This window comes from Panthera leo, chromosome E1 (genome assembly GCF_018350215.1).
Source record: "Panthera leo isolate Ple1 chromosome E1, P.leo_Ple1_pat1.1, whole genome shotgun sequence".
Taxonomy (NCBI): Eukaryota; Metazoa; Chordata; class Mammalia; order Carnivora; family Felidae; genus Panthera; species Panthera leo.
Genome location: NC_056692.1, coordinates 25,961,057 through 26,032,295, shown reverse-complemented (window position 1 = coordinate 26,032,295; position 71,239 = coordinate 25,961,057). Strand labels below are relative to the sequence as shown.

Below are 71,239 nucleotides of genomic sequence, written 5' to 3'. Positions count from 1 at the left end.
TGTCTTACCATCAAGCTATCATTTGTCTCTTCTCACAGTAATCACTGTACTTGTTCACAAAAACCCTTCTCCCATCTTCTTTTTTTTTATTAAAAATTTTTTTTTAACATTTATCTATTGTTGAGAGACAGAGAGAGACAGAGCATGAGCATGGGAGGGGCAGAGATAGAGGCAGACACAGAATCCAAAGCAGGCTCCAGGCTGTGAGCTGTCAACACAGAGCCTGACTTGGGGCTCAAACCCACAAATCACGAAGTCATGGCCTGAGCTGAAGTTGGACGCTTAAGCAACTGAGCCACCCAGGTGCCCCAGCATTTTTTTTTAATTAATTAATTTATTTTTAAGAGAGAGAGAATGTGAGAGAGAGTGTGTGTGTGTGAATGGGGCAGGGGCAGAGACAGAGGGGGACAGAGGATCTGAAGCAGGCTCTGTGCTGACAGCAGAGAGCCCAATGTGGGGCCCAAACTCGTGAACATGAGATCATGACCTGAGCCAAAGGCAGGCGCTCAACTTACTGAGCCACCCAGGTGCCCCAATTTGCTACTTCTTTCTAATCAGCTCTGGACTTCAAAACCAGACAACCATAATTTAGAATAAGGGCAACCAAATTCTACATGGGGGCTTTAGACTACTTATGTGAATAAGACACTTTGGTTTTATCCTTTGTAACACAGGTCTTGGTTATTCAGAGACCTTTTCAGAAAATAGTGTGGTACAGTGGAAAGAATATGAGTTTGGAAGTTAAACAGACCTAAGTCTGAATCCTAAGTCCTCTATTTGTTAGCTGTGTGACCTTGGGCAAGTTACTTGATCAATCTGAACCTCAGATTTATTGACTTTAAAATACAAAGAATAAAACCTGTATCATAGAATTACAATGATTAAATGAAGGAAATGTATAATGGAGTCCTTCATTCTCTTTCCTTGCCTTGCCCTTCATTTTCCTTTCTTCCTGAATTTTCACTGTGTTTCTGAATAGATTAGGTTGCCAACTGGCTCAGGTGAGGTATGTGGTTCAATGGCATACATTTTAGAATATGTTAGAAAAGGGGTGGTGATGAGACTGTAGAAGACTGTGACCACGAGAAGCTGAGACATGGAGTATGGCTATAATTTCCCACCCATAAAAGAAAAAAGGAAGAAAAATGCCAAGATGATAAGGCAATTTTGTGAAGGTCATAGCATACAAAATCAATAAAGCAAGCATTAGCACAATACACGCAGTTACAAGTGTAGTGCATCCTTATTCAGGCACTAGTCTGAGCTGTCAATCTTGCCCGCTAATTTTTCACATAAAATCTGGACTATAGTCATGAGCTGGAACCCAGTTCGTTCGAGCGTCATCAATAGTTAAAGGGTTTTGTCTGTTTGAACTCAAGACTTCATAAAGACTTTTCAGAGTTTCTTCAGAGAATGACTAAAAACATATCATAGAATGAACCATATTTTGTGAAATAGTTAATTTGAACATAAATCTATAAATACAACTATAGTAATAAATAACTCAGTTCTGATGTTAAGCACTGGGGGGACAGCTCTCTCCTGGGCCTGTGAAGTTCCTCTTCTTTCTTTGTCTGCCCTCGCTACAGTGCACTGCTTGCCCATCTACTGTGTCCCACTGTCTTACAGTCACCACTGTTTTACCTTCTCCAAATGCTTTTCAATAATCACACAGAATTTTCAGCTTTTCTGTCTGCAATTGCTCAAAGTTTACTCTTTAATTACAGTCCTTTTGAACTGCATTTCCACAGCACTAGCAAAACTGTTCCACATCTGCTCCTGAACAGAACCATTTAAAGCTATAACATATGAAGGTTCATTTTCTTTTACTGTGCACCCTGCAAAATGCCTGCCACAGCCATCCACTCTCTGTCTTCTACAGCTTTGACTTCTCTTGTTCTCACTTGCTTGTGTTCTCTCCCTTTCTCTTTCTCTAGTTCTTTTTTTTTTTTTTAATGTTTATTTATTTTTGAGAGACAGAGAGAGATAGAGTGTGAGCAGGGGAGGGGCTGAGAGAGAGGGAGACACAGAATCCGAAGCAGGCTCCAGGCTCTGAGCTGTCAGCACAGAGCCTGACGCAGGACTCGAACTCAGGAGCCGTGAGATCATGACCTGAGCTGAAGTTGGACACTTAACCGACTGAGCCACCCAGGCTCCCCTCTCTGTTTCTTTTTTAAAGAAAGAGAATGGTTTCCAGGTTGGTACAATCTGAAAAGTCTTCTCCACTGTGCAGAAGAAATGATAGTTCTTCTTATATCATACCATACTTTCCTTTCTTGTTGTAACAAACTAGGGTTTTGTTGTTTAATTATTTGTGTATATATACACAAATATATATACAAATGTATATAGGCATATATTTATAGGCATTAAAACTCTAAGCACATTTTACTAAATTATGAAAAATTTCCCAGCAGTTTCCTTTGATTTTATGTTGTTTTACTCTATTGTTTTCTAATTAAATTCTGATCATGGAGTGAAAGATTTTATAAGACAGTTTCTGAGAGAAAGAAAATTACTAAAACCAAAATTGGAGAAAGTATGAAAGAAAGAAGAATTAAGTTAGACAGTTCAATATAGTCCATTTAAAAACATGCTCATTTGATCCTTGATTGTACCAATTCCAAGGTACTTTCTGGGCTTCTCAGTGATAAAGAAATGAGATATGCTTTCTTTAGATAGTGAGTGTTTTAAAGGTATAATGTCCACCTTTTAGATTAAGAACCCACAAGGTGATGAGGACTCCACCATCACCATCAGCCAGTCCTTCTAAGTCCATGAAACCCACGGAATAGTGAAAAAAGCACCAAACTTAGTATCAGGATGTGGTTCAAGCCGCCCCCCCCCCTTTTTTTTTTTGAGAGAGAGAGAGAGAAAGAGAGAGAAAGCAAGAGAAAGAGAGGATGCAAGTGAGCGAGGGGCATAGAGTGGGGAGGGAGAGAGAGAAGAGGGGCCCACCCTTTGCGGGGCTCAAACTCACAAACCGTGAGATCATGACCTGAGCCAGAGTCAGATGCTTAACTGACTGAGCCCCCCAGGCTCCCAGGTGCCCAGGCCCTGGCTTTTCACTTGCTAGCTATGTGGGCTTGGCCATGTCACATAAGCTCTCTGAGCCTTAGTCTGTACAATGGAGACAACCTCCCTAAGGATGCTCTGATTAAATTATGAGACCATACACTGTAACACATCAGGCAAATAAAATTTTATTTTGAAGTCATCAATTCCATCTTATCTCCCTTGGGTTCACTCATGTGCAGTGTTCCCAGAGCCAGTCCTCTTAGTTCCCGACCCTGCCTCTTGATTCAGGGTAAAAGAGCACACCGCTCTCACCCAGGCCTTCCCGAGTGAGTGTCAAGCACTCCGAGTATATGACCTCACTGAATCTTCAGAACAATCCTGTGAGATAGGTACTGTGTGGATTCGAATCCAGGCAGTCTGACACAGTCTGCATACTTGAATCATACTGATTTGAGGTAGCTTTCGGGCAGCCATCAATACATGTCATTCTTGCTGCCATGAAGGAAAGCATTTCTGACAGAGGTTTTCTTTCAGGATGATGGGAACTCAGCCAAAAGGCCCTGGCAAATCCAGGGGGAGTCTTGTAAACCTCAGGAATGGTGGCCTTCTGCATCATGGGAAGTATTCCCAGGGAGGTGTTGGCCTGCCACAGCGTGGTAGCTCAGTGTAGTACCTCTCAGGGCCACTTGGGAGATTTTAGGCTAGGAGGGCTCACAGATAGCGCCATTGCAACACCACAAAGCTCTGAAACCAGTAAGGGCTCCACAGGCTGCACTCTACAGTCCGTCCAGGCATCACACTGAGTATCTCCAGATGGGCCTGTATCTAAGCTTCCTTTCCTAGCTGGGCAAGGGGAAGGCTTGGGGAGATCTAAGAGAACAAGAGGCCCCACAGTAAAGAAAGCTGGACAGGAAGTCTCCTAGCACAGAGGAGGCCAGCAGCAGCAAGAGGATAGCACCACCCCCACCAGCACTCAACGTTCTACGAAGTGCAAAGATTGTGTCAGCATTTCCATTTTAAACCCTTAATTTCATAGGCTTACAGCTCAAGTCATAAAAATTCACTCTGGGTTGAAGTTTGGCATCTACTCTCTTAGCTGTTCTTAAGCTGTGTGCCCAAAAATAGAGACGTTTCTAGTTTTAGACATTTGGGGGATGTCTATAAACACCCCCCCAAAACTTCATTAGGTAAAAAATAGGCTTCTAAGCTGTTGGTCCACAATGCCTCAAAAGCTTGCCTCTGTAAATATGCAGGAAAACATGTTTTGAAAAAGCAGTGTTTTTCCACCAGAAATATGGATTCTCTATACACGGAACTAGGGCAGTGGAGTGATGGAATCTAATGTTATTGCATATTCAGAGTAACAGGCCATGTGACCTTCACTGTCCCTCACCACACTGGCTGGAGCTGTCCTTGCCTTAAGAGGTTTGGAGTCAGTGACTGATTCAGATTTTTACAGGTTATTGGATTTTGACCAATATGTATTTAAATCTCGTTATACTTTCCTTATAAGTTTGGTACCAACAGAAAAGATAATACATGCCAATACGGCCTGACATATAATAGACTGACCTTTATTGGTAGCAAATAATTGGTCTTTTAGATCTGTGAAGTTTATCTACAGTAGTCATCAGTGAAAAGTCCTTTAACTTCTTCATTTTATTTTTTTATTTTTTATTTTGAGAGAGAGAGAGAGAGCAAGTGAGGGAGGGGCAGAGAGAGAGGGAGACAGAAACCCAAGCAGGCTCTGCGCCGTCAGTGCAGAGCGGGATGTGGGGCTCGAATTCACGAACCATGAAATAATGACCTGAGCAGAAATCAAGAGTCTGATGCGTAACTGCCTAAGCTGCACAGGTGCACCTAACCTCTTCATTGAAAAAAATTTCACCCATTCTGTTCTTCTTCTAATACCTTTCACTGGCCACTGAAGCTATATAGACACTCAAAGTATCAGACAAAGTGAAAAATAGATTCCCAAAAGAAAGCTCCCAAAGTTTTAGGAGTCAGGCAAGTGACAAGGAGCTAATAATGCTACCTGTATGGCAGGGGTGCCTAAGAGCTGTGAGAAATCAGTCAGATGACTTAGCTCTGGTAAGTAATACTCTGACAACTCAGCTCATTAGAACAGCCCGATGTGAGGGAAGTTTGAAGAGTCTGGTCTCCTGAAGTGTTAGAACTTTGGCAGCTAACAAAGAGGAACTGAAGGAAAAGCAGAGCGGGAGCAGGGAAGCCACCATATGGGACCTCCCATCCCTGAGCAGGAGGTTGCCCTCTGGTCTCCAGTCTGAGAGACTTGGAGAGTCAAGGCTTATCTCAGGGGAGAAAGGGAATGTCTGGCTGTGGCGCCTGGTTTGGGAGCCAGGAGGGGAATCAGTGGCTCTGAGCCCTAATCCCAAACTACCCATATGATATCTATCTCTTGAAACAAAGTGTCTATCAACAGAGGGATTTTCAAAAACATCTTCTTCATTAATGGAGGAACTACTGAAATGTCCATGGAGCATTTAGGGGTCATTCACACCTGAAGTTTACCTTGTACTTTTTAAATGTCAAAAGCAAACTGCAGATCTACCAACAGTTAGCAATTTTACCTACCGCTGTCTAATCCTTTTATCCACTGCAAATTCCATTCCAAAGAGAATCATTAAGGCAAAGTAAAAGTGATGAATACTAACTGATTAGGGAGGGGAAATTAGTGAGGTCCTATTAAAACTAATGCACTTCTAAGCCCTTAATGCTATTTCTTTCTTCTTTTTTTTTAAGTTATGCATTCAAAGGAATGCATATAAAATATATATCAGGCAGAAGAATAATAAGATAAGCACTCTTGTACCCAAAACACAGGCTAAGAAAAAGGACACCATTCATACCACTGAAGACATCTGTGTGCTTCTGCCCCATCTCAAATCCTGCTCCCTCTTCCCTGGAGGTTACCCTATCCTGAATGTCATGTTTATGACTCTTTGACTCTTCTTTATTATGTAGCTCACCTATGGAAGTAAATATTCCTAAACTGCGATGCTCAGTTTTTTTGTTTTGAGCTTCATAAAAATGTTGTCATACTGTGTGTATTCTTCTGCAACTTACTTCTTTCATTAAACATGCTTGCAATATTCACTCATGTTGATATACATGGCAAAGCTTTGTGTTCACTGCAGTATAATACTCCACTGTTTGACTATACTGAAATTTATTTAACCATTGTCCTCTTGAGAGATATTTGGGCTGATTACAATGTTTAGCTATTGCAAACAATTCTGCTTTGAACATTACTGTACCTGCCCTCTGGGGAACATGGCACAAATTTCTCTAGGGATTTATTTCTGCTGAGTCATAGAGTTTTCACATCTTTAACATCCCAAATAATGCCAAACTGTTTTCCAAATTGTTGTACACAACCACCAGCAGTGTATATTTGCTCCAGTTGCTTTATATCCTTTCTATTTCTTGGTTTTATTTGACATTTCAAGTTTTGGCTGTCTAATGAATGTGAAATGTTTTCCCTTTCTGATGCTACTTTGCATTTTCTTGATTTCCAGTGAGGCTAAGCATCTGTTCATATGTTTATCAGTCGATCATATTTATTCTTTATGAAGTGTGTGTTCAAGTCTTTCTGTCAGTTTTCTATGGAATTGTTTGTCTTTTTCTTATTAATTTGTAGAAATTCTTTATATACACTAAATCTTTGTCACTTGATATGTTAAAAATATATTTCTGACTTGTTCTTTTCACTTATTTATGCTGACCTTTGATAAGCAGAATTTTAAATACAGTTTGTTATTGCTATCTTTGTTCTTCTTTTTACCTAATTGTTTCTCACAAGAGGAAAAATAAGCTGGAATTTGGTTCATCCTTAGTGAATGGCTTCCCTAGTCCCACTTGGATAGTATTGGTTGGGATGAATCTGGAGTTGATTCAGTTTATTTTACACATATTTTTTTTTCCCCAAAGCAGGAGTCTATCCCAAGAGGCCCTCAAAAAGTATAGGCTTTTGTTGATAACTTTCACCTGTTTCTGGGGGATTTCTGCTTAGTGTCAAACAGCCATCAGAGTCTCACAGAGATTTTTTGTTCCTGAGAGTCAGTAAGAAGTTGTAAAAAAGAATCTTCATCCTTACTTAGGGTTCATGGTGGTGTGGCCATATGGAGCCGACAAGCCTGGCATCTCAACCAAGTTCCAATCTTTACCCACTGTGTAAGCTCTCAGACCCTTCTTGTTTGTTAAAGGAAGGTCATTGCACTTGCTTTACTCCCTTGTGAAAATCAATAAGAGGATACGTCCACGTGCCCACATGACACATAGCTCTCAACAAATGTCTGTGCCCTTCGCCTTAGGAAGGGGGACCCCTTAGCAGTTAGTCTGTTAAGTCCATCTCTAATCTTTGGTCAAAAACCTTTCTTCCACCACTCTCCCCAAATTTGCGTCTGCACCTTTGGCATGTACGGAGACCACAGTGGACAAATAATTGTTGGCCAGGGCTTCTGATTGTTTCTTTTCTTCAAATACTCAGAAATATCAGAACCATGTGCTTAACCATTCCAAGTAACTCAGTTACCATGTTCCTTGTATTTGTCAAATGAAAATCCAGTATTATTTTTACAATCACAAAATCTAGGGAGGAATACTCACGGCAAATACAATTGGACAATCTGATTTTCATTTTGTCAATCACAATGTTTCACTCACAGATTACACATAGACTATGAAAGTCTATATGAATGAATATGAATGAATCATATTCTCTCTCTCTCTCTCACACACACACACACACACACGCATGCACGTGCACATCATTCACGCACACACAAACACGCTCTTTCCTGCTTCTTATATTAGTATTTCTTAGTTGCCATAAGGTACTCAGAGTAGCCAGTTATGATCAGAATGAATCAGGAGCAGTTGCAGCGAGGTTTTGCCTCCAATTCCATCTTTACTGCTCCTTATAACAGAATTTAAGAAGCTTTCTAAACCCTTTGTCCTTGATCAGTCTTCATCAATTGACCTCACCCTGGCTAGCACCAGGGTTTGTGATCTTGGTAAAGTAAGGAGATATCCTAGCATCTATGCTGTTCATTCTCAAATTTATTTTTTAGACAATGTATCAACTCAAGATCTCAGACACTCTTTGTAAGCCATCCATTCCTTTATTTTACGATTTTTCCTGCTTGATTAGTTGCACTGATTCATTTATCACTCTCCCATTCTGAATTACTTTACCAAATTCTTCACTCATCATTTATTTAATCAACAAATATATTGTTTCACTTTTAAAAATGTGCTCTTAAATTTACTATTGCAGAAATCACTGTTAGAGTTTTTAGTGACTCATAGCACATTTATCTGTGTGTTGTTGGTATGCACATTGCTTTTATTATATATGCATTCAGATACTTTTATCTCATTCTACTTTCATTAATATCAAAGCCTCACCTTGATGTGGTGATTTTCAGTGTTTCTGTTTTCCTATTCTGTACTCCAACAGTTTTTTGTATATACCACTCTATGGCATGTATTTTACATTGCTTTGTATTATGATTTTACTTGTGTTAATCTCCTTTCTAGATTGTAGGTGTCACGTAAGTGCCTACCTGCCCCCTTTCAAAGATAACTTTCTCCTGGGACACCTGGTTGGCTCAGTTGGTTAAGCATCCAACTCTTGATTTTGGCTCAGGCCACGACCTCACAGTTTGTGAGTTCAAGCCCCACATCAGGCTCTCTGCTGTCAGTGGGAATCTCTGCCCCCCCACCCCCACTCTCTATCCACCCCCATCCTCTCTCTTTCTGTCTCTGTCTCTCTCAAAAATAACTAAACATTTAAAAAAAATCAATAAAAAAGATCACTTTCTTCTAATATCCTTGATGAAAGGGGTTTTGTTTCAAGGGAATAGCCTTGAACTGTCCTTCTGCCACACACTGCTGCTACCAGCCACATTAGCCTCGAGGAGAGGTGATATAGTGAAAGCTTCACTTCTTTTTACTGCACCTCATTCTAGTTTCCTTCAGCACCATTTATGCAAGGCTGTTATGGATAGTATCTTTTTATGGGAGTCATAGAAGGGCTAACAACATAGCACAGCAAACAACTCGGAAGTGAACATCACGGTCCTATAGTCCCCAGGCCACCCTCATTACAGAGAATCTCTCAGAAAGAAAGGAACTTTCCTTTGGTTCTAGCTTACTGGCCCTCTTGTCTCCTAGTCCCTCTTCACATCTCTGGACATCTCCATCTGGTGGTCCCACCCACTCTCTTTCACAATGATTCTCTGTAGAAACTCAAGTCTTCTCCCTTTTTTCCACATAAACGTTCAGCTCTCTCTTTGTCTAGTACATCTAAGCTGTGCCCTTCTCAGCTAAAAAGTTCCATCAAAGTGTCTTCTCAAACAATCGTGTTATGTACCCTGAAAATCAATGTTGCAACTTCCCTATTAGTTGGGGCTGTGACGTGTGTGTGTTTTTTTTAATAGAATTTTTTCCTACCAACACAAATGTGAGGATCTTATTTCACACCATTCATAATACCTTACACATGAGATTATTTCATTTTGCCGTTCCCATTCTTTTTTTTTTAAGTTTATTTATTTATTTTGAGAGAGAGAAAGCAAGAGCAGGGGAGGGGCAGAAAGAGTGAGAATCCCAAGCAGGCTCAGCACTGTCAGCGTGGAGTCCAACATGGGGCTGGATGCCATGAACTGTGAGGTCATGACCTGAGCTGAAGTCAGATGCTTAACTGACTGAGCCACCCAGGTGCCCCTAATCCAACTCTTTTGGCCTTATTTAATAAAAACATTTGTGTTTCAATTGTATGTGAGAAGGAGAGGGCAGGAAGAGGAAGGGGACAAAACTAAGTTTTCTTCCTTCGATGAATGACCAGGTGATTGGTAAATCATCAGCTTCTGCTTAGGACACACGGGAGAAGGAACTTTTTTTTATGGGGAAAGGATTTCAATTTTGAGTATGTCAAGCTTGCAGTATCCATAGGACATCGGATAACAATACCCAAAACTAGGAATACAGATGTTGGTATTCAAGACAGAAGTGATTTGTTTCTTGATTTGGAAATCATTAGCATATAAGGTACTGGTTAAGCTATAAAAGAAATCACTCAGAATACCAAGGAAAAGAGAAAAGGAACAATGAGACAGCATGATAGATACAGAAGTCAGTGGATAAATGATGCTCTTAGAAAGAATAGAACAAATAGAACAAATGCAATAATCAAATATATAATATAAGAAAACATAAGGATAAAGTACTAGAAGGATTTCAAGAGAAGTCAGAGTCAAGACAAGAAGGTCCATTGTGTTTTTTTTAACTTTTAAAAAATTTTTAACATTTATTCATTTTTGAGAGTGAGAGAGACAGAACGTGAGCAGGGTAGGGGTAGACAGAGAGGGAGACACAGAATCCAAAGCAGGCTCCAGACTCTGAGCTGTCAGCACAGAGCCCAACACAGGGCTCAAACTCACAAACTGTGAGATATGACCTGAGCTGAAGTCAGATGCTCAACCAACTGAGACACCCAGGCACCCCCAAGAAGATCCATTATCGCTACATTTATTTTACATTGTTGTTAAAGTAAATTCTGCCCAATAAAAAGATAGAAGGGAAGAGAGGGAGGGAGGGGTTTTATTATTTGCAATATTATCAATGTTTGCAAAAGATAAGATTGTGTAACTAGAAAATCCAAGAGAATCAAAGCTACTAGAACCAAGAGAGAGTAATAGTACCCATTTACAAAATAAAAACTGTTTTCCCACCATATCTCAGAAACCTCCATTTAGAAAATGTAATGGAAAGATATTGAAATAAATATCACGCACCACAAAAACAAAATAAGGGGGTCACCTGGGTGGCTCAGTCAGTTGAGTGTCCGACTGGGCTCAGGTCATGAAATCTTGCGGTTCGTGAGTTGGCGCCCCACATTGGGGTCTCTGCTGTCAGCACAGAGCTTGCTTCAGATCCTCTGTTCCCCTCTCTCTCTGCTCCTGCCCTGCGTGTACTCTCTCAAAAATAAATTAAGCATTATAATAAAAATGTAAAAAACAAAAACAAAATGAGGAAACAGCTATGTTTGGAAATGCAGAGGAAAGAAATGAAAGGTACTTCTTTCTTATGTCCCACGTTATAGGTGGTAATTATACTCCACATTTTTGCTGTGGCCGCACGTGTGCTAGTTCTGAGTCTCCAGTCAAATAACAAGCTCCTAGACTGTAGGACCATGTCTTCCCTTCTGTTTCTTCCCTGAAACCGACTGGAAAGCTAAGCACAGAAGAAGAGAGCTACAACCATCTGATTCATCTTGTTTTTGTGCATTTTTTTTTCCCAATTTAAATTAAACTTTAAGTAGAGACTTAACAGGAGAAAATAACCAGTTTGTGAACTAACGGAAACATATCACTATATCAAAATTATTCTTCTAACTACCTCCCCTGACTCTGAGAACTAATGGTTCCACAACACAAGATTTAGTGTGCACATTCCTGTTAAATTTTTCTCGCTTCAACTAAGCACATTTTATAAAAGGGTCTTTTAAAAATGAATCTGCTGGAATACCCATAAGAACCAGCATTCTCAAACAGACTAGGGTCAAGGGAAAGAGAAAGCACACTCTTTCAAACCAGAGTTTCCTCTCTCCTGTCACTTCTGTCTCCTCACCTTCTTGCTGGCTGGGGGATTACTTGGTGCAACAAGGAAAGTAATTAGTACATCTAACGCCTGGGAATGTAAGGCACAACAGGGAAGATAATTAGTATGTCTAAGTCAGGCAGAGAAAGACAAATATTGTATGATCACGCTTACATATGGAATCTAAAACAAACAAACAAGCAAACAAAATTTACAGAAAAAGGGACTTGTAACAAGAGACTTGTTACCAGAGGTGGAGGGTAGGGGGGAGAAGGAATTAGAGGAAAGTGGTCAAAAGGTACAAACTTCCAGTCATGATGTACAACATGATGAATGGTTAGTACTATTGTGGAAAGTTAAGAGAGTAAATAAATCCTAAGAATTCTCATCACAAGGAGAACTTTTTTCCTTTTTTCTTTTTTTTTATTGTATCGTTTTGAGAAGTTGGATGTTAGCTAAACCTATTGTGGCAAAGTAATCATTTCACAATATATTTATATGTAAATCAAGCCATGTTGTATGCCTTACACTTATACAGTACTGGATGTCAATTATTTCTCAATAAATCTGGAAAAACAATCCAGGTGAGTCCAGAGTGATACATGAAGAACTGTTTGTTAAGACTAAATCACTGGGGTCTTTTGCCTCATGGTTGACTGAGTTTAGATCCCTGCCATAATTAGAAGAGAGTCACTTGAGAAGTAAAAATGCTTAAGGAAATTTCAAACAAGAGGGGGTGTAATAGTATTAGGGTTATAATTCGCATTTTCCGGATGACTATCGAAGTCAAGCACCTTTTCATAAAAGACTTCTGGTTTTGGCAATATTATAACCTATAATATTTGGCAATATTATAATCTGAAAAATGCTCCAGCTCAAAAACCTTTTCAAAGATGGATAATATAATATAGTAACTTTCTGCTAAGAGAGTAGATCTTAAAAGTTCTTATCACAGGGCACCTGGATGGTTCAGTCGGTTAAGTGGCTGACTTCGGCTTAGGTCGTGATCTCACAGTTTTTGAGTTTGAGCCCCGTGTTGGACTCTGTGCTGACAGCTCAGAGCCTGGGAGCCTCTTTCAGATTCTGTGTCTCCCTCTCTCTGCCTCTTCCCCTACTCACTCTGTCTCTCTCTCTCTTTCAAAAATAAATAAACTAAAAAAAAAATTTTTTTAAGTTCTTAACACAAGGAAAACATTTTAACTATGTGTGGTGATGAATGTTAATTAAACTTATTGTGGAAATCATTTGGCAAGACAGTTGACCCTTGAACAACGTGGGTTTGGACCGTGTGGTCACTTATATGAAGATTTTTTTATAGTACAGTAATGTATTTTCTCTTCCTTATGATTTTCTCAATAACATTTTCTTTTCTCTAGCTTACTTTATTTTTTTTATTTTAAGTTCAGTATAGTTAACATATAGTGTTATATTATTTTCAGGTATACAATATAGTGATTCAACAATTCTGTACTTTACTCTCATGTACAATGAGAGTACATTGTACTCTCTGTACAATGCTCATCATAAGTGTACTCTTAATTCCCTTCACCTATTTCACTCATCCCCCTACCCACCTTTCCTCTGGTAGCCATCCATTTGTTCTTTATAGTTATAGCTGTTTACTTTAAGAATACAGTATATAATGCATGTAATATACAAAATATGTATCAATCAACTGTTTATGTTATTGGTAAGGCTTCTGTCAACAGTAGGCTATAAGTAGTTAAGTTTTGGGGGAACCAAAAGTCATATGTGGATTTTTGACTGTGTGGAGGTCAGCATCCCTAACCACCACATTGTTCAAGGGTCAACTGTGCATACATATATCAAATCACTATGTTGTACAACTAAAACTAGTATAATGTTTTATGACCTGTATATCTCAATTTAAAAAAACAGAGCAACTTTCTCTTAAATATATGGCTAAATTTTAAGAAAGTAAGAAAAATCCTCAAAGGTGAAAAATGTAGGAAGAACTAAAGACAAAGTTGTAAATTTAAGTTGATGCTAGGACTACCTGGGTGTAAAGAATCTATCTTATTAAGCCAGGGGCTTGAATTTTGTTTTTCTCTTTTTGATTGGTTATGGAGTGTCTTTTTTAAATAACCTTTTTTTTTAAGTAGACTTTTTTGAAGTATGACATGCACAAATTATAATTGTATGCTTTAATTAATTTTAACAGCGTGAACACATTCAAGCAGTACTCACACCAAGAAACAGACATTTTGCCAGCAGTCCAGTAGCCTCAGTTGAGTCCCATTTAGTCACTACTCACCTCTCCAAGGGAAATCCTAACTTCTAACAGCATCAAATTAGTTTTGCCTGGTTGGTCTTTGTATAATGAAAACACACAGTAGGTACTCATCTAAGTCTGGCTTTTTTCCCTTAACATTATGTTCGTAAGGTTTATTTATGCTTTTGCATTAAGTTGTAGTTCACTCATTCTCATTGGTGTGTAATAGTCCAGTGTATGAATATACTCTAATTTGTTATCCTTTCTACTGCAGATGGACATTTGGGTTGTTTTCACTTTTGAGTTATAATGAATAGTGCTACTGTTAACATACCATACCTGCCTTTTTGTTAGCCTATGCACATATTTTTCTGTATATACCTAAGAGGGGAATTGTTTGTCCGTACAGTACATTCCTACATTCCTAGTAAACATAATTGTAGGATGCTGACAGTTCAGTAGATACCGCCAAATCATTTTCCAAAGTGGATGTACCAATCTATATTTCAACCAGCTGTGTATGGAAGTTCCACCAACGCTCAGTATTGTTTGTCTTTTTCATTTTGGCCATTCTGATTGGAGTACAGTAGTATTGCATTATGGTCATAATTTGCATTTTCCTGATCACTATTGAAATTGAATGCTTTTTCATGTTTCTTGGAAATTAGGATATCCTCTTTTGCAAAGAGCCTGTACAAGTTCTTTGCCCATTTATCTTTTGAGTTATTTGTCTTTTTCTTGTTGATTCATAGGAGTTCTTAAAATGTTCTGAACTTAAGTCCACATATATACAAAAAGTGTCTTTTTTTTTTCTATTTTGTACTTGGCTTTTCATTGTCTTAGCGATGTCTTTTGATAAACATAAGTTTTTAATTCAATACAGACCAGTCTATCAGTTTCTTTCATTATGGTTAGTGTTTTTTGTGTCTTTAAGAAATCTTTGCTTAGCCCAAGGTCATAGAGACATTCTTCTATGTTTTCTTTTAAATATTTTATTGTATTTCACATTTAGATCACAATACATCTGGAATTTATTGTTTCTGTATGGTGAGTCAGGGGTCAAACTTCATTTTGTTTCAAATTGGTATCCAATTGACACAGAACCATCCTTTTCTACTATAGTATAATGTTTTTCATAATTCAGGTACCATATATGTGTGGGTGTGTTTCTGGACTCTATGTGCTGTTCCACTGGTCTGTTGTCTATCTTTGCACCAGGACCATGCTGGTACAACTGGTAAGATAAAGAATGGTGTAGAATGAATTCTTACAAATTACAAAACGATAGAAAAAATCCTGTTGTGAAACATCAGTAGACCCAGTAAATGGCATATCAGATGCTTCCTTCCAAGAACGTCAGAGAACAGAATTACCATCTAGAGATTATTTTAAAACATGGCTAAGATGGATAAAAAAACAGATCACACAGAGTAAAAAGCAATATTTTTTTAAAAGACTAAATTGACTGAAAAAGGAATCAAATAGAATTTCAAGAAATGTAACGTACTTCTTAAAATTGAGAGTATTCATTGATTCCATGCAAGTGTGTCAAACCTTGACAAATAAGTGATAGGTTTTAACTGTAGTAGCATAAACATGACTCCTGACTGGGGTGCCTGGGTGGCTCAGTTGGTCGAGCATCCAACTTTGGCTCAGGTCATAATCTCACGGTTCATGGATTCAAGCCCTGCATCAGGCTCTGTGCTAACAGCTTGGAACCTGGAGCCTGCCTCGGGTTCTGTGACTCTCTCCCTCTCTCTCTCTCTCTCTCCCCCTTCCCCACTCACTCTCTCTCTTTCTCTCAAAAATAAACATTAAAAAAAAATTTTTTTTAAGCCATGACCCCCTGATTATTGTCCTTTCCAACTGCAGACATCAAGCAACCTTCTCTCTTTAAAAAAAAAAAAAAAAAAAAAAAGTTTATTTTTGAGAAAGCACAAGCAGGGGAAGGGCAGAGAGAGGGGGACAGAGGATCTGAAGCTGCCTCTCCACCGACAGCAGTGAGCCCAATGTGGGGCTCGAACTCACGAACTTCGAGATCATGAGTGGCGCCAAAGTCGCATGTTCAACTGGCTGAGCCACCCAGATACCTTCCATTTTTTGTTGTGACATGCTTAATGCAACAGCAGACATGAAAAAAGCGGGAAATATTCTGAACGGACTGGGCATCCCTACCAATTCATCTCCAGGGTATTTGTCTGTCTTAAACGTTAAATGTCTTAAATGTTAGTGAAACACCACCAAGAAGGGAATGCTATAAAAAAAAAAAAAAAAAAGACCCAGCAAAATAGAAATTCAAAGGGAGTTTTCCAGGTGGTTAAGCAGTGAGCATTGGAGGGGTTTTTAGTGCCATCTAAGCAAAATAAGCCCCATCTGGCTGATTCAGCCTTAGGTTGTGCTACAGGAGAATTATGGAGATATAATTCTCCATATTTACTTTACCTAACCTGGACAGTGGAACCAGCTTTTGGAGTCAGATCTGGATTTAAATTCTGGTTACACCAGTTATTGCTATATCTGGCTCAGAGTGGACATTCAGTCCCTGAGGCCTCCCTTCTCCCACTCCAGAAGCCTTAACAAAGCCCGAGTACACACAATGAGTGTGCTTTTGCCCATCTGAGTCCTAAGGATCCTCATGAAATAGTAATGGTAGCTATTTACAATCACCGGGTCGGTCACTGCACTAGATGTTTTACACACATTACTTCTTTCCAAGCCTCCTAATAACCCTGAGATAGATACAGATACAGATAAAGATAATTTTTCCCATTTTATTTGCCCCAGATCACATGCTAACTTGCACCAGAAATGAGATTTGAACCTAAGTCTGTTCTAGGTTCTTTCCATAACACTACGTTGCCTGACTTGTGGATTATTTCGATGTTTTTTACATTCAGCTTCCTTCTGAAAAACATATTTTCATAAAATTTTACACACTGACAAGTAAAGGACTCTGCTGATTTTCTTCTAGGCGACTTTGTGGAGCTTCACGACAGTCATGTTTCTGTTGCAGGCCTGGCTGCTCCCCTCAGCTGTACATGCTGCACACTCTTATGCAAACCCCTCATCCAGGATCAGGCTTTATTGATCTTTATTGATGCTGCCTTCAAAGCCAGGGCAGCCATCTGAGAGGATGGAAGAAACCAGTAAAAGATTGGATTCTGGGGAGCCATCCCAGGTAGAGTTGTGCTTTTACGCACCAGCACATTTGTGGAGCAAATTTGGTGTGTACTCAGAACGGCAGCTAATGAGCACAAGTGAAGTTCAGTTCTTTGTGTAAACAAGGGAGAAAGCATGTGTCTGAATGTAATTCCGACTGCATCAAGGTCATTTTAGAGCTGGTGGAGCTCTATTTGTCTTAGGAAATCTCGAAAACTTTTATAGGGAATTCGGAAAATATTTTCAGCCAGCAGGAAAGATAAAATCCCTGCACACAAAGTACAGGCATGGGCCCAGAGACTGAACAGACAGACTGCTGTAAAACCCCCGTTTAATAAGGCATTAAAATGCCATCGACCTGGACACATTAAAAAAAAAAAAAAAAAAAAAAAAAAAGAGCAATGAAAACAAATACCATTCAAATAATTAGGATCTTATGCCTGGGGCCAGCCTTGATGCCAAGCAGGGACTCCCCTGCAGGAATCAGCATTGAGCCCGATCCCCGGAAGGAGGGGAAGGAGGGATCGGCTAAGACAAAGGCAGCTCTGGCCCGGAATTTTTGCCAGCACCCCCCGCCCCTCCCGCCGCTACCGCCGGCCCCTTGATGCTGAAGGCAGCGCGTTTGAAGTAGTCTTCCTCGCCGACATCTTGGGCGACTTTACAGCCCAGTAGCTCGTGTGGGGCTTCGGTGCTCGGAGGATTACCGAGCTGCCCCAGGGAAGGGTCGAGAGCGCGCTCCCTACCGTGGCGGCGAAGCCAGCGGCGCCGCGCTCTTCAGTTCCATGAAGGACAAGGAGGCATTTGAAGGCCTACTTTATTGGGTAAATATGCTCCAAATTGGGGTGAGGGTTGGAGAGTGAACATTTGTTTACGAACGTAGCTGTGAGGGGAAAAAAGATGTCTTTTCACTAGCTCCTGCAAATACGGAAGCTGCCCCCGAGGTATTTCCTGCCGCCCAAGCTCCTGAATAGCTGAAGGCCAGGTGCACAGCGGCACATTTCATTCCCACCCTCCCCCAAGGTAGTTCCCGAGGGCTCAGACCCAGAAATTTAAAAAATAAAGGACTTGTCTTCTCCTTATTGCTGGAGTGATCATTTGTTTGCTTGTGGCACCAGTATTTTGCAAAGTTGCTGTTACAAAAGGATGCCTCCCAGGTCTAACTGGAGGAGCTTTGATACAGTTGAATTTTAAATCCCATTATATCTCTGGTACAAATGGAGAGGGTCTGGTATTTTTCTCCTCTTCATTCACTTTTAAAAATTTCTCATGTGAATCTGTGTCTCTGATCAGGAACTCTTGTTAAAGACTCCTGTAGACAAACTTGTGACTACCTGAATATGTTTCTAAGATTTTCATTTCTTCCTCCTCTTGTACATTTCCTTTTCTTCCAACAGATTGTAATCTCCAGCAAAATTTGTAGATGAGAGACTGGAGAAAAGGAGAGAAGAAGAAAGAGAGAATGGAAAAAGAATGAAAGAAATTATAATTAAAGTCTAAGCATTTTCTGGGGTTAATTTGAATTAGACCAGTTGGTTTTGTTTTGCAATACAAAAGAAAAATTCAGGCCTTGGGGCCTAAAACTTTCATTAAATTCAGCTTTGGTGAGTTCTAATAATACAGCGGTTTATTACAAGCGTGAAAAATGTCATTGTGGAGGCCTTCCTAAGCAGCAGCCTCACCTCTTGGGTATGACTCATACTTCCTCCATGGCCGCCTGAGCTGTAAAGTTGTGGGCAGGATATTTAAGGTCCAGTGAACCAGCTCCTTGAATCCTTCTTGCCATTTTACTGGGATCATGTCCCAATTAGCAATCTTGCCATCCAGAGCAGTAGCTGGACAGCAAAAGTGAGAGAGGGGCAGGGTGCTCAGGGCTGTTGCAAATGATTAGTCCAAAAGAGTAGCGTAAAACTTAGAACTCAGTCCCCGGCAGGAGTCTGCTGGAGGAAATGAAGGGATCAACAACATGAGAGGAGTACTGTGGCCGATTGTTCCGACCACAGCCACAGGCTTTGCTGTGTGTGCCGGAAATTGACCTCGTCAAAAGCTGAGGATGCAGGCTGGGCAAGGATAATGATAAGGTAGGTGATGATACTAAATCATCCACCTCTCAGAGCTGATGAGATTGTTCAATACCTTGCCAACCGTTCCCCCTCCTTAGTCTATGAAAAGCAGTGATTTTTTTTTCATGAATAGGCAGAAATTAGTGTGGGCTGGTGCTAATTGGACCAACGGGAAGCTTAATAATTGCAATCCTTTTCATTTCTTACTATTTTCATGCAGAGCGTCTCATTTGGCCCATGAGCCATGCCAAGCCTAGGCCGTTGGCAGCACAGATAGTGCTCATCCTTCTTTGCAAAGAGGAAATTGAAGCCGAAAAAGACTGAGGGATTGTCTAAGGCCTCCAACAAAATAGTGGCAGAGTTGGGACTTTCTTTTAAGAATAGATTCATTTCCAGTGTCACTGAATATGGCAATGAGCTTTGATTGAAGGAGCAAAAAACTCAAGCTGTCTCTTCCTAGGTGAAGACAGCTGGCTTCTCCGCTGGAGGGATACCCTTTCCTAAATGTCCTTGAATGGTGTCCTGAATCCTGGATGAGCCCCAAACCCCTAGGAGTGTGAGGTGCTCAGAGCGCTGGAAAGACCAAGCAGGATTCTTCCCAGCATGGCCCTCCGGCTCCCCTTGGCACTCCATACCTAACTGCGCATAGGCTTTGGCGGCTGTTAAAGAAGGCTTAACTGTGAGACAGGAGAAGCAATAAAGTACCGAAAGGCAATAAAAGGAATTTCCCAGAAAAGAAAATGTCTACATTTTTTCAGCATCTAAAATGAAACCTATGCAGACGGGCATCCCATGGTAGGGAAGGGGGACAACATTAATTGGGCACAGTTTTATCTGTGTTATCTCATTTAATCTGTTATTTAAGATTGGAAGGTAGGTAGCGCTTTATTACCCCTAATTAAATGTAGGGAGATATTGAGGCTCACAGAGATGAGGCATACAGCTAATAAGTGGTAGGGCTCCAGGCCCATTCTCTCTTCACTACCTCACTGTGCTTCTCCATCCAAAGCTCTGGTAAACCATCTCTGGGAGGTCGTGCAGAGCGCAGAGCCTCACAGTGACTGCTCTAGCACCCTTTAGTCTCCATCCATCCTTTTTTTTTTTTTTTTTTTAATGTTCATTTTTGAGTGGGGGGGCGTCACGCATGCGGGTGTGCACAAGGGGGAGGAGCGAAGAGAGAGGGAGACAGAGGATCTGATCTGGGCTCTGCGCTGACAGCTGACAGCCCACAAAGCCACAAACCCAAGATCATGGCCAGAGCTGAAGTTGATGTTAAACTGACTGAGCCACCCAGGTGCCCCTCATCCTTTTTTAAAAATCTCACCTTGGGGTGCCTGGGTGGCTCAGTCGGTTGAGCGTCCAACTCCGGTTCAGGTCAAGATTTCTCAGTTCGTGAGTTTGAGCCCCGCATCGGGCTCTGTGCTGACAGCTCAGAGCCTGGAGCCTGCTTTGGATTCTGTGTCTCCCTCTCTCTCTGGCCCTTCCCCGCTCATGCTCTGTCTCTCTCTGTCTCTCAAAAATGAATAAACGTTAAAAAAAAAAAATCTTACCTCCCTTCAGCAAAAAGCTTTAAAGCACATATCCCAATATATTATTTATTATTTATAAAGTTATTTATCAATTATACATATTTACTACTATGCTACACTAGATATCTGAAAAGGATGAGATAAATATAATTAGAAAAAGAAGTTTCTGTATTTCCTTCCATTACTCTTTTTTGGAGCAAGTCCTGCTATAGATTCAAACAGAGTCCTGGTTATAACTAAGAAATTCATGAGTGCAGACGTTATTATTCACGGACTTACAGACCTTCAGTGCTGCAAGGGAAATGAGGAGCTACGCAGAAGAAGGAAAAGGAGGCTCAAAAAGAGGGCAAGCCACACAGCCAGCATTTGACGGAACTGGGACTGGAACCCACATCTCTCACACCCCATCCCAAGCTCTTTTCACTGCTATAAGAAAAAACCAAAAGCTCATTTTCTTGGGCTAGAAAATGCAGGTTTGCAGTGTGACAGGCCAGAGCTTAATGCCTGAACCTTCGGTGCCTTGTGTGGAGTAAATTCAGGTCCATCGACTGCCCTGAAGAGACAGCCGTTGGCTTTCAGTCTGGGCCAGAGAACATGTGGGCCGGGCCATCAGCACGTGGGGTTTAAGGGAAGGAGGACTGTGCTGTGCTGTGCTGTATTTGGTGTTATTAAAAGCAGCTCACATAGTTTCCATCATTCCTAATGGAACTACGTCATTTTACAGACCCAACCCTTGCTTCGGGCACCCTAGCTAGGAATTCTTGGTGTAAAGAATCGTGACTCCAGAACAAGTCTCTTCCAGGTCATCCCAAGGAAGAACTCTGTGGCCAGGAGTTGCAAAGGCAAGGGAAAGATACCCTGGCTCTGCCACCCAACCCGAGGGGGTCTTGAGGCCATTCCCCAGACACTTTAAACAGTCGTTTTAGAGGTACTTGGATTATTTACTAACTCTGCTAGTTTGGACCAACCTGACCCAGCCTCATAGAGAGGATGGGACCTAATGCAGTGACAACCTACCTCCCTGTGAGGCGGAGGGCAGCAAGTTCATGGCCAGCATGTGGTGAGTGGAGGCAATTACAAATTGAGGTGCCACCAATTGTTCACTAAATTATATTTGGAGGAATCTCCCAATTCCTTAGACCTAAGGAACACCATCATTTCCTAAGCATGCACCCTGTTCTAGGTGCTTTATGTAGGGAGTCATGTTTGGGGACTTACTGTCTTTGTTTTTCTCTTCTTTTTTTTTTTTTTTAATTTTTATTTATTTATTCTGAGAGAGAGAGAAAATGTGCACAAGCGAGGGGTGGGGAGAGAGGGAGAAAGAGAATCCCAGGCTCTTCACTGTCAGTGCAGAGCCGGAAATGGGGCTTGCTCTCACAAACCTTGAGATCGTGACCTGAGCTGAAATCAAGGGTCAGACACTCAACTGACCAAGCCACCCAAGCGCCCCTGGTTTTTCTCTTCTTAAGGGAGAGACAAAGCCAGTCCTAAATTGGCATAGGTCTCCCAAGGAAGTACTTGGGAGAGGGGACAATTTGGAATCCCTGAAAGGGAAAGAGATATAGGTACGTGGAGGGCAGATGCTGGAAACGGCACCGATCTAGTACTCCTGGGGCTCATTTACCCCCTAGCAAGCAATTGGATACGTTCACAGAGAGTTGTCATTGGGAGCATACACTCTCAATGCCGGCCTACAGGGCAGGAGGGTGCTCAGATAGCTTGTGAGTCTGGGGGCTAGCCTGTGACCCTACAAAATGAGCTGCAGGAGGGCCCTGCTTTCTCACTACCTCCACAGTGGCAGCCAGAGCAGAAGAAGCAGACCACACCAAGCCTAAAGCAGAGTCACCAATGAAAGCAGCACTCCTACCTTTGAACAGCCTCTTGTCTTCTGCCTGGGCAATTCCCTGGTTCAACATGTCTGAACAGCCATCACCCCACGAGCAATGTTTTGGTGCCTTGGAGTGCTGCTCCTGCCAGCCCAAAGCCCTGCAGCCTCACACAGCTAACACTAGAGGGTAGGCAGCCCAGACCCAAGGATTTGCCACTCTGGGGGACACAGACTTAATGAAGGAGAGAAAAAAGTATACAGATGTAAGCAGTCTTTAGAACATAGAACCTGCATAAATTAGCAAGTGTTTGGGGGCTGGGCGGGTAGGGAACTGAAGCCCAGGTTTCTGATTTGAGCAATGAGACTTTGGCTGGCAGGGCCATTTACCAAAACATATAAGGCAAGGAGATGTTTGGAGGGCTCAGGTTTGAACAGGAGGAGTTGGAGATTCTGAATCTCTTAAACAGAAACATCCAGAAGACAATCTCAGGAGACGGAAAGATTAGACTGGAGATTTGTCAGTGTATGTTGGTGAAAGAGCCGTGGGAACAAATGGCCTCACCCAGGGAGAGTACCTTGTGAGAAGACAAGGCTAAATTAAAGCCCCAGTCCTTGAGCAACAGCAGCATTGAAGGACTGGGCAGACGAAAAGGTGTCTAAGAAGGACAGCCCAAGGATCAGGAGGAAAACAAGGGATGTGAGGGGGCCCAGAGGTCAATCTCTGTCCACCTGACTGGGAGCATTGGCCACTTCCCAGGGTTACTGCCATAGCATTGGACACAGTTTCTTCTCTTTTATTCCAGGCACTTCTATAATCACAAGTTATTTTTCTTTGTTCTTTAATTGAATCTTTTGGTTACAGAAGAAATACATGCTCATTGTAACAAGGAAAATAAAACAGAGATGTATGGGGGAACTATCAGAAAAAATTCCTCCTAAGTCTTCTCTTAGCCCCTACCACACACACCCACACCCACCCAACCACCTACCCTCCCCCACACACACCATGCACACACATATATGCACACTCACAGGTTTGTTTTTTGCTTTGTATTTCACACAAATGGGAAACCATATCTATTACTTAGAAAATTGTTTTCACATAATATATCATGGACCTATATATTTATATATTTCATTCTCTTGTCGATTGCTATTTAATGATCTGCAGTTTGGCTGCACTGATGTATTTTTTTCATTCCCAAATATTCTTGAGATCATACTCGGTGTTATGATCCTCTTTTTTCACTTAGTATTAAATCAATTCTCCGTGTCACTAAACACACTTTGTAAATATATTTTCAATGACTACATCATAGTACAGAGTATGAGTATATCATAATTTATTTAACCATTATTTACTTTCTTCCAATTTGGGCTATTAAAAATAATACCATAATGAACATTATAGAGCATTAAGCTATGTCCACATTTCTGGTTATTTTCTTTAGGATATGAACACTTTTAGAGTCTTTGTCCAAGTTACCAAGTTGCTTTTTCCAGAGAGACTATAACAATCTGCGTTCCCACCAGCAATGATTGAGAGCTACTCCCCACATCTTTTCTTAAATGTTTATTAATTTGTTAGATAGAAGTGATGTTTTCTCACTTTAATTTGCATTTCAGATTATTAGTGAGGTTAGCTTTGCTCAAGTTAATTATCATTTTGTGATTCTCTTACGGAGGGGTTGATCAGGGCCACCCGTGGCTCTTCATTTCTAAATCTGCCCTTCCTCTTTCATTGCCAGCCCTGCCTCAGATGCTTATTTCCCACCCGGGGCTCCAAGAGAGCCCTCTCCTTCCTGGTTCTGCATCTTCCTGGCCATCTGCTCACAAACCTCTCTCATTCCCACCTCAGTCCCATAGCTGGTCTCTCTCATGGCTTCTGTGCCTGTGGGGTGCTCTTTTTCTGCCTCCTCTGCACTGGAGAACCGAACACAAGCCTAGAATTTTCATGCAGGCTGACAGGATCCACCATCAGACTGGGGTCAGTGCTGAACTTGGGCAGACACAGCCAGGGCCCTTCCTGCCCTGCACTGGGCCCAGGTAAATGGGGGGCCACAGCGGGGGCCTAACCAGCTGGGACTCTGTACAACTCTGTCTCATCTTTTCCTTTCCCATTTGCCTCCTCTCCCCATTATTCCAACTCGGGCTTTCATTTTCGCAAATGATACAATTTGGTGGTTTGGGGTTTCTGCAGGAGAATTTCTGTGATCCTCAGAGCGCTGGGACCTGTTTGCACTCGTTAGGGAAGAGAGACTCTGGACGCTCTGCAGACCCCGTCAGGCTGTGGTAATAAGCAGGGGCTGTTTGAGCTGCAAAGTGTAAACCTGGTCCTTCTTAGTGAGACTCTGCAGAAATCCCACTGGAGATTTTTCTGCCCCTGCCCTGTCTACTTTCCTTCATAATGATAAATGGCTGAAAAGAAAACTATCTAATCTCCAAACTGCTTGCTTTTTTTCTACTCTTTCTTCAAGGAGAGAAGGAAGAACACAGTCACATAAAACAGAGTCCTTCATCGCCTGCTTCTCAGGAGACAGTTCTTTCCCTTTTCATCCCAGGCCTGTTTCTGATCTCTGATGGGCTCGCACTGAAAGCTCCAGCAGGCCCCTCTAATCAGCTGCGACAGACGCTGCAGTTGCTTGGGTCGCCCATCGAAATTGAATTGATTACCCGGCCCCTTTGCCATTTTGTTCTGCACACAATTGCTTAATAGCTGTCACCTTGGCTTTCAGTCCCAACCGGCTGCAGGCTGACTGGTTCCCATTACTCAGGATGGCCAGTGCAAGTTCATCACCTTTACAGGATGTCCCTGATTGATTCCGTATGCCTGGGAGACCTGTAATATATTTGCATAGGAGCAGGGCGTCGCTGGGGGACGTAATAGAAATCTCTGGGCTGCAGGGACTGCCAGATTTAGCTGCGGGCTCGCCATATTTGAATCATTACAGGGCTTCTTGTCGGGAGTCTGGCCTCTGCTGACATAGCTGCTAATGAATTTGTAAAATTTTCTAAAAATACAAAACAACCCAGCCTGTCCTAACCTTTGCTGTCGCCACCTGCTGCCTGGGTGGGGAAGGCAAACAGAACCAGGCTTTTCCTGCCTGAGCTTGTGCTGGTCTTTTGAAATGACAGTCTCCTCCTCCCCACTCCCGTGCCCTGCCTGCCAACTGGGGCTTGGAGGGGGACATCTTTCAAGTGAAATCCTTTGCACTGGGAACTACTTCAATTAGACAGCAGGGGGAATGTTAACATGCCCTCCGGCCTTTTAAGTGGGTTTTAATTTTATGTTGTAAGATAAGACCCTGCAAGGCTGGGGCTGCTACTTCTCCAGCAGGCTCCATTAGTGGGGCAAGCTGAGGCCTCTTGACCCCCTGAGGCCCAGCCAAGACTGGAAGTTGGTTTGGTTTTTTAACAATTTGTCAGTCTGCTCCAGCTTCTCTTTCATTCTCCATTTTGTTATTCCAGGCTCTTCTGTTGTTGGAGGGCAGTTGGGTAGCTGAGCTGCAGCTAAGAGCCTAGCCCAGCTTCACCAAGTGGCTGGCTCTGGGCTGGTGATCAGAGCCTTGGGGGCTGCCTGCCTATGGCCTCACAGCTGAATATTCATCTTCCCCACCCCCCCCTTCCCAGGCAGGGCACTGTAGAAGCAGACACTTTTCATGTGGCAGGTTTCTGGCCCGATGATGTATGACCTGTTGGCGCTACTGAATGGTGCCCTTTGTTCCAGGGTATCCCATGTGCCCCCTTTTTATTGACTTGTTGATTCAGAAGGGCAGGAAAGTTCCACAAATCCCACTTCAGGCCTTGCTCTCTAGCCATGCCCAGGTGGGAAAGCCCCAGGACCTCATGCTTCCCAGAAAGCTGGTAGGAAGATATGGGCCGCTTAGATTCAGAATATCCCATAAGAGACAGACAGCTTTCTTTACCTTGGATTCAGGCAACTGTGTATCTGGAGAGAGGCTGGGAACCCATGTCTAGCTCCCAGCCCTGTGCCTGGGGTTCTAGAAGGTGTGGAGTGTTCCAGAATGCAATCCACCCAGAAAGAAAAGAACAGAGCAGGTGTGAGTTAGGATGAACCCACCACTTCTCTGTGTCCTAAGCCAGGTTCAGTTAAGTTTTTCTCTGTGACCAAAAAGCCCAAGGTGGGAGCCAACAGCCAAGGAAAGAAGGAGCTTGGCTTCCTTCTGCAGGAGGAAGTCCACCCAGAGAGCAGCCCTAAAGCCACAGGAAAGGACTCTGGGGAAATAGGAGACAAGGTGGACTTTTTATCCAGCAGGAAATCTCATCTTCATCCTGATGAAGGTATGGATTTAAAGAACACCCTTACCCTTGTCTTCTTTTCTCCTGGCTTCCTAGACCAATCTGCAGTGGAGATGGTGGGTGACAATGAGGGGAGGGGGCAAGAGGCAAGGCATTGTAAGGAGGGAGCCCCAACACACCTCCTGACACCAGCTTCTCTTCTAATCCAATAGGGTGGACTGGATTCATCTCCTTTCTTGCCACTCCATCTTGTGACCAAGCTTTAGGGATCTGGTTGAGGAGGAGGATGCAGAGGTCTCTTCCAGGCCTTGAATCCTTTCTCTAGGGTGCAGGTGGCTGATGAGCTCCTACATCTGACTGCTCTGGAAAGCCTCATGTTCTCCAACCTGCTCTTCAGTTCCTCACCTGAAGAAGCTGCACAGATCCCACCGAGAATTCCCTACGTGTAAGACCACCTCCTCCAAACCACCAGATTGTGTGCTGACTACTGAAATGTGACAGATTCTTGTGTACTGCCTGCCTTGCCCTTCTGGGGTCTTTGTGGACCCTGAAATCCAGACCCATCATCTGCAGAGTAGCACGAGATCAAAGATACAGCTGTTCCGTTGGTCCTAAATTCCTTCACTCTAGGCTCACTGGCTCCATAGTGTAAATGCTCAGAGGCACAGAAGAAATACCAGCAAAAGGGAGGATGAGACCATTGCTGAGCCAAGAAATGACAAGTCAGTAGTAAAGAGCATCCACACACTTCACAGTTGTAAAATGGCTTTATGTTCTGATATGTAAAATAAAATGTCCATGCTATATAACAAAACACTTGAAGTTCCATACCCCCTGTTGGCTAATATGTCTTTCTAATAAAGTTTAATCTGTGGTGTGTATGTTTATATATATATATATTTATTTATTTATATATTTATATATTTATATATTTATTATTTATTTATTTATATGTTTTATCTAAACCATTCTTAGTTTTTAACATCAAATGTGTAATAAAATTTTAAATAGATGTCTTTCCAAATACCCCCTCCAGCGTTCATTTTATTAGGTTTATTCATTTGTAAAAAGCAAAGCTGAATTTGACATGTGGCCTGCATTTGTGAGATATATATATATATATATATTTATTTATTTATATATATATATAATATATAAATAGCTATTCAGCATGCAAAGAGTTTAGTGATTTCCCAAATTTGATTACAGAGTTCATACCAGCCCCATGGATGGTCTGGTGACGTTCGATGCTAAAGAGCTGGGCTGGGGACTACACGATTCACCTCACTGGAGAATTATCCTTGCTCTCTGAGCTCACTGGCTGAATTTACTGGAAGAAATGAATGTTTTCTCAATTCTTGTTTTTATTTCTGTTGGGCTTTCTTGCTCCAGAGGCGAGGATTTTCTGGGAGAACAGGCTCTGCCTGGCGGCAGCTCCGATGTAACCTCCTGGGGACGTTGCCAGGTGAAGTGTGTTTCATAATTGCCAGTCACAGGATGCAGATGGTGCCTGAGAGGCCGAGTCTTATGCACCCGAGAGTGAGAAACTATATGTCAGGGACGGAGGGGAAGGGCTTTGTACTGTATAAGAAAACCTGAATGATGACAGAGATGCTATTGGTTGCATTTTCCCTCCTCTTGAAGGAAAAAACCCTTTTTTAATACTCATCAGGTAGCACTTAGCACATGACCTTCTCTGAAAATCATCCCTCAGACCTCAGAACTCCAGGGATCAATTTCCAGGCCAGTAACTGAGCAGTCAGCTCTACTCTCAGAGCAGGCTTTTGTGGCTTAGCTGAGTGCACGTCTCAGGTAGTCTCACAGAATCTCCAGAAGCCAAAAGAGTGGGCCTCCTGTCCCCCAAACAAGATTTTCAGCTTCTTTGCTAACAGAAGGCCAGGAGCTCTAAGATGTGCACAAAGCCCTCCCACCCCAGCAATGAGAATCTTCCCCCAACTTTCCCTATGAGAGAGACTGCACCACCTGGCCCCTGAGTAAATCAAAGATTATATTATCCAAATCTCTAAATAACTCGCATGAACTCTCTACTCCCATCCCATCCATGCACATGTCAAGACATGTGAGATAACAGTGGACCCAGGTCCCGCAGCCAAAATCGCTTCTTAGATAATTGTTTTTTTTTCTTGTCATGGCCTCTATTGTATATCAGAAGATAGATGCTCTCCAAATGTACGCATGTACAAACACACACACACACACACACACGCATACATCACACCCTCTGAAATACCTTCCTGTGTTTCTTGGTAGTGCAGGCCACCCACAGAGGTTAACACTGGATGAACATGGTCCTGGGGCTGTCGAGAGACATGGGAGTCATCCGTCAGTCCAGTTCTCTACAGTTCCCATTCCTGAATGGTATTGTAAGGAAGCCTCCCGGGACAAGGAGAAGCTTTGAGAGTAGAGAAACTCATTGGCAGCATTCAAGTGTGGAGAGGGTGGCTTCCTCTCGCACACTGCAGGGAGGCCTCGCTCCCTGGGGAAGGAGGCGGCGGGCCCCCGCTCCCGGACCTGAGACTGTGAGAGCTGATTGTAGACGCTGAAGTGGGTGTTTCCTGGTGCCTGGGAGCTCTGAGCAGAGATAGTAGGCAGCCGAGGCATCATAGTGGTGGCGGTGAAGTGTGTGGGGAAGGATTGGTAAGGCACAGTCTCCATCGTCTGAACGCTGTAGCTTGTGTACGGTGAGACCGATGTCCACATGTTACAGCTCAGTGGGGGTGGGGGCAAGTCGTCCACACCAGACACCCCAGCAATCTCAGGCCCTGAACCTGAGTACATACAGGCTTCTCTTGGGGTCACCTCACTGCAGTAGGAGGGGCTCAGCATCTGTTGGTCATAGGGAGGGGGAGAGCGGAAGTAATGATCCTCCCCCACTGCAGGGGGAGCCTCCAGATAGGATCGCTTGCAGGGCAGGTCCAGGTGTCGGGCACTGTCTGCTGGAAGACAAAGAAACCTTCAGGAAGGGCCATTTCTACCAACCCAGGGCCCAGAACACCCCTTGTGGATGCCAAGACAGCCTACCCTTGCCATTCAGGGCTTGCCCTGCCCCATGTTGCCATGGTACTCCCAGAACCATTTTAATCAGCAACAGCTTTTATGAGGTGGTGGCAGCCAAGAAATGGTCAGATTATGGACACTGCTCAAAGGCCACAGGGGATACCACATCAGTGGACATTGAGTGATGTGGTTAGCCAGGCGGCATATAGCTTTCATCCTTTGCCACCCTGACTCTCGGGGATGGTAAGAGGCCTTAATGTGCATTAGCATTCTTAGGCTAGGCCCACCCTGGCCAAGGAAAGTGGAGGCAATTGCCAGGCCAAACCAGGCCCAGAGGCCACATCTGTCTGAATTAGCCAGAAAATTAAAGCCACAATGTTTCTGCCTTAATCCTCAGCTCCCAGGAAGGCCTTAGCAAGCCAAAGCTACTCGCAGGCACGTTCCTATTACTTTTAGAAGAAGAAGTAAACACTACATATGTTCAAAGAAATCCCGGCAGATTGTTATTATACAGATTCCAACACAACAGTATTTACAAAATTAAGAAATGGAGTTGATAATAAGTAAAAGGTGACTTCTACTTTCAAGGCTAAACATACTCTCTTTGGGGAAAGATGACATCAGCTGCCCCAAACCATGTATGCATGTCTTTCAACCTCCTCAACCATGACAGCTTGACTCTCTGGAGTGTCACATCCTCCCGTGGGACCCAGGGATGACCCAGGCCTGAAGACTTGGGCAAAAGACCACTAAACAAATTTAAGAACACTTGTCCAAAGGCTTAACTTGGCCTCCCTCCTTCTGTTTTCTCTAGGGATTCATTCTGGGAGCTGTGTGTATGCACAGGGCAGGGTGGCCTGGGGGATGAGTGGACTGAGTTTGAAGGCCTGCACTCATCTCTCCACTCTTCCCCTCTGGAAGCATCTTCCCTGAAAAGGAGAAACTTGCCTCTTTTTTCACCCAGCTCTCTCACCCTTACTCATCCCTCCTTTCTCTCGTCTCTCCAAATTCTTCCTTCCTCTCAAAAGTACTAAGCTCTTGGACCTGCGAAGTGGCCCAGTGACTCTAGGTCAGGAGTGAGCAAACTTTCTCTGTAAAGGGCCAGATAGTAGACATTTTAGGCTCTGTGGGCTGTAACAGAATCTTTTGCAGCTATTTGACCCTGCTGTTATCACACGAAGGTGGCCATGGACAGTAGTTGAGCAAATGCATATGTCTGTGTTCCCATAAAACTTTATTTATGGATATTAAAGTCTGAATTTCATATAATGTTCACATATCATGAAATAGTCATCCTTTGACTTCTTTCAACTACTAAAAAAATGTAAAACCATTTTTTATGTCTCACAGGTTGAACAAAAACAGACAATAGTCCGGATTTGGATCAAGGGCCACAGTTTGCTAACCCCTGCTCTAGGCCATTCATTCTAACAGGACTAGAGCAGCAGATACTCAGAACTCTACCAGCTGCTCCCTAGGAGCTAGAGAGAACATTCTGGATTTTAAGCAAAAGTCCCTAAAACCCATTCCCAAGAGAATCTCAGGGTCCCTGAGGGTTCTTCTGGTGTAAACACCAATCATCTGTATTTTATATATGGAGAAACTGAGAACTGCTACCAGAGCTCAGATGTGCCAGTTCCCAGCTCAGGGCTCTTCTTCTCCAAAAGAAGAAGAAAACATTTCTTTTGCTTGTCTTCCTGGCTCCCAATCTACATCCACAGTAGTTTATTTCCATTCTCAAGAAGCCTTTCCATTCTCATGACTCTGGGTCATCCGTGTTTTAGGATTGAAGTTGCTTTGATAAATGACAGCCTCAATCTCAAAATCTCTGGACTAGGATGCTTCAGCCTCCTCCCATGCTTAGAGATGGAGTCCAGCTGACTTTGTGTGATCTGCCCATCCCGTGGAGGCTCTGAAAGCAGTGGCTATAAAGCAACATCTGAAATGGGGGAGGGGTACCAGTGTCTGGGGACACCAAGACCACGAGCTGTCTCTGAGGATTCTGAAGTGTACATTAAAATCAAGAATTGGGACACGTGGGTGGCTCAGTCGGTTAAACGCCTGACTTCGGCTCAGGTCATGATTTCGCGGCTTGTTTGCTTTGGGCTCTGTGCTGACAGCTCGGGACAGCTCGGAGCTTGGAGCCTGCTTCAGATTCTGTGTCTCCCTCTCTCTCTCTGCCCCACCCCAGCTCATGCTCTGTTTCTCTCTGCCTCAAAAATAAACATAAAAAATATTTTAAATCAAGAATCAATATTCTTGCATGGGGCCTGACCATGGTCCCTAACCTTTCAGGCTTATTCTCCCAGGCCACACAATAACCAGGTACGTGTGTGTGTACCCATGCATTCGTGGAAAGTGTTTGTAGGAAGAGCTTTATCCCTCCTCTGACCCTCTAGGGCTTCCAGACTTGGAGAGAACTACCTCGTCTTTTCAGGCAGTGATAGAAGAGACTGGAGTCCCTCTGGGCTGGGAAGGTGTTGAGGGGAAGGTCCTGTGGCTCGGCCGCAGCAAACTGCATGTGAGCACCATTCTCATACTGGTAGTGCTGGAGCGCCTGGTGGGCACCATGCAGGGGGCTGACGTCAGGCTTGGCTGAGAGCTGGGTGGAGACAAGCCTCTGTCTCATGATGCTTTTTGAGATCACAGGATATTCTTTGCTGGAGGTGTGGGAGGACAGTCAGAGGGAGACAGGAAGAGAGTAAAGATACTTTGAGGGTTACCAGGTCTGTGTGCCTGAACCCAGCCGGCCTGCCCTCCCTACCCCCCGGCCTGGCAGCCCCACCTCTGTAGTCGGGCCACACGCAGGTCGCTGTCGTCACTGCCCCGGAATCCCTTGGCAAAAGGGTTGTTCTCAATTTTCAGCTGTGTGATCTGTCAGGAGAGGACACACAGAGTCGCTGGGGTAGAGGGCTGGGCAGGCTTTGGGCCCTCCCCCACTGCCCCAGGCACATTCAGAGCCTGGGTAAATTGCACACCCAAGCCCAAGACCAGCTGCAGTCTTGCTGGGTCCTCCTTGGCCTCACTGTTCACATATGGCTCCTTGCTAGCTTTCATCCATTCTACTAACTTCAGACCTTCTGATTCTGTCTCCTGTCCTCCTGTCCCACTGTGCCTGGAACAGCTTCCCATCTGTGTCACCCTTGTCCAGTGCAACTGCCACCTCAGCTTCCAAGTGACCGTACAAATCTGACTGTCAATGTTCTGCCTAAAATTTGCCACAGCCTATGGCCCTTCCCCAGTATCCCCAGCCCACCTCGCCAGTCCCAATATGCATGATGTGAAAAGAGCTCCAAGAAGGGTAGCACGGGCAAAGGCAGAGAGACAGGGGACAGCAGCCCATGCAGGGGTCTGGAGGCAGTTTGGGACGGTCATGCTATGGAAGGGGGTGTAGGGTGGGAGGCGGACCTCTCTGACTGCAGCCTGGGAATGGCCTCCAGAAGGCTCAGTCCTGGCTCTTCTACAGCTGACAGTACCCTGGGCTCCTTTCCCCATTCTCTCCCCTTCCTTGACAGGCCAGAATCAACTTTTAAATCCCACCAGGAAGAAGAAGTTTGTAGAACAAAATGGCTAACTAACACTCAAGCCACAGGGCAAGATCCATGCTCTTGGCTTCTACAGTTGCCAACTTGGTCCATTCTCCATAATTACTTTGCACTGAAGATTTAGGGGTCTGGTCTACTTTCCTGTTCATCATCCAATTTCTCACTGCTCTGAGGGACAATATAGGTGTCTGGGACGTCTCAGCCGCACTGCGTGGGGACGTCACTTCCTGCCTTTCTGTAGTAGCACAGAAATGCCAGGCAGCATCAGCAGTGGGGGCTATGGGGGTGGCCGTACCTTGTGATTCTGGTAGGAGGTCACAGAGATGAAGGAAGTCTCTGGGAACACATGGGTGCAGAAGGCTGTGTTTTTGGAGCCAAAAGCATTGTTCTCATCAGCCTTCACGATGTGTAGCCGTGGCTGGTACTTGTGCATGGAATTGAGGATGATCTGGAAGAGAAGTGTCTCTTTCTGAGCTCCAGGTCTCCACCCTGGTCTCAGTCAGCTGGCCTTGGGCTGGCTTTCATTCTCCTAAAAGCCCAGGCTCCAGGGCCTGACTACAGCCAGAAAGGTGCTAATGCTCCCAAGTGAAGAACCAGGTCCCCGAGCACCAGTTCAGCCCCCATGGTCCCCACTCAGCCTCTCTGCTCTGGAACCAAAACCTGGCTTTCCTAATGGCACAGATTGTTTTGCTGCAGTAATGGAGAACCAAACATTTAAAAGCTCAAGTGACCTCAGTATATTGTAGCAGGTGGAATTCCAAGCCGTAGGCAAAGTCCCAGGGTGCCACTGACTTGCTGTGTGACCTCAGGCAAATCACTGGACTTCTCTGAGCCCCAGCTGTCATATTTGTAAAATGGAATCCTAATATATAACTTACCCCTCAGGTTTCCTGCTTCAATTGACTCTTTACCCAGATCCTCTCATTCTTCTCCCACCTCTCCTGCTCCTCCCCACTCCCCATCATGTGACTGGCCTTTCTTATAGATACCTGACTGGGTGTGCAGAATGGCCGAGGAGCGGAGGAAAGAGTTCCACTCTGACTCTTTTCCATCTGTCTCAACATTTGCAGAGGCCTGTGGAAGGGATGCCGGGGAAACCCAGCTGCATCCTGCCCTCAGACCTGCCCAAGACACCTCACAGCCTGGGGAGAAGCTCCATCGTGGGCTAGAATTCCAGGTGCCGAGGTAGGAGACAGCAAAGTTCCAGAAATAATGCCAGAGAAAGCCGGAGGCCCCAGGAACCTACTGGCCCTTGGGGATGCCTGGGACTGGGGAGGAGGGCCACCCCACCAGACACGAAGAGCCCAGGAGGCTTGGCCCCAGAGCCCCGGGAGTAACACACAGTAGTTGCTGCTCCAAACCTGCTTCATTCAGCTGTGCCCCACGGTAGCGGCTGAATCATGTGCCATTAAAATGTATTTTTTATCGTTGACATTTGCCAGACGCCCTCCCCATTGGAGGCAGGACCAGGAATTTGGGGCATTTTATCAGCACGGCTGCTTTTGTTAACCCTTTGGCTCCTATCCTAGCTGGGCAAGGCCGGCTCTCTGGCCCCATTACTCTCTCACCTCCTTTCTTTCCTTCCTTTCCTTCCAAGAGTGCCCTTTCTTGGGTTAGCCCTGCTGGCTCCCACCTTTCCCCATTCCCAGTGACAGGCCTGATGCTGAAGCTTGTTGCAAGATTAAACCCCTGAGTGACCAGACTGCCAAAAGAAAGGCCAGAGCCAGGCTCTTCCATGGAAAACCAAGGCAGAAGTCTTAGTCTGGGAAGCACACGCTGGGGACAGAGAAAGCCCAGAGGGCAGGCTCAGCTGAGGAAGTAGGTGGGTCAGGAGCTGGGCTGTGGCCTCTGGATTTCCCTGGGCTCCTCAGTTTGGCCTGGTAGCTTCATCCAGTAGGAGCTTGCTTTTCTGCCTTCTGCACTGGTTGTGCCCCACTAAACCCCAGTGACAAACTTCTGGACTTTCTCAGGGCAGGTACAGAGCACTCCAAACCTCAAGCCAGGTCCTGCAGCTGGGGACCCACTGCTCAACTGGGAGCCAGCCAGATTAAAAAAAAAAAAAACAAAAACAACTCAGGGTGGACACAAGTTCTCCCTTGGGAAACCTCAATGGACATCCATTTCTAGGAGGCTGGGGAGAGGGGCTGGAACTTGGGAAACACCTCCCAGTCCTTTTGGGTTACTCCGTCAACCTGCACTGCTCCCAGCTGCAGGAGTTCACAAAGGACCTAAGTTCCCAGAACTAAATACCTGGGAGGTGGCCTGGATGCATCCAGAAGTCCCCAGATTCCCACCTCTGGGCCTTTTCACATGAAGTTCCTTCTGCTCAATTTTCCTTTCCCATTCTCTCTCACCTTCTAGGGCAATCATCTCAAGGCCTAACTCTTCTGGGAAGCCTTCCCAGATTACTAGGTCCTGTTCTGAACTCCTGATGCTGACTGAAACTTCCTCCCTGTGCACTGTCTGCCTGGCTGTTGTGTTGCTTCTTAGTGGCTTCCTATTTCTTCTTGTCCCTTCAATTAAACTATAAACCCCTCAAGAGAAAGGGCCAGATCTTTTACTCCTTTTGTATCTCTAGGCTCCTTTACCCCAAAACAGGAACTAGTAAGTACAAGGCAGGGTTACAGGACTGGGGAGACTTGGGCCATCATCACAAGCTCCCTGTCCCTTCCTCTCCTGTCTTTCTTTGCTCACTAGAGACAAGGTAACCTCTGAGGCATTTTTCAGGTGAAACACAGTGATTAAACATGTGTGCAGACAACCTCCCCATGAGCACTTGCACACTGCAGTTCCCTGGCCACGCTGGCTCTCCTAGGGCGGGGAGAGCACAGACACTGGACTCACAGACCCAAGGCAGATGCAGGCATCTGCATGGTGAGGCTGGGCTCTCCCTTCGGGACACCTTCAGACCAATGACAGCATCCACCCTGCTCCTCTGCCAACTGGGCAGTCACAGGCTGTGTTAGTCCAGCCAGAGTTCTAGGTATTATCGACTCCCCTGCTCCTCACTGTCACTCACCTCCAGGTCCAGTCAATGACCAAGTCCTGTGACTCCATCTGCAGGATAAAAACCTCTCCATTACCCCACACACCCTTGATCCAGGCCCACCATCTCTCTCCAGGTTTGGGACCACCTCTTCCCTGTCTATATCTATTTCCTCTCCCTCTTCACGTGCCACGCATCAGATCAGGTCACTCCCCTGATTAGAACCTTCCAGTTCACCCAGGAACACTGCACACTGCTTGAGAGGCACCTTTTGTAGTTTCTCCTCTTGCCTCCCCTGTTCCCCTCCCCCACTTCCTGCCAGCATTTAGAGCTCAATAAATGTCATATCTATAATGGGGTTCCCTCTTGCCCCTTGGGGTTCCCTCTTTGATGGTTCCCTCTTGCCCCTTGGGTTAAAAGCCAAACTCCTTAGCCTATCAGACAAGGTCCTCTATTGACTGACGTGGAGAGATTGCCAAACACACCTTTTAGGGGAGGGAACCAGACTGGCTGGCAGGGAAAACTGGGAAGAGAGAAACTGCCTGCAGGGGCAGGAAGGAGCCACTAGGGGGGTGCAATCCCAGACACAGAGAAGTCAAGAAGGGTCCAGAAGCTTCTATGGATTTCTGTTCACCAGTGATAAGTCTTGAGCAAGCTCTTCCCCTCCAGTCCCTATCTATAAAGTGAGGCCTTCAACTAAGAAGTGGTCCCAAACACCCCTTCTAACTTGGACAGTCTGGAACCTGGACAGGTGTCTGGAAGAAAGTCCCCTCATTGAACCAGTGCAAATATAAAGTGGAGCCTCAGCCCCAACAGCCCAGGAGAATGTGAAACCAACTCCGTGACTCACACCTGGCTTTACTCGGAAGTTCCCCAGGCGCCACATTAATCTCTTTTGCCAGAGTCTCACATTTATATTTGTGGCAGAGGATGCTGGGCCAAATGGACCAGCCACATCAACAAACCCCACTACATGACTGGTCCCGTTATTGTTTTACAGAAATGGGATTCATTATGTTCTGGCTACAATTCAGAAGCCTGTTCTATTTTAACAACTGTGATAGTGCCAAACATCCATCTCCTCGAGAGATCTCCATAGCGTGCTTGGCCAATGAGGTCCAGATTTATCTGCATTAGAATCACAGAACATTAGGGCATGGAGAGGCAGACCTTAGAAATCATTCTAGTCCAACCTCCTAATTTACAGATGAGGAACAGGAGGCTTATAGTGGGAACGTGACTCGCCCAAGAACACATAGCTGGTTGGAGACAGAATCCTGAGAAGATTCCAGATGACCTTCGAGAGAGCACACACTGCTCTCAACAACATATTCAGTAACGAATAACAAAGTGTCAACCAAACACCGCATGAGATGAGGACTCACCAGGCCCTATTGTCCATCACAGAAAGCAGTGTATCTGAATGCTAGCCATACAAGTGTGGCTAATGTCCATTTTGTCATCTATTAAAACCAGATTTTCCCCTGCATCATAGTTTTACTTTCTAAGACTACCTTCTCCATCCTCCTTCTTACCCTCTCCAGTCCTGCAAACAGGGAAGGACAGAGACAGGATCTACAGCTTACATAAAAAGAAGAGGAGCACCTGGGTGGCTCAGTAAGTTAAGCGTCCAACTTCGGCTCAGGTCGTGATCTCACAGTTTGTAGGTTTGAGCTCCACATCGGGCTCTGTGTTGACAGCTCAGAGCCTGGAGCCTGCTTCGGATTGTGTCTCCGTCTCTCTCTGAGAGAGTTCTGTCTCTCAAAACTGAATACATGTTAAAAAACATCTTTTTTAAAGAAGAAAAAAAGCGGAGACCCAGAAAGGTAAGTGATTGGCTGAAAGAATATCTAAACTAGAACTGAGTTAGCCAACTGATATGCCTTAGGTCTCACTCCCAGGGCAGCAACCCAGGGTTCCAGAAACCCTCTGCCTTCTCCCACAGTCTCTGCACTAGCAGCCAGTGTTTATGGAGCATAGCCTAGGTGCCAGGCCCTGTGCCGAGGAACCTACACACATCATGTAATTACTCTTTACAACATCTCTGTAAAGTAGACATTATTATTAGACCCACTGACTGTGGCTCAGGGAGGTGAAGGAATTTTCCCAACCTCAGACAGCCAGTGGGAGGCAGAGCTAGAATTGATACTAATTTCTGAGCCTGAGCTCATATGTGTACCTGGCCAGGGGCACCAGGCCTGATCTGGAGTGTATGGGGCATCTGTATCTCCCAACACATCCAGCAAGGGCTCGGCACATTGTCAGGGCTCAGCAAATGTGGGAGAAAAAGAGGAAAAGAGGGAGATCAGTAGCTCTGAGTCCCTACTGACAAGTTGACAGCATAAGCTTTGGAGGGATGTCAGCCCCTGGTGGAGGACATGCCTTCTCTCTCTAAACACCAAATACCACCCCCTTCAGCCGGTTCACTCATTCGCTTACTGCTTACCAGCATCCACTGTTCCAGACACAGTAACAGGCAGTAGGATACAATGGTGATTTAACCTTATGGTTTCTGGGGTGCCTAGGTGGCTCAGTCAGTTAAGCATCTGACTTCGGCTCCAATCATGATCTCATGGTTTGTGGGTTCCAGGCCCCTGACCAAAAGCAAGCAAGCAAGCAAGCAAGCAAACAAAAACCTTATGGTTTCCTATCTGGTGGGGAAGTCACAGAGTAATCCAAAAACCAAGCAAAAGTAAGTAGTGAGAAAATGTACTGGAAGGAAGACTGCATTTATAATAGTAATGAACAAGATGAAATACCTAACAGAAAACGTGTGGGACCTTATGAAGAAAACTTGAATATACTTTGGAAAGACAAAAAAGAAGACTTCAACCAAGAGAAGGGTATTCCTATTAATCCTCCTTAAGTAAAATTATAATTTCAAGCAATTCTAATAAAAATACAAATAAGTTTCTCAACAATATAAGCTGATTCTAAAGTTCATATGAAAAAAATAGATAAGACTAGCCAAGAAAACGCTGAAAAAAAAAAAAAAAAACCAAAACAGCAACGGGGGACCAGCTCTGCCAGACACTAAAACCTATCATGTAGTCTCAACAGTTAAGGCACTGGCACATGAACAGACACAAATTCATATGGGGATTTAGTGCACAGAAATAAGGCATCCTAAGCCAAGTAGGAAAGAGAAACAGTCAATTGCTGGTGTCGGGACAACTGGATGGCTCTTTAGAAAAAAAGAAAAGTTGGATTCACACCTCACATCGAATGCCAGAAAAAATTCCAAAAGGATCAATGGTTTAAATGTAAAAATAAATCCATAAAATACTAGAAGAAAACACAAGAAATTTTCCTTACAAGTACGGAGTGGATAAGGGCTTTAAACTAGTCAAAATGCAGAATCCATAAGGATAGAGCAATACATTCAGTCAAAAACTTCTGTGTGGGAACACCACTATAGGTAAAATCGAAAGGCAAATGACAAACTGGGGAAACATCCGAGCAACTCCTAACACGTATAAAAGCTAAATTCTCCTAATTTATAAAACCTTCTAGAATTAATAAATGTTCAAAAATCTGAGAGAAAAAATGAGCAAAGGATAGAGAGAGACGTTCACAGAAAGGGAAAAAAGATGCCTGACCTTAGTCATAATAAAGGAAATACAAATTGAAACTACAACCAGTATCTATATTTTACCCATCAGACTGGCAAAAGTCTAAAACTTTGCTCTCCCACCCTGTTGGTGAGGCTACAGCAATGGTGGGAATTATACATCAGTTAAAACCCTGATGGAGGGTGAAACTATGAATTACAAATCCAAATACCTTCTGACCAAGCAGCTTATCACACAGATATACTTGACACACGTGTAAAATGATATATGTAGAAATTTAATTAAAAGTGCAAAAATAGGGGCGCCTGGGTGGTTCAGTTAGTTGAGCATCTCACTTCGGCTCAGGTCATGATCTCGACATTTGTGGGTTTGAGCCCTGTGTAGGGCTCTATGCTGACAGCTCAGAGCCTGGAATCTGCTTCAGATTCTGTATCTCCCTCTCTCTCTATCTGCCACTTCCCCGTTTGCACTCTGTCTCTCTACCTCTCTAAAATAAATAATAAACATAAGAAAATTTAAAGATACGTAGATAAAAGAGCAAAAATAGGCATCTTAATTTCTTCAGTAAGGACTGGCTACATAATTTATGAAAGAAATGTGCACTGAAAAAGAAATGCAGCTGTAAAAAAAGGAAAAAGGAAGCTCTATACGAACAGAATGATCTCCATTTTATACTGTTTACAACGCAAGGTGCAAAAAGTGTTTATGGTATGCTACCTTTTGTGTACAAAAGAAAGAATTTGAGATTCTGTATTTTGCTTGTATATGCAAAAAGAAATGCCAAAAAGAAATTAGGAACAACGGTTATGGGTGGCAGGGATTGAAAGAAACTGGGCGGATAGGGAACCAAGAGGAGAAAAATGGTTCATTACAGACATTTTTATTCATTCATTGATTGATTTTTAAGCCATGTGACTGTATTTCCTATGCAGAAATAAACTTGATAAATAAGTATAAAACTCTTAGTGTGGTAAGTACTAGGACAGAAAGGTGCGTGGCACTCTGAGAGCCAGAGTGGGGACCCTGAACCATCTCTCTGAAGAGGTGGCATTTGAGCTTGGATCCCAAGGCTCAGGAGTAACTAACTAGGTGAAGAGCCATGTGGCCAGAGGAGAAAGTAGCATACAGAGGGGACAAGTGCGTGTGCCACTTTGTGACCAAGAAGCTGCAGCCCACACCCCAGCCTGGAGCTAACTCGGCCTCTGGAACCATTAGACTTTCTGCGTCAGAAATCATTTGCTGGTCTTCCTCCTCAGCAATCTGGGAGTCCTGGGACATAAGAGGTGGTGAAGGCCATTCCTTCTCTCTCTCTCTCTCTCTCTCTCTCTCTCTCTCTCTCTCTCTCTGTCACACACACACACACACACACACACACACAGACACACACACACACACACACAGACACACACACACCACTGCAGCCATCGGCTCCCGGCTTCCAGATCAGGAGAAAAGTAAGTCCCAGCCATCTCCATGTGCTGCTGCAGGATGCAGGCCCTGTCTCAGTGAAGCCTGCCTCAACTTTCTGAAGCAGCTCCTCTTTCCATTTCATGGTTACCTGGCCCAGGACCCTGCTGTGGATGGAAGGGGATGGCAGGTAGGCAGCAAGGGACAGGCAGTCTCTACAGCCAGCAGAACAGAAGTGGAACTGAATCGAGCCTTAAGGCAGCAGCTCAGTCCTAGCCCCCAGCCCCCAGGATCCTTTCTGTCCCTGCTTGCGCTTACTCCCAGAAACCGGTCATCATCCCTGAACCTGCCCCAGGAAGGAACAGAGGCCTTCCTTGACTACAGCAAAAGCCCACAAAGAGTTTTCTAGTCAGAACCCTGTGCCAAAACATGTGGCCATGTGGTCTGAGGGGTCCCTGTTCCCTGTATGTAGGACAGGCTGCCAAGCCCAAGCTCTCCCCGGGACCCTAGGCTGCAAAATCTCAGTTAAAATCCCTGAGATACTATGAGACCTGAGGGAAAAGTCCAAAGCTCATTTGGCTGAGAAAGGTCCTCAACGCCTAGGAGATTTTAGGGAAAACTGAAACTGGAGGAGAGCAGCACAGAATGAAGGGCTTGTTTGGGGCAAATTCATAGCATATGAGATGGCTCCTTCCCAGGCGCCTGCACTGAGAAACCAAACAGGGTGATGAAGGGCTCAGCACTCCCACTGGTGCAGGCCAATGAGCAGAAAGCCATGGTCCACGTGGCTTATCTAGGAATATTTAGCTCATCTCCACAGCCCTTGCCTGCACGATCAGAAGCTGTTCCCTCTCCAGTGATGCTCCAAATAACTGAAGATATGCCAGCTCAAGCCTTGGGTGCAGAAAGACAGGTGGACAAGCCAAAAGAATGCTGGACTGGGAAGAGAAGTGTGGGTTCAAGCACAGCTCCTTTACTCCCAGCCCCTGAAACAATCACATCATCCCTGAGTCCTGCCACTGCACGCAGGGTGCTGTGACCAATAAGCTGCCTCTGCTGGGTAGGTGCGGGAATGGGGAGAAGGAAGATGCTCTGCATCCCAACCCTCTGGAGAAAGCTGCATTTGTGTCAGGAGTATCCCTATTGCCAAGGAGACATGAGTTCTTGGCAGGCATGGCAAGTGTAGCCAGGGGCAACCCCCATGTCACCAGCCCATCAAGCAGCCCAACTTTCTCAGACTCAAGACCATATGCAGGATTATTGCAAACCCTTCATGGACTCCAGTAGAACCACCAAGGAGGCAAGCCAGGCTGGGAAAATCTACTGCTGGGCTATGAAAGCCTCTCTCCCACTTTAAAAAGCCCAGATTTTCAACCACTTGAGTCCCACCCCTACCACTTTCTGCTGGGGTGGCAGGGGTGGGGTAAAGGTAGAAGAGTCATCTGAGGCACCCCTGCAGTTGGGAACCATGATAGCAAGCTGTGCATCTGAAATTCTCACCAGAACTTTGATGCCTGGGGTACTTTTGGCCACTCACCGAAACATCTAGCTCTTGCCAAGCTCTGTGCTCCCCCCAGTGGTCTGTCCCATGGGGTCCACATGCACATTTGGGGGCAGAGACCTGCCCGCCAGCTAAGCTCCCCAACTCCGGGCACAGAGGCTTTCACTAACCTTTCCAGGTTAGTGTCATGGCCTGGGCAAGCAGAGGAGGCCAGGTAGGGGTCAACTGGGAGCAAAGTCTTGGTCAGGATAGTGCCCAGTAAGACCCAGAAGGCCCTTCTGCCCCTCGATTAAAAGGCCTTGTGCTCTAGGCAGTGGGTGCTTGGCCAACCCTTCCCATTAGATCAGTGGCTTATCTCTGCCCCCATGAGAAGTTGGGGCTGCACATTTCTGCCACCCCTCGCCCACAGCATCAGCCTGCCTTGCATGGGAAAGCCTGTGCTGCTCGCAAGATGGAAAACTCAGGGGCTAATTACATTAATTAAGTATTCTCCTACTTGTTTGTTTATAGATCACCAACTGAGAAAAAAACTAAACAGACTCTGAGAAAATTAGAACTAAGAGCTGCCTGTCAGTTATATACCAATCAATCAGAAATGACCCATTGCTGGCATTTTCCATGAGGAACTATGATTCACAGAATTCTGATTTGCATACAACTCCCCAGAAATAGAATTTAGATATAAAAAAGGCACATACCTGCACACCCCTCACCCCTGCTTCCCCTACCACCTGAATGTTACATGTATGGCCTGGGCAACTGCATCTAGCAGCCTCTACCGCACCCATGCTCCACCCCACCCCATCCTGTACTTCCAGGGTACCGATGGGAAATGGAGAAGGCCAGGGCCTGTGCCCTGGCAGATAATACCAGCTCCCCAGGCTTCAGTTTACCACACACTTGAGCTAAAAATTTCCACATAAAACGCTTTTTGTGGGCCTGCCAGAATCAGATGGGGAAAGAATGAGCCTCAGCAGCCTGGATGGGGCGTCAGCAGCAGCATCCCTGGGGCTTCAGAGTCTCTCTGGCAAGAACCAGGTCCGAGGCAAGGCCAGGAAGGAGCTGCCATCCGAGCCAGAGTGAGGCCTTCCCTTCCAGAGGGCAGGGGCTGCCAGGCCAGGCAGACGGCATACTCCAGAGAGAGGCTTTGGAACTCATAGTGACTCTTTCCCAAGAAAGTTAACTTGTCTTATGCTCCAGCAAGGCCAAATTTGGGGAACCTGACGCTGAGAGATTTGATCCAGCATCACTGTCCTTGTCATAGCTGCCATATTTAGAGCCTCCCATGTGCAAGGTGCCTCATGCATATTCTCTCAGTTGATTCTCACAACCACGAAAGGTTTCTAGATAAGGAAACTAAGGCTCAAAAACTTGCCCAAAGTTACCCAGTTAGCAAGTGGGAGGGGAAGGATGTACATCAGAGGGACTCAGACTCTGGGCTCCTTCCTCCAACTGGCCTGGCAAGTGCCAAAGCCTGGAGCTGGATCCCCAGAGGGGATTCTCTAGAACTCCATCCCTACCTACCAGCCCACCCCCAGCACTGCTCAAGGACTGGCTCTCAAGGCCAGGCAGTCTCTTTCTTACATGACCGAAGGGGTCCAGGTGGTTGTTTGTGAGTTTCAGCTTCTGGAAAGAGACTAGCTGCCGCATCCAGTGGGCCCCAGTGGCAGGAGAATCGGGGTGGACATAGAGCCTTCCTGGCATGGCGGGCTCAGCCTTCCCGGCCACCATCCTGCCAACAGAACAGATGATTACAGCAGTTGATTACTCTAGGGTCTGGAAAAGCCCAGATTCCCTGTCCCCTGTTAGAGCAAATCCCCATAGACTTGAGGGGGAAAGAAATCACTGCTAGTCCTATACTCTCAATTTCGGACTTTGTGAGTAGGAGTGAGGGTCAAAGGAGAGAGCGCTGAGGAGGAGGAGCAATTATGAACCTCTTTTATTTTACTGCAGTAGAAAGAGAAAGGGAGGGTACAGACAAATGTGATTATTTACTTCAAAGAATGGGGCTAATCACAAATATATTGTGGGGCGATTTAGGCACCTCTGTGTATGTATTACAGTTACAACTTTAAAACGTTATAAATTATATTATTTGGAGGGAGCTTCTCAGAAGACCTAGACAACTTTCAAACTGCTTGTCCCCAAAAGAGTGCTCACCCCCAAGGAAATTAATTGGTAAACCTCCCCTCAGCCAGAGCCTGCTCTGAATGATAATCCAACCCAAAGAGAGAAGAAATAGAAACATGGCCCTTGGCAAGACCTGGTCACCGAATCCAGCCTCCTCAGCCAGGTCTCTGCTGGCCCCACTACCAGCCTACTGTGAAGCCCACATCCTGGCTAGCTACTGATTCAGTCAATCCCTCTTTCTCCTTGAGCGCTGTCCTGGGCTCTGGGGGCAGACAGGGTACTAAGAAGGTGACCTTAGGAAAAGTAGCCTAGTGTTTACTTACCCAGCCCCTGTTTTGCCTTACAGCCCACTTGTTCCCCCCAGCCTCTTGCCAGAGGGTCCCATCATCCAACCATCAGGCAGCTGCCACTCACTCTGGATCGACAGCTTAAAGGGAGGGCTCATAGCCAGACAATGAGGAACTAAGCGGAAGAGCAGCAGAGAGATGTCATTGGATGTCTAACCATCCAATATCAAAGTCCCTCAAGCAAACAGCTCCCATCCTCCTCCCCAGTGCAGCACTACCAGAGCCTAAATTCATCCAGTGTTCGTGTTCATCTGTCATCCCACAGCGTAGTCACCAATCTTGTTTGCCCATGGCTGTAGGGAGAGAACAGACTCGAAATCCACTGAACACTCAAACCCTGCAGCTCACTTTAGCGGGTGTGCAGACATTGGCCGACCCTGCGGCCTCTGCAGGCTCAGCTCCCAAGACTGCGGATCTGGGCAATCATATGAACTAACTGGTGAGTCCCTGGACCAAACATCAGGTGCAGATGGGTGTGGTGAGTGGACAGAGCAGTTCAGAGAAGGCAGGTGATGTGAGGGTCCCAGGTTCTTACCATTTGTTGTCACAGAACTTGTAGCGGTGGTCATCCGCAGGGACGATGTCAATCAGCAGGATGTACTTGGTCTTAGGGTTCATGCCTGTGACTTTTACCTTGTAGCTGGGAAACATCCTCCTAGGGGAAGCCAAGGTGTGAGGTAGAGGCATAGACAGAGCATCAAGAGAGATGACACCCAGGGGTGAGGGAACAGAAGGCCTTAAGAGACACCGGCCCTGATCAGAACTGTGTGACCTTGCCTCAGCCTCCCCCTACACAAGGGAAAGGTTGCACTAGCCGTTCTCTCTGGGTCCAGGTAGCTTCATCTGGTCTGCATGCCTAGAAAGAGGGTTTACATGGCTTCCCCAATGCAATTCCCTCTCCCCAACAATCCCCTAATATTTAGGGCATCTGGTTGTAAGCAGCTAAAGCATAGAAAGTTTCAGGATCATGAGAGAGGATGTCAACACCAACCTGGCTGCTTAATTTCCCTCCTGCCCTTTGCCAGTCCCTACACAGCTGAAGTTCTGGGCTGCCATTACAGGGGGTCAGAGCAAAAGACTTCAAAGCCCTGTCAGTTGCTTCTGTAATCAATGGGGTATCTCCTCTGGGCCTTGTCTCTGTGGAAACCCTCAGGCCTGGAACCAACTCACAGAAAAACAAGAGAGTGTTGCTAGGTCTTTGGATTCTTTTGGTGTGTTTAGCAGAGGTGTTTAGCCATGTGAAGACCTTGCCTGGGATTGTGTATACTAACTGGGTACCAGGTGAAGTCAGTTCAGGAGCCTCATGGAGAAAAGCATGGATTCTAGAACTACTCTGCCATGGTCCACCAGCCTGGCCCACCCCTGACAAGTTTTGAGGCATTGGGCAACTTGCTTGGATCTCATTCTCTGTGCCTTGGTTTCCTTATCTCTAAAATGGGGATATTACTACCTATCTCATAGGTTGGTCTGTGGATTAACTGAGTCCATTTGTGACTATTACCACTGACTCCCACTGCATTCCTCCCTCCTCAAACCAGTGGATGACTTACCTCTGTGAAAAAGGACTCACCAAAAAACCAGGAAGTTTTCCAGTTTCTACAGCTCATGCTAAGACTATCCAGGACCCTGAGGCTCAGTGAATATTCTAGAGACGGGCTTCCCCAGACCCCTCAACACACACACAGGTACAATAGCATATACACATACCTGCAGGGGCAGAGTTCTGCCCCTTAGTCATCGAGTCCCTGACACTGGACTTCTCCAGAGGGAGCAGACGGAACTTTACCACAATCCTCCTCAGACACCCCCACCCCCTCCTAGCTGATCTCCCACAAAGGTGTTTCCCCAAGAGAGAAGCAGGATCCAAACCTAACTGAAGACACTAAGGACATCAGGAACCAAATCCCCTGAGTTGGGAAAGTGCCCAACCAGTCCACTGAAGGAAAGCCTCACTAAGAGACCATAAAGGGAACCTCAAGAGAAGCTGTCCTAGACACCTCAGACCCCCGTTTTGTCAACATGGGTACCAGTTTACCAGGGTTTCCAGAAGGGATCAAGGCCTTTACAAGCAGGCAGACCCTACAGCAAGCCCAGGCCAGGACCCTGAGGTGGAAGGTTCAGTTCTACCCCTGGCCCAGCCCCAGCCTGTTCACCCTCTCTCTTGCAGGAGGCAAGGCCCGGGAGAGCACTGCAATGGGCCAGGGATGTGGGAGGTATGTGGCCATGTGTACGCTCAAGGGCACGTACTTGAGTACACGGTGGAGTGCGCATGTGTGCATGTGTGCATGTGTGCGTGCCTGGAGGGAGGAGGGAAGTTCTAGCTGTAAGTCTAGGGACTTATAAACCGTGTGGAAGAATTTGTCTCAGATGTCAATTGAAAGCATTTTCAAATGTCCACCCCACCCCCTCTCCAGGAATGGGGGAAGTGAGAGGGCTCAGGAACCCAATCCTGCCTGCTGCTTACCAGCGCCTGCCCAGCCTGGGGGCCCAGCTGGAGCCTGCACCACCTTCTTTCCTGGCCCAGCCTCTCCCCTGATAGGCCTAAAGCTGAAGCAGGGAAGGCATCAGCTGCCTCACTTCCCCTGCTCCCCGGGGAAAGGCCAAGAATCCTGTCCCCTCCAGGTCACCATTTTGTAACTGCTACAGGAACTGCCACAAAATGGGGCAGCCCTGGTTGCCCTTGGGGCTGACCTGGCACCAGTGCCCTGCGCTTAGTCTGTTTCTCCTGTAATCACTCCAGGTGGCAACAGCAGAAGGCAGACATGGCTTCCCCCCCAGGCCAGTATCCACAAAGGGGTCCAGGAAAAAATGTCCCGCTGCCACTTTGACAGTCTTCATAACCTAGGCTGAGAGGGGGATGAAGACCCTGTCCTTCCCCTTCTCCTACTCCTTACTACACTTCATCTCAGCAGCTCAGGAAGCCAGGCTAAGATCCACTAAATGGTTTTTAGAAGGCCTGTAAGTAGCCTGTGCTCAGCTCCCCAAGGCACGGAGCTGGTGTCCTAGGATTTGGCTTCACCCAGAAGCTGACTAAAGACTGGATTCCTGACCGAAAACACCCTCAGGGAGGTTTTGCCAAGAGTTGGGGCAGGGAAGGAAGGTATCTCCTAGCTTCTGCCTCCCCTGCCTACCAATCCCCCCCTTCCTAGGGCAGCTGCCCTTAGAAGCAGGGGCGGGGGATGGGATATCTGGTCTGAAAGGGGACGCTGCTCCAGGCTGAGCTACTCAGGCTCAGTGAACTCCACTGCTTTCATGAGAACCTGTATCGGCTTTTCTGTCAGGGTCCAGTTTGGTGACTGCTTCTGAGAACACGGGCCCTGGGGACCCTAGGCACTATCACTGCCCCACCTAGGGGGCTCCAGTGGGATGAAGGGCACACCCTGTGGGGAAAAGGCTGAGTGCCAAGGGGAAGTGTATGTTCCACCCACCCCGGAAGCCTCCTGCCACAGCTGAAGGCATCTGCCCTTGCCCTAAAGTTGAAGCCCCAGGCGCAGCATGGGACCATTCACCAGGTGGGCATGACTCCTGCCACAGAGGCCAGGCTGGGTCTGGGAGCTGTGCCATCCTCTCTGGTGACTCCACACTATAAAGACCCTCTCTACTGAAACAGATGAAAAGGATGGGGTGAGATCAAGTTGTTTCTGTGGCTTAGGACGTAAAATGTACCTGAAAACCAACATCAATGCGGGAAATGAACACCTGGGGGAGCGGGCAGGAAAGGAGGGAAGGACTCTGAGCCGCCAGTGTCCCACTCTGCCCCGCCGCCAGCGCTGGCCTGGCCGGAATCCCTGGCTCGCCCGCCCCGGACACCTCGCGGCCTCCAAGCCCCGCGCGGTCGAGCCTTCGCCCCACCCTCTCCCTGCGCCCCGCGCGCCTGACGCCCCCTCGGGGCTCCTGGACCCCCAGACAGAGGGGCGCTCCCGGCACACGCGGAAACGGCTCCGCCGGGGAATAAACAAGCCGCCCGCCCCGCCGGCCCGGGAGGAGATGAAAGCCGGGGGTTTCTCCTCTGATCACGAAACAGGCTCTGAAAGGATGCGGGCTGGAGCCTTTATCTACTTCATACTCGGAAATGGTTTTAGAATGAACTGCTAAGATAAGCTTCCTTGGACGTTTCTTCGTGTGGGAGGCCTGCGGGGCACGGGGCAAGGATTCGGGACCTTGTGATTTTGGCAACAACCCCTCAAATGCTCGCTGGTTGCTGAGTGGAGACTCGCAAGTTCAGCTGGTCTCAGAGAGCGGCGGGGGCTCCCGGCTCTCCGGCCAAAGCGATCGCCAAATTCCTGGCCCGACCTACTAGTCTCCCACGAATCCAGAATGGGGGTGCAGGGAGTCAGCAGGACGTAGGAAACCAGCCAGATTCTCTCCACTTGGCCGGACCCCCAAGTCCCCAACCCGGTTGCAGCCTGACTTTCTGTGAGGGCCTGGAAACCCCAGGAGCAGCTAGATGTGCCTTCCCTTAAACTAGACACAAAACCAAATAGAAGGGGTGAGAAGTCTGGAGAGGGGCTTCAAGGGGGGAGAGGAGTGGTGGGGAGTGGGAGGGCACACAAGAGAATTCTGCTGTTTCTTTATCTGGGTGGTGATTTGTACCAGTGTATTATTCATTTTGTGGAAGTGTATAGAGCTGTACAATTAAGATTTGATCACTTATGCAGGCAAGTTCCACTTCAATAAAACTGACATTGAAAATTATACACGTATATATCATATGTGTGTGTCTATACACACATGTAAATACATACACCAGCCGTGGATCCCAGAGTCGGAAAGAAACCGGCTGCAGGCAAAGGACAGGGGTCCCCAGAAAACCCCACCATTCTTTCTATCTCTAGTGTCTGGGACTTTTGAGAGGGATTTCTGGGTATGTTGGGAAGAGGCTAAGGCCCATCCACCAAGGCTGAGTTTGCTGGAGGAGGTGGGGGCTTCGTTGCTGGTGCTGCCTATACGGAGACTAAACCTTCTAGAGCCAAATGATTTCTGAGAGCAATGGCAAAGCTTTGTAATTTAGTCCCAATTTTCTCTCTCTCTCTAACACGCACACAATTTTCTAATTCACTCAAAGCATTTTTAAGAAATATTTTCCCTGAGGTCGGGGGAGGGGGGGTGGCAAGAGTGAGGGTATATGGAATGGATGCTGTTTTGGAAGATCAGTTGCTTCTCAGATTTTTTTAAAGACACTTCCTTCTGATAGACTTTTGCTTTCAGAAAATACTTTAGAAAGAGATCAAAGGACTCTCTCCCCAACCCACTTTCCCAGTGTCTTCAACCCTTACTTGTCTTATCACCCACGCCACTGGGCTCTGACGCTCTGTATACAGAGCAAGGGCAATTGGCTTTGAAGCCCCGGATTAAGCCGGGCCAAATCCTTGCCTCAGAATAACAAACAATACAGGTTCAACAGGAGTTCTCATCGGTAGCTCATTTTTCAAACGCAAATTCACTGTCACTAACACAAGCAACATTGAACTCAACAGGCTATGAAGGCTGATAGTGGAGATTTATCTGGTGGCAAAACCATGACCTAGGAGTAGAGCAGTCAAACGGTTAGGAAATTTTCATTTTTGGGAGGTTTATATTTAAATTTTTGTGGAGCTCACTTTTATCTATGTTTGGGAGAAAATGCAGTTTCTCACATCTTTCAAGCTTGGCAGGGATGTGAAGGAGGTAGACAGAGGAGGGGTCTGGTCTCTGCAGTAAACAGCCTTCTGGGTGCAGAGGCCCCTGAAAGGGACAGAAACTGGCTGGGAGGATTCTGGCCTCGTTTTACACCTGACATCAGGGGTTACTGAGCATTCAGAAATTGATGTCTCCCAATGTGATTGGCATTTTAATCCCCAGATCAAATGGTTTGAGAATCCGAAGTCACTATCCAATGAAGGGGACTATCCTCTACTTTGGCCTTCAGACCTTCATACCTTCAAGAGCTTATAGGCAAGAGGCTTGTGACTCAAAGACTCAAACTAGCTTGAGAAACATTGTTCCCCTTGTTTGGGACCTGCCTCTCCCTCAGCCACATCGCAAGTATCATGCCTCTAACCAGCCAGGGGGGTCTCTAGGGCAGAGCAACAACCCCATATTGGAGGGCCCTGTATCTAAGGGGAATTTCTCAAAGTTGGGTTTTTTTTCTGGGGGTAGAGTATCATCTGCTTGGCTTGTGTGGACCTGGCAGCTGCTTAATTTTGCTTCTATCTATAAGAGCCAAGTGCCTTCCCTTCTCTGGGGTCAGGCTTATGTTCCCTCAGTTTACCAGCAGTCTAGGAATCTGCGATTCCAGGTTCAGGACAAGGTTTCAGGCCGTCTGCTGAGAAATGGAGGTGTTCCAGGAAGGGTGCCGGTAGAGACACAAAGAAGAGAACTGGGACTCCACAGGATGTTGAAGAACCACAAACCCAAGCAAAGCAAGCTGCCTCCTGTGGAAGGGAGGCAGTGAAGGGGGAGGGGGCCACAGGGATCAGAACTGAGAATGTGGTCTCCAAAGTCAGTGAGCAGCAACGCAGGAGGAAAGAGGGTCTGTGAGAACCATGGGGAGGGGCGACGAGGCTAGTGACTTTCTTAAGGACTAGGCCTGGTGCAAGAATAACTTTCTGCCAGAGAAATGAAAGGCCAAGACCGTGATGAAACCATAAGTGGTCAACCTCATCACAGCCATTTAAAAATTATTGTCATCATTCCCTGAGGCGCATCTCTAAGTCTCCACTAGGATCAGGCACAGACATCCGCCTGAAGCTGGTCACCTCTGAAGGTGTGTGTGTGTGTGTGTGTGTGTGTGTGTGTGTGTGTTGGGGGAGGGAGGGAGGGAGGAGGACCCATACTGATGCAGGAAACCCCACTGAGGAGAATCACAAATGTCTTTTGTTTAAAACGGCAGAGGCCAGGCAAACCCGAAGAACATGCAGACCATTTATTTTTGAAAGACAAGAATATTTCTGCTGCCTAAAAAGGGAAATTCTGGATCTTTCTCTTTCTTCTTTCCATCCCTCCACCCCAGTAGTTCCAATAAATAAATTCCCTCTCTTCATACTTATAATCCAGTCAACAATTTACCATACGCAGCTCACGTGACCCCCATTTGAGTCTCACAGTAACTAAGAAAAGAAGAATGGCAGGTAAGTCTACAGTCACCAGCTCTGTTTACCCCAGCACCATTGAGCCACGGGAAGTGTAGAAACTTGCCCAAGGGCACTCCGCTAGGAAAAGGCAAGGCTTGAGAGCCACTGTCTTCAGGACTATTCCAAGTGGCACCCTCTACCAGGTTTCCCTAATGCATCCTCCTTCCCCAGCCCCCAAATGCAGCAAATTCAGGCCCTGACATCCCCATGCTCCTTCCCCTGATAGAGGCTCCAGGTGGCCTTGCCACTTACCAGGGAGCCTGACCAAGTGCCCAGAACTTACCCCCAGCAAAACAAAGGAAACCTCGCAAGGTCTGCCAGTGAGCAGACAAGAAGGACGACAGCACCCTTTCACTACACACTGCAAAAACTACTAGCTTTTTGCTTCTTTTCAACAGCTCACCGTTCTCTAAGCAGTTCAGCAGAGTTCTCTAAGAAGAAAAAAACTGCTGACTGGGTGTCAGACATTTCTCTAATTACAATTAATTTTGGCTCACATGTATGGCATGCTCATATGTGCCAGGAGCTAGGCTAAGTGTTTTACATACTGTATTATTTTGCAGAGGGGGATGTGGAGAGGGCAGATACCCTGAAGCACCCTGCCTGAGGGTTGCACAGATGGAAGCAGCTGAGTGGAACTGGAAGCCACTGTGGTCTGACTCCCCATCCCTGGCTCTTGAGGCTTCGCCACCTTATTTCTTCGAAAACCCAATTATGGGCCCACAGACATTTTTACACCTACCCTGTCCCCCAGGGACTAGAATCAAATGTGTGTAAGTGGGGAGAGGGCAGTTCCTACACCTGAACTTTCCAGCTTCTCTGTCTGCAGCAATCCCCCTACACTGATAACCGCTGGCCTTGCCATTGGCGCCCCACCTGAGACTCCTGGCCCCGCTGGCCCCAACGAATCTCTCATCTTGCCTGGTCTGCATCTCCCTCCTCTCCCCTTCTCCCCGAGACTCTCTCCCACAGACACCAGCACATTTTAAAGATGTTTCCACTTTATAAATCATCATCTCTGGCAACCACCCGAGAGTTGCTCCCCAAACAACACACACGCAGGGCCCAACGGTGCCTTCCCCTTGGCTGAGGTGGGGGGGCCGGCAATAGACGAGCAGCACCCCGAGGGATGAGAGGTTTCCTGGTTGCCACTGCCAGGAAAAGTTATGGAAGTAGGAAAACATGGTCCAGTCCCCTTCCTCCATCTGTTGAGGGTCATCTCCGGGTCCCCAATCAATGCAATCCTAGAAACCAGGCAGGTCCCCAAAAGGAAGAGGACAAAGCAGCCCCCCTGGGGGCCAATAGTGCAGGACTGGGACCTCCGGAGTCGCGATCCTTATTTGCATTTTATTTGCATAGCGCTACCCCTCCCATCCGTCCAAGCCTGGAGGCTCCCTGGAGTAGATGGATCCTCCGGTGAAGTTCTGCAGCCCAGTCAAAAGCCGTGGTGGGACAAGGGGCTAAGACCCGAGTGGCGAAAGGAACTCCTGGCGCTCCTTTGGCAGGAGCCCGAGAGGACTGTCAAGGGAGCTCCTGGGGGATTCCCATCCCTCCCACCAGTCATCCCTATCCCCCAGATAAATGTCCCAGCGCTGACCTGCCCGCCTTGGTGATGATCATTTCGGTGCCCGCCTCGTGGAACTTCTTCCAGAGCTCCTTCTCATGCAGGCCCACCTTGATGTTCTCGATGGTCTAGGGATGAGACGGAAGGGGTCGGCCTGAGCCACGGCTCCATGCAGAGCCCACAGAACGGAGAACACAGGCCCAAGGAACTGTGCAGAGTCCTGCCAGCCCCTGAAGCCCATGCCTCAAGATTTCGTTTCATAAAATTATCCTGTACCACTGGTGAATTTTTCAAAATTTAATCAGTAGCTGAAACCCACTCCTTCGGAGCCGTGCCTATAGATGGTCGCAAAGGACACATGCTGACCATGCCAGGGTAGATGACACACTACACAAACATAAACACTCCACGTGGCGGGACACAGCCACAGGCTTGCGGACACACACAGACACAGGAGGGACAAACGCCCCTGCGGCCAGACTCGCGCACCCTCAGACTCTACGCAAACCCACGCAGGCCGAGGGTGCACACAGACGGATTCCTTTCATTGTGATCATCAGATTGTCAGTGTGACCCTCTCAGCGACGTCCCTGCGGCGGCTCCCGCTCGCACACGACCGGGATCTGTTCCTCCCTCCCGATGCCAGGCTTTCTTTCGCCCACGCCCTCTCAGCGTCGTCGGAGCCGGACACTTGGCCCGGGCTCGCCCTGATGCCACAAGGGTCCCCTCCCCAGCCTGTCCCCTAGTAGCCCCAAGGGAGCGAAGCAGAAGAGGGACGAAAGGCAAAGAGCGGGAGCTCTGCCCAGCGGTGCAGAACGCGCAGTCCAGGACGCAGCCAGGTCCCCCGGGAAGCGAGTCTTGTCCTCAGTGGGGCGGATTGGCAGACGCAGGCTGCCCTGCAGACAGACCGACGCCCGACCTCTGCCCGACGGCCAGCGCGGCCCTACCTGCTCGGCGGCGGCAGCGGCGGCGGCGGCGTCGGCGCCTGGGCCCGGGGGGCTGCCGAGCGCGGCTCCGCTGAGGCCCGGCGCGGCCAGCGCGGGCTCGGGGTTGTTGGTGGCGTTGGAAGCGCTGGCCTCGCCGAGCGCCGAGCCCGGGGCCCGGAAGGCCTCCTCGCTCTCCGACAGGCCCTTATCCTGCAGCATCTCCTGCGGGCACAGCACACACCGAGTCACATGCCCAGGTCCACACTCGCCAGAGGCCCAGCAGCTCGCTCCAGCCCAGCCGGGGACTTCGGGGCCGGGCGGGAAGGTCGCCCTGGCGCACGTGGACACCGCCCCCTTCTGAGCTGGGGGAGGGAGAAAATGCGGAGGGCAGGACCGTCGCCTCCACCGTCTGGGGTCTGGACTTGGGAGGGTCTGTGTGCGGTTCAAGGTCTGCCTGCCTCTGGGTGTGGGGCTGTGTGATGAGCAGGTCTGGGGGAAGGACCGCCCTCTCGGCATTGCCCCAGCTGCACCCCCAGTCCCTCCCTCCTGCTGGGCGCCAGGGGAGCCTGAGGCCTGGGTCTCTCTTCGAAGTTTCCTAATAATTGGGGTCCAGGCTCACTCTTGGCCCAGGGCAGCCAGGACAGTGAAACCAGGAGGCAGGGCCCAGCTCCTGGGGCTCCACACCTGCAGAAAGGGCCTAGGGTTGGGCAGTTCCTCAGGCCCCTGCTCACCCATCTGCCCTCACCCACTCCCTTAGACAGCAGTCAGGTAGAGCCTCTCTGAGCCAAAGGCTTTCACTCCTGCACATTCCCACTCCCACAGACACCCTGTGTGTCATTCACACAGGTACACACTTCACACCCAGACACAAGCACCCACACAGAGTCTTCTAGTCACTCAAGCAGCCACACTGTCCCAGGGCAGCTCTGATTTAGGCCCTGAATTCAGCCAGGGGCCCCCCAGCCTTGCCCATATATTCACATTCGCTGGCTCCCTCAGTCCAAAGGGCTCTGCTTTGGAGCAAAGGATCCAGACCCTTCCCAGCTAAGGACCAGGCCAGTTGGGTGGGTCCAGTTCACAGACACAACCTAGTCCTGCCCACCCCCCCACCCCCCCAGCACAGCTATCTTTCCCCAAGAGTCTAGAACTATCCACCAGGCTGTCCAAGGCTGCAGAACCTGCTTTTCCTGCCTCCATCATGGATGCAACCCTGCATTATATCTGCTTCTTTCCATCTCCCTGCTCTTCTCCCTTCTTTTGGATCTGGTGCGGCTTTCTATGTGCCTGGCTGCCTCTCTTGTGTAAGAGTGTTCCCCCTTCCTCCTGTCTTCTTTCTGTTCTCTCCTGGATCTCCCTGAGCATCCCAAGGCTCAGGCCTCTGGCCATCCTGCCTACCGGTTTCCCCATCCCAGGTCGTAGACATCGGCTCCCAGGGCCTCACAAAGTAAACAAGCCAAGTGCAACAGAGGGAGATAAAAAAGGGGCCTGGGCCAGTAGGGCTGGGAAAAGCCCATAAAGATAAAGCTGACAGCCCTCCCAGTCCTTGGTCCACAGGCAGCAGGAAACAAGTCTTGCCCGGCATGGCCAGCCCCAGTACCGGCCTTGGGCCACATGCTGGTTCCCAGCGGAGCCTAGGAAACCCAGAGCCCCCAGGCAAGGGGACGTTGCATGAGGAGGGTAGCTGCACGCCCTGGCCCAAGACGCTGGTCCGGACTGTATCTGGGGTCAGAGGGATGGGCGCGGGCCATCGGCTGGTCACAAGCGCGGCAGACCACAGGGGCAGGAAGACGCGCCGCCTGGCGCAATGCTGTTTTGGCCACCGGGTCCTCTACGGAGCACTTGTCGCACCCGGAGCCGTGCAGGGCCGCCTTCTGGCTCATGCCTGGCACTCTCAGTCCTGGGCACTAAGCACGTCCGCGGCCGGCATCCACTGACGCAGGTCCCACCGCTCCCACCTGGGACGAGGGCAGCGTGGTGCTCTCCTTCCACTCCGCGGGCTTCACCTCTTCCTTTTCTCTCAGCCGCGGAGACACATCTCGACATCGCGACAGCTGGCCCTCGCCCTCGATGGGGCTCCCCGCTAATTTCCTTTCCTTCCCTCTGGGCTGGCCCAGACTGGCTGTCCCCTTGGTTCCCCTCGGACCCTGAGCCCCGGCGCACTGTACAGCCGCGTTCCACATCAGCCGAGCCCGAGGGCCGCAGCCCATCGCGCTCGCCCCTCTCGCGGACCCCTTCGCGGACGCGCCTGCCGGCTCGGCGCGCTTTCGCTCCGTCCGTCGCTTTCAACCAACTCGCTTTCTAAGGAGAACAGCATTTTTCTCTTTACTCTAAATTACTGGTGATATTTTTCTTGCACTGGGGAAATTAACATTTTGTATTATTTTAAATATTTTAATTATCTCTATTATGAGAGCAGTATTCGGGTCAGCTCGATAGCATTAAAAATATCACATAAATTATTAGAACCTTTTATTTTTAACACTGTATATTTAAAGTACTGGTTTGATTTATTAATTCATCATTATTAAACATGTTGTTGCTCTCTGGTCCCTGCTCCATCATTCTAGGGCTTCCTGGTGACACTGTTACTAATATCTAGGTAATTACTAAATATACTATTCCAGCAGGTCATGTTAATCTATTGTTATTTTAATTTTTATTCCGTACCCCTAAAATGCTTCTGTTGCTGGCTCCTCAGTCTCTGTACTTTGTCACAGTTTCAATAACTTATTATTTACCATAACTTGTAATATCATTGTTCTCAATATAGATGTTAGTTTTCTTCACATCCTTCTAATACTTCTTGTTATTTTATCATTATTTGTTTTGTTAGAATTGTTCACAATACTCCAGGTATTCTTCATCACATCATTACAATATCTTGTTACTTTGTCATTATTTGTAACGTTACAATCTTAATTCGCTGGTTATTTTTCATCACATCATTACTCCTTGTTACTTTGTCATAATTTGTGATATTGCTGTAGTTCTTAATACTCTGATTATTTTTCATCACATTGGTACGATGCTTCTTATTACTCTACCATTATTTATAATGTTGCTGGGACTATTAATATGTTGGTCATAAATTGTCATATTATTTCAGCAATTCTTGTTGCTGTCTTTGTTTATATTAGTATTGCTCTAAAGATTTTGGTTAATATTTATTATAATAATTCATAATAGTATAAATAATAAATTATATATAATACTCCATCAATACTAATATTAGTATTTCCCTTAATAGTGTTTTTAATTGTTTACCCTTTTCCTACAGTTTTATCATTTGTTACTATTTCCTATAGTATCACTATTGATTTTATTTTATTTTATTTTTACTATTGATTTTAATACAATGGTTCTTATCACATTGTTCCTATATTTGGAGTTACTTTGTCTATGATCCTTTTAAAGTTTGTGATTACAATTTTCGCTTGGTTCTGAAAGTGACTATTATTTTACTGTTGTTTTAAAGTGTGAGTGCTATATTAGTTTTCCACTTAGCCCTGTTTCTTTGGCAATTGCTCACATTCTGATACTTCCTGATCATTGATAATTATTTATATACAATGCTCCTTGCTTTAATTTTGACGAGCCCGTTGCATCAAAGGCTCTGAAGTCCAGGGTTCGGATCGCACATTTCTTCATCGATATCGCCTCAAGCACCCGGGCCCTCTTCCTTGGCCTTTCTTATTCTGCAAACACCAGTTTCAAGACCAATGTTCCGCTAGTCGCAGCTTAACCATGTTCTTTTGGCTCTGGCGCTGTTGTTTCTTTGCCCTTGGGTCCCTAGACCCAATTCATCCTGTTACTCAGTGGAGATGAGGGCTCGCGCCCCAAACCGCTGGAAGTAGGGCCGAGGCGGCAGCCTGATCTGAAGCACATCGCGGCACCATCCTGCAGTCTTGCCTTTCCCTGAGGTTCTTACCCCCGTCCCGTTACTCGCCTCTTTTCCAGTTCACCCTCCTCAACCCTGCAGCCTAACGCTGGGCTCGGGGTGGCCCCAGTCCCGCACGCCCGGCTCACCCCCATCCCCGCCGGAACCCACACTCACCCTAACTGCGCTGCAGCATGCGGAGGCGCCTGCGGCCCGAGGTTCACTGCAGGCTCGGGTCCGAGTGGCACAGGACGGCCTGGGCACCGACTCGGGGCCGCTGGGTCAGTGTCCCGTTGCCCGCCGCGCCCTCGGGGCCCGACACATCCTGACTCTGGAGCGGGCCCTTGATCTCCGAGGCTGCACTTTGGGGCCTCAGCTCCCTCCTCCTTCCTCCCTCCCTCCGGGGCCGCCACCCCCCTGCGCTGACGTCGCCGCTGTCAATCAGTCTGCGCCCGCCGCCCCCCGGGGAGGGGGGCTCTAGGGTCCCTTGGCTCCGCGGCCCCAGGACCCCGAGCCCCGAGCTGGCCGCGCGCTCCCCCACCGCGTGGCTCGGTGCCCTCCCTGCGGCCCTCGGCCCGGCAGGCCTGGCTGGGACAGGGAGCCCCGCATGGTTTAGATTAGAGGGGCGGGAAGAGGCAGAGCGGCCTGGCGGTGCCGCACGGCTCGCACGGAGACTCGACAACCAGGACCGAACGCCCGGAGCCGCAGCGCGGCCCGCACACTGGGGCGCGGCCCGGCCCGGCCTGGTCGGGCCGGGGGCCCACTTGCAGACAGCCGCCCTCCGCCGAGCCCCAGGCCGCGGGCTCCGCGCCCGCACACCCCGCGGTCCGAGACCCGCTCCCCGCGGTGCACGCAGCGGCTCGGTAAGCCCACGTCCCGGGAGGCAGGCGCACAGAGCCCCACAGCCCCGCACTCGTCCACAGACCATGCCCCTCACACATTCTCACACCTACGCGCTCCGGCCCGCGCGCTCCTGCTCCCGGGCTCTGGGCGCGGGCGCGACGGCCGGGGCGCGGCCCCTCTGCTCACCGGCCCCTGCTCGTCCCGGCCTGGCGGACAGCGGCCGCCGGACCCGGCCTGGCGCGCCTCGGAGTCGGCCCGCGGAGGTCACGGGTGAGGGCAGGCCCTTCGCTCAGGCGGGGAGGAGGCCGGGCCGCCAGGCCTGAGCGGCGGCAGCGGGGAAGTGCCGGGCCGGCTTCTGAATCCGAGCCGAGGCCCAGGCTTCAAGGTGCCAGGGCTTGGCAGAGTCTCTGGGCGAAACTGCAGCGGCGAGGGCCAGGACTCCGCCAGCAGCCTCAAGATCCCAGAAAGCTGACGAGGAAGCCCAATCCCTGCCCCAGTCTAGGAAGCTGAGACCACTGCACTGGGAGCTACCCGGCCTCTGTGCCTCAGAAAGTCAGAAAGTGAGGCCCCCTCACTGCCTAGACCTCCCTGACCAACCTCTGACTCTCCACTCCCTCTGTCTCCACTTACCTCTATTTCTTTATGTCTGTCTGTACCTCTCCACAGGACCCTTGAGCTCCACAGGCAGACAGAACCATGGGGACCCCAGTCCATGCCTAAGCCTCACAGCCTGCTACATGCCCAGAATACTGAGGCAAGGCTAGGTCTGCCCACCTATCCCAAAGGCCCCGGAGTCCCCTGTCAACAGAATTCCCAAATTAGCTCCTTGCTCCTCAGCATGGGCTGCATCGTTTCCTCCACTGGTGCCCCCAACAGTTCCAATCAGCTTCTGTTCCTATCCAGATTTTTACCTCAAAATCAGATGGAAGGAAACAGGACAGGGAAATTCCTTCCTTGGATGGATCTGTCCCTTTTCTAATGCTAGGAAATGGAAAGCCAACATCAATGCCTCTCCCACTACCCTGCACTCAAAGGAGGAGGCAAAATGCCAACTCAGAAAAGCCAGCTGCTGCTGTCAGGAGCCTGGGAACCCATCTCCACAATGGGCTCACTGCTCAAGAATCCCTATCACCCTTAGCAATACCAGATTCCACTACCCCATCTTCCCTGCACAATTTGTCTGATGGAATCCCAAACCAGGAAGGGGAAGTAAGGTCTAAGGGATGGAGAAGCTTAATCTTCCTCCAATCCTGCCTTCTTCTGGAGTGGAGAAAGGAAAGGCCCTGGTGTTTCAGAGATGCCTGGGGAGTCATGTTTCCTGTGTTAGGGAGGACTGGATGACATGTCTCAGCTTCTGCTCCCAAGCCCCCTCCCATGCCCTCTCCAACAACCTGTAGGGAAATCCCTTGCAAATAAATAGTGTACGGACTAACCAACCAACTACTGTATGGAATGGTGAACAGGGAGGGCAGTGAATCACCAGATACTATGGGAAGACTACATTTAGGCCAGACTCTGGAAAGAATTTGTTGACAATCATTGGAGGAAGTTCATAATGAGACCATCTAGTGTTGCTCTTTAAAGAAACTAGAATGGAGACTTTCTGTAAGTGCAAGTCTTTCTGGAGACTCACAGGAGATACTCCAAATCAGTATCAACTAGTTCATGATGACATGGAAAAATGAGATATGCAAGGGACAGGCAAGGTTTTGGCAATGAAAAGGAAGGGGCAAACCAACCAGCAAGTAAGAGAGAAAGGGAGGTTTTGTATACACATTCCCCGTTAGTAGAATGGAATTCTTTCTTTCACTGATTAACACATACATTTCTTTTTAACGTTTTGACATCTTTGAAATTTTGACATCTTAGAATCAAAGGTAATTTAATTCCTTGTAGTGTTGTAGTTTAATTGGTATTTTTTTTCCTTCTTAGTAGTACATAAAATAATAGGAAATGGGCTGATAAATGGCCTGTGGGAGGAAAGAAAAAGACCAGTGTTTTTGTTTTTGTTCTTCCAAAATGGATTTGAGGAGTTCAAAGTATAAAAATTCTCCTCAACTAGCTAAGCAAATAGTTGACCATAACCAAGCATCTATCACACAGGCTTGGGTTGGCTGAGGGGAAAGCCGTCAGGTTTGGTGTCAGGCTCACCGTGGTTTTGAAACCTGGCTCATCATTTAGCAACTGTGTGACCTTGGGCATGTCCCTTAACACTTAAATAAAATGGAGATAATCACATGGACCCACTAGCTTATTGTGAACTTTGGCTAAGTTAATGCATATAAATTCCTGACATGTGGTAGGATAGCTAATATGTTAGTTCCCAAGTATTTCTAAAATTTCTTTTATCCCACTTCTTTTCCAAAAAGGCTTGAGGTGGTTTATAACCAAAATAAGCTAATAAAAATACAAGTATAAAGGTGAACTAGGATCAAGGAGAAAGAATACATGCTATCACTAAGCGTTGACAAAGTTGCTATAATTGAGAACAAAATCTGGCTTATCAGCAGCAGGGCAAAAGGTAGTTCTCCATTTCAGAAATGTGGAAACAGTATGTTTTTGGTAAAGGGTGGGGAATAAACTTTCTCCTGGCCCTAAATTTTAAAGTAGTTTCTTTTGTCAACTTTTATTCTTATGTCTGTATAGTGTCTTGCTATTTACGAAGTGGTTTCACAACTACTATCTCATCAGATGCTGTATTAATTCCATTTTATCTCCATTTTATGGATTCATTCATCCAAAGTCCTTACTATGCTTACCATGTAAGTAAGTGCTCACTATGTGTCAGACACATAAAAAGGAAAGGCCAACTAATTGGTAAGTTTATTAGTTCTATTAGTTAGCCAACTGATTGGCTAACCAATTACTAACTGCAAATTCACTAATGAATAACCTGCAAACTTACTAATTAATCAATCCCAAAGGGAGCAGGGGCTGCAGGATAAACCTGAGAATCCCAGTCAGTGCAGTAACATGGCTTATCCAGAGGGGAGGGGAGGCTTGTTGAGGATGACTGCTTCAGCTGGCTCCACAGTGTGGTGAAAAGCAAATTACAATTAAAAATTTTAAAAAAAAAGAAAAGAAAAGCTTTTGGAGTATTTAGTAAATACCAATGTCAAGACCCACCCCAGACCCACTGAGTCAGAATCTTTGAGGATAGGATCAGAGCTGAAAATCACTGCTGTATGTCAATCATGGAAATCCTGTTCCCTGCTTTCCTAGTCTCTCTTGTAGCTAGCAGTGGGCACATGATCCAATGTTGGCCAATGAGGCCTGGGCAGAAGACTGGCAAGAGGAAGGTTGGGAAGGAATTTTTTGCTTTCTGGATGAAGGGGAAAACATAATCTTTTCTCCTGTAGATGAGATCCTTGGAATTCTCACTCTCTAGAGACCCTGATGCAAGGATGAAGGCCAATACGCTAAGGACAACAGAACAAAAAGAAAGAGCCTGGGTTCCTGATGGCATCACTGAGCCAGTAGACCAGTGTCAAACTGCTTCTTATAACGTGAGAAAAATAAACCCTATTTCTTTGCATCGTTGTTAGTCTGGGTCTCTGTTACTTACAGTCAAATACACTCCAGAGACATGTGTAAAGGTCCCAGCTCAGTGTTGAGTGAGTCCTTAGGCACTCCATAATGACAGATACATATCTGAACGTGTGTCCTTGTGCATTTGCACATACCTTCCCATTCAACTCCAGGACACAAAATTCCTCCACATCCCCTTCCCAGCCATGTTATTTAGTGTGTGCTATGATCTAAGTCCTGGGGGTCCTTAGTAAGTCCCCAAAAGGGAAAAGATGGGTGAGGAAGCAGGGAATTCACTTGTCCCCTATGACTTTATTGTTACCGAGTAGCCCCAAATCTTGGTTCTAGATTTTCCAGCCCACATCCCATTGGGTTCATCAAGCTAAGGCAACTGGGGTAGTGGAAGCAGGACCTTGAGCTCCTTCTGGAAATTGGAGGATGGAGCAAGGGGAATGGGTAGTAGGTGGCAGCTGCTTCAGGGGCTTTCCCTCCTACCACAGGTGCAGTTCTGCTCACCTGATCTCTCACCCTGGCCTCCCAGGCCTTCTCCCACAAAGAGAATTAGGAAGCTTCCAGTGAGAAGAAACTGAGAACTGTGCTGCTCTGATCCCTGCTGGTCTGAGCCCCCTCAGGACTGAGGACAGAGGTAGTGATTTACCAATAGCACAGGTGAGTCCCTCTTATAACTCTCAGTTGAGGCACTACAGAGATAAGGAATGAATGATCAAATTTGCATTTTGTATAGTCAGGGCTAGCAATCTAGGCCTTCTGTTCCAGAGTCCTTATCCATAGGTGGATTCTCTGCAGATCAGACTTTCTCCCCCATTACACTATATGCTCCGGCACTGCTACTTCTTTCCATTTCCTCCAGTAAGACTTCTCTGAAATACACACTTATTTTACTACCTGTCCGAGGAAGTTATATCTGCTAGGGTCATATTGGGTAAAAAATATTCCTAAGTCAGAGAATCTATTTCATTATCCAACCTCCCTTCTCTTTCCTCCTCTTTCTGCCCTCTATTCTTCCCAAGCACACACTATCCAAAACTGGGTCCTCAAGGTTTTTTTAATTTGGGTCCTCAAGTGTTTTTTTTTTTATTTTCCAAATGTTTGTTTATTTTTGAGAGAGAGAGAGAGAGAGGAGAGAGAGCACAAGCAAGCACACAAAAGGTGAGAAGGGGCAGAGAGAGGAGGACAGAGGAGCTGAAGCAGGCTCCATGCTAACAGCAGAAGGCCCTATGGGGGGCTCAAACTCACAAACCGTGAGTGAGATCATGACCAGAGCTGAAGTCAGACACTTAACTGATGGAGCCACCCAGCCACACTGAGTTTTTTTGTTTGTTTGTTTGTTTGTTTGTTTGTTTTTAATTAATTTATTGACTTAGAGACAGAGAGTGAGGTGGGGAGGAGCAGAGAGAGGGGGAGAGAGAGAATCCCAAGCAGGTTCAGTGCTGTCAGCTTGGAGCCTGATTTGGGGCTCAGTCCCACAAACCATGAGACCATGACCTGAGCCAAAATCATGAGTCAGACACTTAACCGACTGAGCCCTTTGAATGAGGGGCTGAAACAAATTAGGATTCAAGAATGAAAGAGCACACGAGCTACCACAGCATCCTTGGAATTTGAGTTAAAAAACCTAAATTCAGGTCATCAGCAGGCTGTTAACAGAGGGACCTACAATATGATCTGCTTTAAGCCTGTTTCCTCACCTGTAAAATGAATTTAATAATAACAGCCACCTGAAAGGACAGTAGAAAGTATCTATTTATCATATAGATAATCGTGCTTGAAGGGCTCACAAAAATAGCTAATGTTTATTGAGCACCTACAATGTGTCTGACAGGAATCTAAGAGCTTTATGTGCTTAACCTCATTTCAACCTTACCACCTCACCAGGTGAGTACTATCATAGTCCTCATTTCAACAGATGAAGAAATTGGGTAATATACCCAAGGTCATACAACCAGGAAATAAAGTCAGGATTTGAATCCAATTAGTCTGGATCTTCAGTGACCATGTTTTTAAATATGCTGCTCTATGGTCATTGAACCTAAGTTCATTTCACTTGTTAAGCAAGTGAAATACCTCCCCCACTGGGTTGTTGTAAGAGTGTAAAATACTGCCTGACACATAATAACACTATTCTCATTTTTGTAAACAGGACTCTCCCAAGGTCTCACAGTAAGAAAAGAGGTCATTGGACACCCAAGGCTCAAGAGCCCAAGAGCTTAGCTATCATTATTGTTTATTTTCTAAAAAATAAAATACCTACCTAGTTTCTCTTAGTTTCTCTTTAAAAAACTAAAGACTTAGTTTCTCTTTAGACTCCCCAAAGAAAGACAATACAACCTTCATGGTCCCAGAAACGCCATGCTCTGCCTCCCACTGACCCCACCAACCTGGCCACTGGAAGAGTCAGCAGGACTCAGGCAAAAGGCTGCTCATTCACCTGGACACTTGGTAGTGGAATGGAGAGCACTGTATACACAGACTGTACCACAAACTTTTCTTATGCAAAGACCATACTGATGGCCCTTTCTAGCTGGTAACACCATATTGGCCAAAAAAAGGCAGTGTTCACTAACCCAGGCACAAATGGGGATAAAGATAAGTGTGCTTTCATCTGAAATAAAATCCTCTATAACAGGCCTTCTTCCTTGCTTCCAAGATTCATAAACTCCCTCCACCCAGCTAATGTTTGGGAAGTGCCTCCTAACATCTAGCTTCAACCCCTATTGCTGCAGTTGGTCCTTTCTCTGTCTCTAAGGAATCAGAGGCATACTGGGGCTCTGTTAACTGGTCGGACCTCCACAGTCAGTTTCCATTCCCTCATTCAGCCACGGAAGCTGGGCGGATGGAGCTATTCAAAGAGCCCTGAGCTTAAGAGCTATGCCAGCACTGGCACTGAACAGGGCACAGACCCCGTGTGCATTTCTGGGAGGCAAGGCTGTGGCTCGCCTAGAATTCAACAGACCCTAGAAGGGGAGGGCAGGGAGGAGTCCCCATGCTAGACCCCCATGTCCCTGTATTTTCTGAAGTTCCTCCTTTGAACACGTCCCTTTATTTATTGGGTCTCATTTAACCTCAGCCTTGTCCTCCTGAGGTCATTATTTGGTAACTGTCACTCAGCCTACGGTGGCATTAATTTCATAATCCTATTGATTTCCTTCAAGTTATTTGGGGTTTTTCTCGACATCTTCCTGGGCCTGTAGGAGCTCATTCCCAGTTCTGGTCATTCCCGAGGAAGAGGCCCCAGGCCGTTAAGGATTTGCCCAGAGGCCCGTCCCGGGCAGGGTTCCTTGTTCCAACCCTGGCCCTTCCCAAGATGCGAGATTTGGACTTGCGAGGCCGCCTTGGTTGCTTAAGCGTGAAGTAAAGCGGCTGGGTGCCCACTACCACCTCCAGGAGCTTCCTGAGTGGCTACTGAGGCCGTCCTTCAGCTCAAAAGGCCTGGGCTTCACCAATCACAGCTTTGCTTGGCCTGGAACCCCGCCCCATACTCCATCTTGGATCCGGAGGGGTAAGGGGCCCAATCACCACCGGATGGGCGGGGGGAAGCGGGTGAGGGTGGGGAGAGGTCGCCTCTAGTGCCCACGTGGCCGCCGACCTGTGCCTTCCCGCCACCTGCGGCCGGGGGCCTGGGCCCTGTCGAGCTGCAGCTGCAGCTCCCAGACACCACCCCAGCCCGTCGCCAGGGGATTAGTGTCTGTCTGTGGGTTGGGACAGCCTCAGTGGGGGTTGTCCTGGCCCAGACGAAGGCTCCCTTCACCCTTCTCCAGGAGTGCCTTCCCAGAGTCCAGTTTGGGCAGAGAAAGATTGTGTTGGGGGTCTGACAGCCTGGGGTGCTGATCTCTCCCAGAACTGAGGTGTGGGGTGACAGGAGTCCCCCTCCCCGCCAAGCCTGAGCCACATGTGCTGGGAAGTTCATTTCCCCTTGTTTTGCAGAACGGGCTCAGGGATTGACCCCAGGAATGACCCCAGTGTCAGGAGGCATTAATGATCTCCATACGGGCAATAAACAGGCAGACCGGCTGGCTTGGTGTGGAGGTGCCCTGGAATGGGGCTGCCTTATTAGCCTCACATTCGCTCATGGGTAGAGGCTTAATTAGCAAGGGCTCCCTCATCTGTCTCCCCTCCCCCAAACATCCTTGAGCTCAATGGGAACAAGGTTGGAGACACTGGAGTTCTCCGGCTGGTTCCTCTGCTCCATATGGGCCTCCTCAAGAGGCCGACTCTTCAGACTCGGACATTTGTCTACTTCTAACAAGACTTGGAAATTGGTCCTCCTGATAAAGTCTCTCTTGTTTTTAAAAGCCCCCAGAGGTCAAGTCCATGCATTCCGAGTCAGCTCACTTTTTTTGTCTAGGAACAAGAAGGCCTTGCTCTTCTTTAACTTAAATCTCTCCTGACTATTTGAGTTTGAGCCCAATTTTCCCAAAGGGAAATTTCCCAAGGGAATAAATAGGCGACTACCAGCCTGTATATGGGTGGGAGGTGGGGGGCAAACAGTCCTTAGCAACTGCCTAGACTATAAAAAGCACCATCTGATGTATCACATCTCTCTCTCCAGATCCCTCCATCAGGTTGCTTACTTCTTCTAGGTGTGTGACTTAACCTCTTTGGGCTTCAGTTTTCTGTATAGTTCACTTAAGATTCACCGAACCCTACATTCTAGGCACAGTGCTAAGCGCTAGAAGAATGAAGCAGAGGAAAACTGAAAGCTCTTCTTGAAGGGAGCTCCCAATCTAGTGGGGGAGACAGACTTGTAAACAAATGCAGTAATAAAACGTGCTCAGGGCTGTAATCTAAACCCATACCGGGTATGATGTGAGTACAAAAGAGGGAGTTACCAACTCATCCTGCCTTGTTAAGGAAGGTTCCATGAGCAGATAACATCTGAGCCCATCTTTGAAAGATGAATTCGTATGGGATCCTGAGAGACAGAGAATGTGAAAAGGGTATTTCAGGAAAAGGGAATAACCTGTACAAAGGCACAGAGAACATGTTTGAGGAACAGCAGAGCTGCAGCGACAGAAAATGAAGTTTCGTGGGAAGGTAAAAGTTTAGAAGGGCCTTGTAAGTCATGTTAATAACTTTACCTAGACAGCCAGTGTAGTACATTGAGCTCCACAGAAATAGCCAGGGCACTTGAGAGTCAGACAGGCACTGGGTGACCTGAGCCTCACTGAGGAAAAATAGGGAAACAGGAGCAAAGGAGATCCTAAGAGGGATTCTGAGAGGCAAAACATCATCATATGCATTCTTTCTGCAAACTTGCCAGGAGGAGCACAAGACAAAGTGCAAAGATGTTTCAGTCAACTTTTCAAAGTTTTCTAAATAGTGCTCAGAAAGGTGGAAGACTTGTCTTCTAAAGAGAAAGGAAAATTTGAAGACAAGGTAAAGACCAACAAGACTCAGTATGAGACATGAAAACCTGTATCCATCCCCCCTACAGGGGAAATAACAGGGAAGTTCAAGGATCCCAGTGTATCCAAGATTGGCCTTTGGCCTTTGGCCTTTGGCCTTCATCTTGTTTTGTTCTGAGTATCATCCAAAAATCAAAGGAGAACATCTGGGCTTGTCCATTGGTGATGTTGCAAAGGACCTGGGAGGGACGTGGAATAGCACTGCTGCAGATAACAGGCAGCCTCATGAGAAGAAGGCTGCTAAGCTGAAGGAAAAGATAGGAAAAAAGGATATTGCTGCATACTGAGCTACAGGAAAGCTGATGCGGCAAAAACGGGAGTGATCCTGGCCAAAAACAAGAAAAAGAAGTTAGGTAAGGAAGATGGTGATGATGAAAAAGTTGGTTCTAGGGCAGTTTTTTCCCATGTCCATAAAGCATCTAACCCCCAGAACTCACTACTTTTAAAGAAAAAAATTTACAGCTGTTTGTTTTGTGTTTTTTTTTTTTTTTTTAAATAGAGTTTACACACTACTGAACGCGTCTTTAGCTAGCCTTATCCCCATGGTATTTTCAGTAGCTACTAAGCTTGGTAGGTGCAGTATGGAGGCTGTAAACTGGCATGGGAATTTAAAGCAGGCTCTTGTTGGTGCACACCCCAAATTAGATATCCATGGGGATGGTAGTTTTTTCATCTTTAGTTGTTTTTGATGCAGCTTCTGTGAAATGTTTTTCTGTTCATTCTGCAGTTGGGGAAAAAAAAAAGTTGCAGCTGTTTTGTTGACATTCTGAATGCTTGTAAGTAAATACAATTTTTTAAAACTAGCATTGTCCTTTTCATAGATCTGAATTTTTTCTTCTTAAGGGGAAAACTCTAGTCCTCTGCTTTTGCCCTTGTTGGATCACATGAATTACGTACAATATATATCTTTTCATGTAGTTAGCTGATAAAAAGCTTTTGTCTACACACCTGTGTATAATGAGGGTAATAAAAGTTGAATTGAGACAAAAAAAAAACACCACACCTTTATCTAAGGTCAATGGGGAAGCCATAACAGGTTTTTAGGAGGGAACAGAGCTGGGCTAATCAGATTTGTATTTTAGAAGATGACTAGTGGTGGGGTGGGAAGATTTTGGGGTGAAGAGTGGCAGCAAGGAGATCACTTATGCAAGCAGGGAATTTATTAGAATAGTATTTAGGAGAAGTGGAGCAGGAAAGAGGCAGGAGTTAAGGACGTTTCTGGGCAGGAATATGTTAGACATTTGTCATTTTGCATCCCCTGAGTCCACTCCCCCTTTTCATGTGCAGAACCCCAGTATAGGGGTGCCTGGGTGGCTCCATAGGTTAAGCGTCTGACTTCGGCTCAAGTCATGATCTCACGGTTCATGGGTTCGAGCCTCACATCGGTCTCTGTGCTGACAGCTCAGAGTCTGGAGCCTGCTTCAGATTCTGTGTGTGTCTCTCTCTCTGCCCCTCCCCTGCTCACACTCTGTCTCTCAAAAATGAATAAACCTTAAAAAAAAAAATAAATAAAAAGAACCCTAGTATAGTTTTAGGGGAAAGAATCATTTCCACTGAGGATTTTGGTGGGATTGTCAGTGAAGGGGATCTGTCTGCCCCAGCCAAGATCATATTAGATGGTGTCTTCCCAGAATTCTCATCTTGAGCATAATGGCAGGAAGAATGAAAGGAATGGGAATTTAATCATGTTAGGGGGCCTCAACTTGCTTATCTGTACCGATCACTTAAGATTCAACAAACACTACATGGTAGGTAACATTCTTATCCTACATTCTTCAGTCTTCGTACCCTGAAGGAGTTATTCACCTGCACCAACTGCTTGGCTCCCAGAACTGCTCCAGCCTCCATCATTTCTAAGCCTGGATCTTCAGCCTTTCCTTCAAGATGGTGAGTGGATCCATCCTTCTAATAAATCCCCTCTCTGCTTAAGCCAGCCAGAGGTTCCTTTCAATCATGACAAGACTGAAGTTGGAAATACAGGGTATCTGGGCACCTGGGTGGCTCAGTCGATTAAACATCCAACTTTGGCTCAGGTCATGATCTCACTGTTTGTGAGTTTGAGCCCCGCATTGGGCTATCTGGTGTCAGCACAGAGCCCGCTTTGGATCTTCTGTCTCCTTCTCTCTCTCTGCCTCTCCTCACCTCTCAAAAATAAAATAAAAAACATTTTAAAAAAAGTCGAAATACAGGGGCTAAAGATTTCGAACACATCAGTGCATGGTGGGGGGCTTATATTGGTAGTCGATAAGGCCACTAAGGGCGAATTCCTAGAAAGAGAAAAGAAGGAAGCCTAGAGAAGAGTCTGGAAGGTGTGGGAAAGGAGAAAGGAAAGCAGCGATGCAGCCCAAGAAGAGCCAGTTAGAGTTGTCTAAGACACAGTGCAGTCCTGGCAAAAAAAGAGCAAGGGAGAGGTCAGCAATGTAAAATACTGGCAAAGGTGTCAAGGAGGAGAGTGTAAATGATTAGGGGAGGGGGGCAATTAGAGGTCACCGGGGACCTCAGGAAGAGCAGATCGAGTGCAGGGGAGAGGAGTCTACCTGCTTCCCAGACTGTGGGAGGATCAAATGGGCTGGCTCTAGTAAATGGGAAGGGGCCACCGAATAAGAGAGCAGGCACTCTGGTTTCTCTAGGTTTCTGGAAAGAGCAGTAGTGCTACCTTCTATTTCATCCTTCCCTCTTATGGACAGTGCCTAAAATTTGCCAGCACGTCCCTACACACCACTGGAGGCCTCACCCACCCAGAGG

General features: G+C 46.8%; 1 protein-coding gene and 1 long non-coding RNA gene across 4 annotated transcripts; one reads left to right on the top strand and one right to left on the bottom strand.

Annotated features, from left to right (window-relative positions):
* The first annotated feature begins 26,405 nt into the window (after positions 1–26,405).
* Positions 26,406–27,599, top strand: LOC122206708. Its single transcript, XR_006196556.1, has 2 exons — positions 26,406–26,754; positions 26,925–27,599. It is a non-coding gene; the product is annotated as an uncharacterized LOC122206708 (long non-coding RNA).
* Positions 27,600–27,669: 70 nt separating this feature from the next.
* Positions 27,670–59,032, bottom strand: TBX4 (T-box transcription factor 4). 3 transcript variants are annotated; one of them, XR_006196555.1, is made up of 9 exons: positions 54,842–55,210; positions 53,928–54,022; positions 45,754–45,873; positions 44,326–44,473; positions 33,571–33,723; positions 32,516–32,604; positions 32,155–32,390; positions 28,964–29,669; positions 27,670–28,236 (listed from the first exon to the last, which is right to left on the bottom strand). XR_006196555.1 is itself a non-coding variant. In XM_042916141.1 (9 exons), exons 2-9 carry the CDS (start codon positions 55,037–55,039, stop codon positions 29,050–29,052), a joined length of 1,659 nt encoding a protein of 552 aa, XP_042772075.1. In that variant the 5' UTR covers positions 55,040–55,042; positions 58,875–59,032; the 3' UTR covers positions 27,670–29,049. The 3 variants fall into 3 exon arrangements, 2 of the variants coding, with proteins under 2 accessions (XP_042772075.1, XP_042772076.1); XM_042916141.1 differs by adding an exon at positions 58,875–59,032 and having other exon boundaries at positions 27,670–29,669; positions 54,842–55,042; XM_042916142.1 differs by having other exon boundaries at positions 27,670–29,666.
* Positions 59,033–71,239: the final 12,207 nt, after the last annotated feature.

Bases quoted from the DNA above. Each gene is read 5' to 3' on its own strand.
- TBX4 (XM_042916141.1), bottom strand. From the start codon at position 55,039: ATGCTGCAGGATAAGGGCCTGTCGGAGAGCGAGGAGGCCTTCCGGGCC. The intron at 54,023-54,841 runs GTAGGGCCGCGC...TCTCATCCCTAG, and splicing joins CCGCTGCCGCCGCCGAGCAG to ACCATCGAGAACATCAAGGT. The intron at 32,605-33,570 runs GTACGGCCACCC...CTCTCCTGACAG, and splicing joins CCTCCTACCAGAATCACAAG to ATCACACAGCTGAAAATTGA.